The 72,089-nt window shown below is 40.3% G+C and overlaps 2 protein-coding genes across 3 annotated transcripts in view; both read right to left on the bottom strand.

Annotated features, from left to right (window-relative positions):
- csnk2b (casein kinase 2, beta polypeptide) overlaps positions 1–11,416 on the bottom strand; it is a 25,259-nt gene extending 13,843 nt beyond the window's left edge. Inside the window, exons 1-5 of one of the 2 annotated variants that reach the window (XM_061882093.1) lie at positions 11,360–11,416; positions 10,762–10,843; positions 5,929–6,031; positions 3,354–3,469; positions 1,275–1,350 (exon numbers count right to left, since the gene is read on the bottom strand). In XM_061882093.1, the coding sequence (XP_061738077.1) occupies positions 1,275–1,350; positions 3,354–3,469; positions 5,929–6,031; positions 10,762–10,833 (367 nt within the window). In that variant the 5' untranslated portion in view covers positions 10,834–10,843; positions 11,360–11,416. Of the gene's footprint in view, positions 1–1,274; positions 1,351–3,353; positions 3,470–5,928; positions 6,032–10,761; positions 10,844–11,276 lie in introns of both variants that reach the window. The other variant, XM_061882092.1, reaches the window with a different exon arrangement.
- A 15,101-nt stretch (positions 11,417–26,517) lies between these two features.
- Positions 26,518–63,774, bottom strand: prrc2a (proline-rich coiled-coil 2A). Its single transcript, XM_061882091.1, has 16 exons — positions 63,617–63,774; positions 49,369–49,520; positions 43,856–44,033; positions 43,569–43,680; positions 43,398–43,479; positions 43,146–43,289; positions 42,080–42,321; positions 41,830–41,918; positions 38,880–39,031; positions 37,716–37,818; positions 37,508–37,637; positions 34,113–34,662; positions 32,866–33,119; positions 32,268–32,556; positions 31,976–32,198; positions 26,518–31,903 (listed from the first exon to the last, which is right to left on the bottom strand). The coding sequence occupies exons 2-16, from the start codon at positions 49,481–49,483 to the stop codon at positions 28,876–28,878; spliced, it is 5,691 nt and encodes a 1,896-aa protein (XP_061738075.1). The 5' UTR covers positions 49,484–49,520; positions 63,617–63,774; the 3' UTR covers positions 26,518–28,875.
- Between the last annotated feature and the right edge of the window lie 8,315 nt (positions 63,775–72,089).

Here is a 72,089-nt window from a genome sequence, read left to right as displayed (position 1 = left end):
GTAATAGTCAATTGGAGAAAATATTCCCTAGCAGCTGGCCTGGAAAACCCAGCAGTCTGCAGAGCAGTGACTCAACGGTACCATTTTTTGGTACTTTAGTGTGTGCTCAATGTCAATGTCAATTGTTTAATAATAAAATAATTTCAAGATTCAAAAGTGAGCATATAATGATAACTGTTATATCTTCTTTTCTTACACTCTCGAGTCTCACTTGCAACCGTTAATATAGTGGACTTTTTATGCAATTACCATTACAAGACATTAGATGGCAGTAGAGTATATAGGCTACGGGTCACTACACAGAACATTGGGAAAGTGTCAGGATTTGGCTGCCCTGTTAATAAACAAAGCCATCCAACATGAGAATAATTGTCTATTTTTTGAGTGGACATAAGATATCACAGCAATTATGCATTCATTCCAGTTTGTCTTCCGTATGTTGCTTTAGTCAGGAAGTAGCCGTTCCCATTAAGTTGAACTTGACGGTTTTGTCTTTAATTTGTGCAATTTTTTACACCATAATTGTTGTACTTATTACACACCAGCTGTTTGATTGTAACATGCATTTTAGCTGTGGTTTTCATTACCAACTTTGGAGGTGTTAAAATCACTAATGCTAATCGGGAGCATGTACATGGCACATCCAAAATTAGCATTGACAAGCGCATTTTGAAAAAAAGGAGCCTTATCTTGAAGCACTTTCTGTCAGGCATACTTGCTTTATTTGTTGGCAAAGAAAATGTTACCATTATTTAGAGGCAGTCTGGCATATTGAAACAAAGTCTAAAACATGATAGTTTGATTTTACGTGTATAGGTTCCCTGCAGTACTGACAGAATTCAGTCAGTACTCAGTACCTATAAAAGTAAAGAATTCTGTACCCATCCCTAGTTCTAACGATCATTTTTATTATGAAATAGTAGTGATTACCAATAAATGCTACGATTGAAAATGTGTAAATTGAGCGTGTGAGGCATATTTAGGATTTAAACCAGGAGTGTGTATTTAGCTTGTCATCTTTCATAGTGAGTGAACAGACAATTGAAATGATAAAGTTCTGGGGATGAACCTAATCTTTCTTTCAAATGTTGATTCAACATTGGAAAATGTCAAACTCAAGCTCGTAATTGGGGTTGAAAAAAATATGAGCTGATTTTTATAAGTGTCAGTTACTTTTCGGCATTTGCCTTTTGCAGATGGCACCAAAGAAAAATACGTAAACCTTGTAAATGGCTGGAAAGTACTGTAATCATACCAGTTAATCACATACTTACCAATTGGAAGCATTGGCTGATTCTCACAATAGACACGAGGACAGTAGCCAAAGTCTCCCTGCTGATACTTTTCCAACTACAAGAAAGGAACACTTCAATAATGACAAATTTAAAAATATAATATATGAACAACACTTATGGCAGAAAAATGTTGTATGATATCGTGCTATTACAATGCACCTGGAGAGTATTTACAGCGCCTTTAGTTATGTTGGGTTATTTTACAGCCATATTCCAAAATGGAATAAATTCATGTTTGGCCATAATACAAGTATCGTGGCCAAACAACTCAACTTTTGTTTCATCCGACATCACATGAACTAAGATAATACCTTCTGGAGGAAAAGTTCTGTGGTCAAATGAAACAAAAATTGAGCTGTTTGGCCACGATACCCAGCAATATGTTTGGAGGAGAAAAGGTGAGGCCTTTAATCCCAGGAACACCACACCTACCGTCAAGCATGGTGTTGGTATTATTATGCACACCTACCGTCAAGCATGGTGTTGGTAGTATTATGCTCTGGGCATGTCTTGCTGCTAATGGAACTGGCGCTTTACAGAGAGTAAATGGGAAAATGAAAAAGGAGGATTACCTCCAAATTTTTCAAGACAACTTAAAATCATCAGCCCGGACATTGAGTCTTGGGCGCAGTTGGGTGTTCCAACAGGACATGTCAAAAGTGGTAAAGAAATGGCTAAATCAGGCAAGAATCACAGTTTTAGAATTGCCTTCCCAAAGTTCTGACTTAAATGTGTGGACAACGCTGAAGAAACAAGTCAATGTCAGAAAACCAACAAATTTAGCTGAACTGCCCAATTTTGTCAAGAGAAGTGGTAAAAAACTCAACCAGAAGATTGTGGGTGGCTACCAAAAGCGCCTAATTGCTGTGAAACTTGTAACCAAATACTAACATTTCTGTATGTATACTTAGGACCCAGCAGATTTGGTCACATTTTAAGTAGACCCATAATAAATTCATAAAAGAACCAAACTTCATGAATGTTTTTTGTGACCAATAAGTATGTGCTCCAATCACTCGATGTAAACTTTTGATCGCGACCGTGTTTTTATATATATATATATATATATATATATATATATATATATATATATATATACACACACACACACACATTTATACACACACATATAATTATCCATAAATATATAATAATATTTGTATATACATTATATTCATGTATTTATAAAATACAATGACGGCAAACTCCGTCACTTGCTAACTTGTGTGCGCTAGTTTTCTGAGACCATTATTTTGTTAGCGCAGACAGGATGAAGCAGCACTTTTACTGTGAAGACAGGAAGTGTGGGGTCAGTCTTTAGGCTTTTGACAGCATGTACGGTGCGAGAGTCTGTTGAAATAAAAAGCGTTTCTCGCTTTCCTGACGGTCGTTTTTTTCCTTAATACTATGCTCACAGCAGCCAGCGTCATCTCACAAGATCTTCGGGTGCTGTAAATGTCAATCAAGTGACGAAAGTGAAATCGTAGTAAAGATTGATGATCGACAATTTTTAGGTTTTTTTTTTTTTTCGTGCCTGCCTGGCTATCAACTGACACACCCCCCAGGATCAACTGGTAGCTTGCGATCTACGTAATGGGCACCCCTGCTCTAGAACTACAACTGGTTCGGAATTGACATTGTTCTGATTGTAATCATCCATATATGATTAGCAGCAAAGTAGACAGTCGTCAATGTTGTGGCTGACAGTGTGAACACAGGCAAAAACAAGTAAGCGATCAATATTTTTTAGCTAACTTGCGAGCTTTCTTCAGTGATCCTAATGGTCTCTCTATCCTGTAGCTTAGTGCAGTGTTAGGCAAAGGAAACAGCGACTACCTGCCACTGAGGCGAGCGTTCAACAAATTTTGTTTAGGTTGTATTTCTATTGATATTTCATTTAAAAAACACAGAAGTGACATTATAACAGGAAAATTTATGTTTAAAAAGGCGAGTTTTCACAGAAATTTCACATGCCCGAATATTTATTCATCTATTGTGAAGGGATTAGTGGTGAGGGCGTCAGTGGTATCACATTCTGCCGATGTACACAGAACTTACCATCTGGGCGATGCCTCGGTTAGTGAGGATGTAGCGTGCATGGATAAGGCCGTACAGCATCTCGGCCGCTTGCTCAATCAAGTCGCTCTGGTTCGGATTGTCCTCGAGCTCCTCATCTGTAGACAGGATGTTGGTTAGTGAATGTGAATAGGAGGTAGGGGTTGCGCGATACAAACTATATAAATGATATAAATTTGGCCAACGATAGATTTTTAACTACTATTGTTCTACTGGGATAATGCATGTGGATGATAAATTTTACTTGTTTCCCGCAAATTTGCCAGCATCCTCAACACAATGTAGTCATCGCTAGCGCCAATAGTCCATCGACAGTGCAAAACCAATTTGCAGTCAGCAACCCTTGCCTCAATATCAGAAAATTAACTACATTTCTTCAATGTAGCATAAATGGAAAATAGGGAAAAGTGTAGATGTAAAAGGATACGTTTACCTTTAACTCCCAAGCTGAGGTCTTGAATTTTAACACATGTAGATGCATCAATCCAAATATCGACAGCAACAATCAGTATAAGGTCGATACTACAGTGGTAAGATCAATATATTTTATTATCCCAAAAATATATTGTCGTTTTTGAAATTGTTCACAAACTCTGCAAATAGGTCCATGGACACAGTAGAGCTTTAAGGGCAACAACTATCCATCCATCCATTTTCTACCGCTTATTCTCTTTTGGGGTTGCTGGCGCCTATCTCAGCTACAATCGGGCGGAAGGCGGGGTACACCCTGGACAAGTCGCCACCTCATCGCAGGGCCAACACAGATAGACAGACAACATTCACACTCACATTCACACACTAGGGCCGATTTAGTGTTGCCAATCAACGTATCCCCAGGTGCATGTCTTTGGAAGTGGGAGGAAGCCGGAGTACCCGGAGGGAACCCACACATTCACGGGGAGGACATGCAAACTCCACACAGAAAGATCCCGAGCCTGGATTTGAACCCAGGACTGCAGGACCTTCGTATTGTGAGGCAGACGCACTAACCCCTCTTCCAACGTGAAGCCCGGGCAACAACTAATACATTTAAATCAAACTCAAGAGTAAGAAACAATTTAAATATATTATTGATATTGTTGTACCGCTCTCCTGTGTTTTGATTACAATTGTAATCAAAAATTGGATCATTCAATGAACTTGAACGTTTTAACTGTCGGTACACTGCCCCTGTAACTACTTGGTATCCAAATGATAAGTATCAACCAAAACTAATGTAAAGTATCCAAAAAGTATAGACAGAACCATCTTACAACAGAAAGTAACCAGATAACAGTAGATGAAGAGTTTAATAATAGTTCTGAGAAAATACAATTGAAATTATGAAAAATGTTATCACATTTGCCAGCAACCAAACAAGGAGCCTTTGTAACCCGTTTTGAAAGCGCTACATTTACATTTATATGCAAAATATTACATTGCAAAATATCTCGTTATCGCAGGAGGCTGCAATATCTAATGCCATATTGCCCATTCCTAATAGTAGGTGAATCACAATGTAGTATTCATAATAACGATGGGCAACATATCAAAGCTTCTGGCAATAACAATATATATCACACTAGGGCTGGGCGATATTGGCTTTTATCAATATGGCAATATTTTTATGCCATACGATATATATTTGGATATTTTTCCTTAGCCTTGAATGAACACTTGATGCATATAATCACAGCAGTATGATGATTCTATGAGTCTACATTAAAACATTCTTGTTCATACTGAATTAATATATGCTCATTTTAAACTTTCATGCAGAGTGAAGTCACAACTAAGTCAATTGACCAAAACCGGATTTATTAAAAACTCTTCCTTCTCTTGCGGGTGACTTTTTAAATGAAAGAACAAATTAGTAGTGCTGCTACCTTTTGTGGTAACACTTCTGCTGCATACTTTGTATATTGCTGTTGTCTGCTGATTATCTTCCCGCTTGAAGCCAAAGCACTGCCAGATGATGGACCCCCTGCTGTTTTTTTGGGGCATTAATTGTTCTTCCTCCATTTGTGATCAGTTTCGCACCTTCTCTCTCTTGTAATGTTACTCGCAGCGCTCCGGTCTGCTTGCACCACCCGCCTCAGCTAACGTTAGCCATGTTGCTACCTCTCTGCTCGCCGATAGCGTATGACGCTACGCGCGCGACAGTATTTGACGTATGTAAGAAGGCGGGCTTGTTTTACGTCTGTGAGACGGAGAAACGAGAATGAGTGAGAAACGCCTGTAGTGTAATGCCCGCAGCTAAAAGCAACTGCGTGAGAACGTATACGCGAATATTACGATAGTCATTTTTTACATCGCACAGAGACAAACCCTCGATATATCATTTATATTGATTTATCGCCCAGCCCTACATCACAAATTATTTGGTATATAAATATCAACAGAACCATTTCAAAATGGGTTACAAAAATACGTTTGAACAAATTTTGACCTAAAAATGTAATTGCCAATGTTTTACTATGTACAGTGCTAGTCCAAACAAACCTGCCATTTCCAGCATGACAATGTAACCAAATGTTAAAATTGAGGACGCTTGCCTATAAAAATTCAAAGTACAGACCTGGTTCAAGGTCCAGGATCATGTCTAGGGCCTGGCGGTAATGCGGAACTTGTTCATTGAGCCCAGTCAGGTTGAACTTGTCCTGGATATAGTCTTCATCCACCTGTTGATAAGTTAACAAGTCTGATCAGTCAGTAAAAAAAAACAAAAAAACTTTACAGTTTTGATTGTTCATGGCGCTACTTTTTTGGTAGAAGAAACTTTTATCTAAATCAATGTTATAAGCAAATATTAATATACTATATACAGGTATAACAAGTAAGATGCATTAGCTGAGTAATCATTTCAAGGCTGCAACATAACATAACATAACATAACATAACATAACATAGATCATCGTCTATGTCTACAAGAAAGAATGATTGCGCCAATGCTTGCAATGTATTACCTCTCAAAGAATAAAATGCTCAGTTTTGATTGACATATATAAGATATGGATGGGACAATACAATGTTTATTACTGTGGTTAGTTTGCAGTCATGTAGCTCTACTATGCATCATACTGAGATGTTCTAATACTTTGGGTACCCAATGGTTGCAAACTACAACTCGCACATAATTTATAAAAATACACTGTACAGTAATATTCTGCAAAAAAAAAAATCTGCTTGTTTATCATGGAAAAACTGCTAGCGGTAGGCTTTTCATGATAGAAAAATTGACAGGATGACAAACACTTAATCATAAGAAAAGTCAATGAATGAATGCCAAGCTAGTGAATAATAGCCACCCTTTTCGGTTGTCAGCGGGTACAACCAGGGAAACAGAGACAACGTACCCTAACCAACGAGGCAGCGGGGTTTGTACCAGGGTCCTGTATAGAGAGCGTATGGACAACTTAACGAGAGGCACCATGTTTGGTACAAAGGACGCGTTGGATTGAGTTGTTCTGATGTTAAATTTCCGGACAAAATAAACAAAAATAATAAATCTAAATATAGTTCCAAATAGGGCAGGACGGTGAAACAGGGGTTAGTGCAAGTGCCTCACAATACTAAGGTCCTGGGTTCGATCCCCGGGCTCAGTATCTTTGTGGTGGAGTTTGCCTGTTCTCCCCGTGACTGCGTGGGTTCCCTCCGGGTACTCTGGTTTCCTCCCACCGCCAAAGACATAAGTTGATTAGCAACACTAAATTGGCCCTAGTGTGTGAATGTGAGTGGGAATGTTGTCTATCTGTGTTGGCCCTGCGATGAGGTGATGACTTGTCCAGGGTGCACCCCGCCTTCCACCCGATTGCAGCTTAAAAATGGCTCGAGCACCCCTCGCAACCCCAAAAGATAGTTCTACATATACTACATTTCCAAAACTTACAATAAAACACGCTTTTATTTTGTCTAAGCGGATCTTTTTTTTTTTTTCTGTCATGAAAAAGGGACGTTTTTGTCATGATAAATGGAGTTTTTTGTGGTTGATGCACTAATTGTAAGTGTATATTGTGTTTTTTATGTTGATTTAATTAACAAAGAAAAAATAAATAATACTTTTTTTTTTTCCATTTTTTAAATAAAAATTAATAAAAATTCTTCTGCGGCCCGGTACCAATCGGGCCCGGTGGTTGGGGACCACTGCTGTAAAGCTTCTGAGTACACTGAAAAGCACTATACCAAATAAAATGTATTATTATTATTATTATTAAGTATGTGAAGTGTGGTGTCTGCCTCCATTGTGTTGTTTGTAATAACTTGCTACATACCCCTCTGCTTTTACTTTTGCATTGTTGAATATTTTTCATAGGTTTTGCTGTGGCGAGTCATGATTTTATTATCACTATATTAACTTGAATACTGAACTGTTGCTGCTTTTTACTGCAATATTTATTGGGTTAGTTTGGATTATTGGTGACATGCAGAAAAGGTGCAATTTTGAAGCAAAGTTTTATCAGGCAATTTTATCAGGCATTAATTCACTGTTACGGACAGTGCAATATGCCAAGTGTCCCGTGTGTATGTATGCCTGACTACCTCCCACAAGAAAATATTATTTGCTCTTAATTTTTTCCGGCAAACCTTTATTTTCCATATTTTTCTACTTTCTGAGTGTTGGAAACTTATGCAATTTCTTCTTGCATTTGTTGCGATTGGTGCATCCCCGATGCCGCACAAGAGGGCATGTTCACACAGGAAATAGTCTTCAATTAAAAGAAATGTATAATAATGAAGTGCAGAGTTGCTTAGCTGCGACTTCAAATTGGTGCGTAAGATGCCGCCCTGTAGTCACGTGAGTTCGTTTTGACCAATCATTGAGAAGATTGCTTGCAACCGGGTTGTCTATACTCTCTCTATACACGACTCTGGTCAGTACAGTGCAGAAACAGGTCTACTTTTTTAACTAAAATTGGAAAAAAATATTGTTGGCCTCAAATTGGATAACATAATTGCGTGAATCGAGATTTAAACATTTTTCAGCCATAATGTCTGTTCTGGTTTGCACATTGGGATCTACCAATGCAGAAATGTTTTTTTTAAAACATTTATTTGTTTTCGGACACATACAATTAACAGGAGTTGTCAAAATACATACATTTCCCCAGCCAAACTAATGGGAAATGTAGTTAAGCTCTGTAGCGAATATTTGCATGTGTTGTTGTTGTGGGTCGGTGCAGTGGGTGGGAGACTGCAAGTGCGTCTTGGAAGGAGGAAGGAGAGTGGCGTTTTGAGAGGGAGTGGGAAACGGGGGAGAATCAAAGAACACAACAAATAAGCGGTGCTTGGTCATTTTAATTTGAGATAAATCATATCGATATTACGATATTTTCTTAATTCATATCTAGTTTAAAAATATATCAATAAAACTCTATATATCGCCCAGCCCTAATATATACAGATATATGTAATTAATAGTAATATTTCATCTCTATTATCACAATTACTATCATTTCATATGTAACAATCATCAAACAGGTGTCTGCCTTTTATTTATTCATCAGATCCATTCAAAACCGGTCAATTTGGCTAAGACGCAGTCGCGCCTGTGTACAGCATTGTCCCACCCACGACGCCATCAGACTGGTTACGCAAACAGTGCACGAGGAGGCGGCAGAGCTAATCAGAAGTCAAGGTCTTAGGCAGGCTCGCCAAACTAACCGCAGGGAAAGTGTACGGATGTGTCTCACTAAATTGTAATAACTATCCCACACTACATGTCACATGTACTAGTAACATTTCTATGAGCAGAATACGTAAAAACTTAATGAACAAGAGCTCGTAAACCCTTACAACGTGTCTGTGAATCACATGAAACAAAGCTGCTGAAATGTACGCTATGGAAACGGTCTTAGAGTGGAAGCAAATTTGTGTGATTGACAGAGAAATTAAAGAACTTAAATTAAGCTCAGTCTAGATTTATTGCAGGGACACGCAAGGAGGAAAAAGAAAAGCCACATGAGAAGCTGTAGAACAGCAAAACAGTTGTTGCGCAAGATTTGGATTCCTGAAGTATTTTTCTATATGTTGCAGCAGTAATGTGTGTAGGGCGCCTCATAATGCATGATACAAAATGTGGATTGTTACAATCATCCACTGATAAAAATGTTAATAATGTAACCTATAACCTAAACTGGGCCGTGGCTCGATTGGTACCGGGCCGCAGAAGAATTTCTTATTAATTTTAATTTTTTTTTAATAAAAAAAATAAAATAAATTAAATTGTTTTTTCAATTAAAACAATATAAAAAACACAAGATACACTTACAATTAGTGCACCCACCCAAAAAAACAACATTTTTCATGACAAAAACCTCCCTTTTTCATGACAAAGGGAAAGAAAGAAAAAAAAAAAAATTATTATATGTATCAAGTGTTTATTTAAAGGCCTACTGAAACCCACTACTACCTATCTGATAGTTTATACATCAATGATGAAATATTAACATTGCAACACATACCAATACGGCCTTTTTAGTTTACTAAATTGCAATTTTAAATTTCCCGAGAGTTTCTTCTTGAAAACGTCGCGTAATGATGAAGTGTACGCGTGACGTCACGGACTGTTAAGAAATATGAGCGCTGCACATACACACAGCTAAAAGTCGTCTGCTTTAACCGCATAATTACACAGTATTTTGGAGATCTGTGTTGCTGAATATTTTGCAATTTGTTCAATTAATATTGGAGAAGTCAAAGTAGCCTTTAGCCACACAAACACACCGTGATTCATTGTTTAAAATTCCCGAAGGTGAAACTTTACTATGGATTACAGCGATCAAGCGAACATGGATCCCGACCGAAAGTCAACCAGCAGGTTTCGGTGAGAAAATTGTGGTAAAAAGTCGCTTCTGAGCTTGCGCCGTCCATAAAGCTGCCGTCGACTTCCCTGAGACACTGGAGTCAAGACACCCGTGGACACACACCTCCGACTATCAGGTACTGTTAAACTGACTAAAACACTAGCAATACAATAGAAAGATAAGGGATTTCCAAATCCTCGCTCAAATTAATGGGGAAATTGTCATTTTCTCGGTCCGAATAGCTTTTTCTTGGAGGCTCCCATTAAAAACAATGTGAAGATGTGAGGAGCCATCAACGGGTGACGTCATCGTCTGCGACTTCCGGTGAAGGCAGGGCTTTTCTGTTAGCGACCAAAAGTTGCGAACTTTATCGTGGATGTGCTCTACTAAATCCTTTCAGCAAAAATATGGCAATATCGCGAAATGATCAAGTATGACACATAGAATGGACCTGCTATCCCCGTTTAAATAAGAAAATCTACTTTAAGTAGGCCTTTAAGGCTAAGGCAAAATACCGATATATATATCGTATATCGCGATATGGCCTAAAAATATTTAAAAAGGGCCATATCGCCCAGCCCTAAGGTAAATAGATAAAAGTACTGTACCTCGCAGAAAAACTCATTCCCCCTTAATCCACAGAACCAGGAGATCCATGACACTTCCTCTGAACTGCTCATCTCTGAAGACCTAGAAATGTGAGCAATATAAACTTATTTATATTATCTCACCAAAGCACATCAAAAAAACACTTGAGTGGCATAATTACGTAATGCACAACATTATTACAATCACAAAGGCTGACTGACCCAGGCTTGTGGCTAAGCTAACTACTGTTACACATCACAGCAGTCACCTGAATAAACATTTTTCTATTGAAGCACCACGATACGATTTCAAATGAAGTGATAATTGAGTTTTAAGCCAAACTTTAATCATTTATATCGTAGTTATACACCACGGCTTCGTTTTACTGGACCCAATGTTAACTTGCTATGCTAAAAAGCCGCTAGCTTTTAAAAGCCAAACCAATAACGTTCAAACACAAGCCGAAGAAGAGCACTCTGTTGTTTGACAGCCAGCTTCGTCACCCTAGCCACGTAACAATATAACATCGTCTTACCCAGTGTTGTACTTTTATGTGGCTAAAAATATACAACAGCACATAAAATGTAGCAAGCTTTCGAGTGTAAATAAAATGGTCACCACCAGCTCCCAGTTTAGGATGTTCTTCCTCGACATCCGGCACAGAAGAGCGCACTGCTGCTCCACGACGGTGAGTTGGAGTACTGCACCTTGTTGTCAGCAGGTCTCTGGGGGGGTGATGTCATGTGTGTTGATGTCTGTCTGATGTCGTAAACATGATGTCAAATATTATGACGACATACCTGAGCTTTATTTACGGAAATTGTGTGAGCCTATGGCTTTACATTTTGTTACACACACACACACACACACACACACACATATATATATATATATATATGTAGGTGTGTGAAAAAATCACAAGACTACTTCATCTCTACAGATCTGTTTCATGAGGGGTTCCCTCAATCATCAGGAGATTTTAATGGAAGCATTCACATACAATGGTTTATATAGAGCACAGAGTGGGTGGGTAAAAGCAGGCGTAGGGTGTGGTGATTGGCTCATGTGTTACCTAGGAGGTGTTTCCGCCTGTGGCGGCATGTTGAAATGATTTCACTGCGCTTGTTGAGGGATGATAGCTCTGGATGATATATAATAAACAGTTTCTCTTTTAAGCACAAGTTGCATCTTTTATTACCACTGTTGTAAGGTGTGCTGGATGCAAGAATTTGCCATGTTATTGAATATTCAACATTATTGTCTTTGAGGTTCCAAATGTGTTTGCTGAGTTCGGTAGAATTCTGCAAAGTCTGGTTTCTAAAGGAGGCGTTGTGATTATTCCATCTTGTTTTGAACGCTCCTTCGGTTAATCCTACGTACGTGTCGGATGTGTTAATGTCCTTGCGTATTACCTTTGCTTGGTAAACGACTGATGTCTGTAAGCACCTTCCGTTGAGAGGGCAATCAGGTTTCTTGCGACAGTTACATTCATTATTGGTTTCAGAGTCGTTTAGTCTGGGGGTAGGCAGTCCTTTTGCAATTGCTTTGTTGTGGTTTGAAATGATTTGTTGCATGTTATTCATACAGGTGTAGCTCAATTTAATGTTGTTCTTGTTGAATATTTTTCTTAGGGTGTTGCCTTTGGGGAAGTGTTTGTCGATCAGAGTGAGGAACTTGCGGCCGATGTTGGTTGAGACGTCTTTGCTGAATGGCGGATTGTACCAGATGATGTTGTTTCGTTTTCTGCTCTTTTTTGGTTGGTTTCCTGGGGTGGGTTCATAGGTGAGGGTGAAGTTGTATCCGCTTTCATCAAGTGCTTTCTGGTACGGGGGGGTTGCTTGGTCGGATTCAGCTTTGCTGGATGACAGCATCGATAGCCTTTTATTAATTCCGGTAGGTATTCTTTTCGTGGTGGTGGGTGGGTGGTTGCTGTCGTGGTGCACGTATTGGAGTGTTGTGTTGGGTTTCGTAAATGGTTGGTAGCTGTTATTTCTCAGGTTGAAAGTGACGTCGAGGAAGTTGACGGTTTGCTTGTTGGCTTCAATCGTGATCCGTAGGCCGTTTTCTTTGAAGATTTGGCATATGCGCTTCTTGGTGTTCTCGCTGCTCCTTGGCGAGGCGCGGCACACTGCCAGTCCATCATCACGGTAAATACCAAGGTTCAGGTTGAGGCTAGCAAGCTGGGAGAGGAGGAAACTCCCAACAAGTTCGCACGTTTCTGCTCCGTCAAAACTCCCCATAGTAACGTCAAATGTTGAATTGTTCTTTTTTTGCCATGGTGTACTGTTGTGGATGAGTATGGAGTTCTTTGCGTGGATGATGATGTTTCTTTCGTTGCCTGTGATTGAGTCGTAGTCCGAGGCGAAGTTTAGTGCTTGGGTCAGTAGGTCTTGCGTGATGGAAGGGTAAAATTCTTCGATGTCGAAGGAGATAAAGTTGTGTTGTTGTTTGTCTTGGATGTTGTTGAACCATTTGATTACTGCTGCTGTATTTCTCCATTGGTTGAGTGGTGTTTTGTCCTTGATTTTTGCGTTGATTCTGTCCAGGATTATTTTGCTGATTTTTCCTATTTCGGATTTAGTTGGGTTTATTAGTTGGCATGTTGGGTTATTTGCGAAGTTGGGTTTGTGGTCCTTCAGTGTGATGAAGGCTTCTTTGTTGGCTGTGGCGTCCCCCCTGTCCTCAATGTCCAGTTCGGTTGCGATCCGCTTGTTTTCCAGGTGGATGTTCTGTAAAGTGTTGGGTTGCGCTTTTTTGTATGATTTGGTGATGCTTTTGTCCAGTAAAGAGTTATGTTCTGGTATGTCCATTCTGTAGAAGTTTCTGGTTTTATCGGCGGCTATGATGAGGTTGCTTACTTTCTTGATGCGCTCCGTGTCATTTTTCAGCTTGGTGAGGAATGGGTTGCGGGCTGGCTTAAATTTGACTGATTGTATCATTTTGAGCATGTCGTTCTCAAAGTCCTTTAATTCCTTAATGCCTCAATCACAGGCAACGAAAGAAACATCATCATCCACGCAAAGAACTCCATACTCATCCACAACAGTACACCATGGCAAAAAAAGAACAATTCAACATTTGACGTTACTATGGGGAGTTTTGACGGAGCAGAAACGTGCGAACTTGTTGGGAGTTTCCTCCTCTCCCAGCTTGCTAGCCTCAACCTGAACCTTGGTATTTACCGTGATGATGGACTGGCAGTGTGCCGCGCCTCGCCAAGGAGCAGCGAGAACACCAAGAAGCGCATATGCCAAATCTTCAAAGAAAACGGCCTACGGATCACGATTGAAGCCAACAAGCAAACCGTCAACTTCCTCGACGTCACTTTCAACCTGAGAAATAACAGCTACCAACCATTTACGAAACCCAACACAACACTCCAATACGTGCACCACGACAGCAACCACCCACCCACCACCACGAAAAGAATACCTACCGGAATTAATAAAAGGCTATCGATGCTGTCATCCAGCAAAGCTGAATTCGACCAAGCAACCCCCCCGTACCAGAAAGCACTTGATGAAAGCGGATACAACTTCACCCTCACCTATGAACCCACCCCAGGAAACCAACCAAAAAAGAGCAGAAAACGAAACAACATCATCTGGTACAATCCGCCATTCAGCAAAGACGTCTCAACCAACATCGGCCGCAAGTTCCTCACTCTGATCGACAAACACTTCCCCAAAGGCAACACCCTAAGAAAAATATTCAACAAGAACAACATTAAATTGAGCTACAGCTGTATGAATAACATGCAACAAATCATTTCAAACCACAACAAAGCAATTGCAAAAGGACTGCCTACCCCCAGACTAAACGACTCTGAAACCAATAATGAATGTAACTGTCGCAAGAAACCTGATTGCCCTCTCAACGGAAGGTGCTTACAGACATCAGTCGTTTACCAAGCAAAGGTAATACGCAAGGACATTAACACATCCGACACGTACGTAGGATTAACCGAAGGAGCGTTCAAAACAAGATGGAATAATCACAACGCCTCCTTTAGAAACCAGACTTTGCAGAATTCTACCGAACTCAGCAAACACATTTGGAACCTCAAAGACAATAATGTTGAATATTCAATAACATGGCAAATTCTTGCATCCAGCACACCTTACAACAGTGGTAATAAAAGATGCAACTTGTGCTTAAAAGAGAAACTGTTTATTATATATCATCCAGAGCTATCATCCCTCAACAAGCGCAGTGAAATCATTTCAACATGCCGCCACAGGCGGAAACACCTCCTAGGTAACACATGAGCCAATCACCACACCCTACGCCTGCTTTTACCCACCCACTCTGTGCTCTATATAAACCATTGTATGTGAATGCTTCCATTAAAATCTCCTGATGATTGAGGGAACCCCTCATGAAACAGATCTGTAGAGATGAAGTAGTCTTGTGATTTTTTCCCACACCTACATATTGCGCTCTACCACGGTATCGAGCACTATTCTCCGGATAATCCAATCAAGACATATATATATATATATATATATATATATATATATATACATATATATATATATATGTATATATGTATATATATATATATATATATATATGTATATATATATATATATATATATATGTATATATATATATATATATATATATATATATATATATATATATATATATATATATATATATATATATATATATATATATATATATATATATATATATATATATATATGTCCTCCACAAGAGAGAGTGGGACATAGAAGAAAAAGAAAAGAAACGGCAGATCAACTCGTCTAAAAAGGGAGTCTATTTAAAGGCTAGAGTATACAAATGAGTTTTAAGGTGAGACTTAAATGCTTCTACTGAGGTGGCATCTCGAACTGTTACCGGGAGGGCACAATACAATCGGCAAGATAGGATGGAGCTAGACCGTGTAGTATTTTATACGTAAGTAGTAAAACCTTAAAGTCACATCTTAAGTGCACAGGAAGCCAGTGCAGGTGAGCCAGTACAGGCGTAATGTGATCAAACTTTCTTGTTCTTGTCAAAAGTCTAGCAGCCGCATTTTGTACCAACTGTAATCTTTTAATGCTAGACATGGGGAGACCCGAAAATAATACGTTACAGTAGTCGAGGCGAGACGTAACAAACGCATGGATAATGATCTCAGCGTCTTTAGTGGACAAAATGGAGCGAATTTTAGCGATATTACGGAGATGAAAGAAGGCCGTTTTAGTAACGCTTTTAATGTGTGCCTCAAAGGAGAGAGTTGGGTCAAAGATAATACCCAGATTCTTTACCGTGTCGCCTTGTTTAATTGTTTGGTTGTCAAATGTTAGAGTTGTATTATTAAATAGAGTTCGGTGTCTAGCAGGACCGATAATCAGCATTTCCGTTTTTTTGGCGTTGAGTTGCAAAAAGTTAGCGGACATCCATTGTTTAATTTCATTAAGACACGCCTCCAGCTGACTACAATCCGGCGTGTTGGTCAGCTTTAGGGGCATGTAGAGTTGGGTGTCATCAGCATAGCAGTGAAAGCTAACACCGTATTTGCGTATGATGTCACCTAGCGGCGGCATGTATATATATATGTATATATATATATATATATATATATATATATATATATATATATATATATATATATATATATATATATGCGTGGGTTCCCTCTGGGTACTCCGGCTTCCTCCCACTTCCAAAGACATGCACCTGGGGATAGGTTGATTGGCAACACTAAATCGGCCCTAGTGTGTGAATGTGAGTGTGAATGTTGTCTGTCTATCTGTGTTGGCCCTGCGATGAGGTGGCGACTTGTCCAGGGTGTACCCCGCCTTCCGCCCGATTGTAGCTGAGATAGGCGCCAGCGCCCCCCGCAACCCCGAACGGGAATAAGCGGCAGAAAATGGATGGATGGATGGATATACATATACATATACATATACATATACATATACATGTTTATATGTATATATACAGTGGGGCAAAAAAGTATTTAGTCAGCCACCGATTGTGCAAGTTCTCCCACTTAAAATGATGACAGAGGTCTGTAATTTTCATCATGTGAGAGACAGAATGTGAAAAAAAAATCCAGGAATTCACATTGTAGGAATTTTAAAGAGTTTATTTCTAAATTATGGTGGAAAATAAGTATTTGGTCAACCATTCGAAGCTCTCACTGATGGAAGGAGGTTTTGGCTCAAAATCTCACGATACATGGCCCCATTCATTCTTTCCTTAACACGGATCAATCGTCCTGTCCCCTTAGCAGAAAAACAGCCCCAAAGCATGATGTTTCCACCCCCATGCTTCACAATAGGTGTGGTGTTCTTGGGATGCAACTCAGTATTCTTTTTCTTCCAAACACGACGAGTTGAGTTTATACCAAAAAGTTCTAAAATGGATACATGGATGATTATAGCAGAGGATTGGGAGAATGTCATGTGGTCAGATGAAACCAAAATAGAAATTTTTGGTATAAACTCAACTTGTCGTTGATTATATGTAAGTGTTGCATAGTATAAATAAAGGTTTATAAAGTAAAAAAAAAAAAAAACAAACAAAAAAAAACTTGCCTGAGCTTTTTCAATCACACCTAGGAAAAAAATTGTTTGGTACTTTGATCAAATTTTGGGAGGTTTTGGAAGAATTTTGTTTTGGAAATAATGCATTGTGTCACGCTTGTGTTTTTTGGATTAAGTTAGGGCTGGGCAATATATATATATATATATATATATATATATATATATATATATATATATATATATATATATATAAAATGACTATATCGTGATATTTGAGTATACGTTCTCACACAGTTGCCTTTAGCTGCGGGCATTACACTGCATGCGTTTCCACCTCTTTCTTGTCTCTCTTTCTCACAGAGACTTAAAAGAAGCGCACCTTCTTACATATGTCACGTGTGCAAAGTCACACGCTCCCGCGCAGCAGAGAGGTAGCGACATGGTAACGTTAGCTGTGATGCTAACGGTGCGTTGCGAGTGGTAATACGAGAAAGGGAAGGTGCGAATCTGGTAACAAATGAAGGAAGAATTAATTCCCAAGAAAAACAGAAAGGGGTCCATCGTCTCGCGGTGGTTTGGTTTCAAGTGGGAATGTTTTGAACAATTATGCGGCAAAAACGTTGCTACAAAAAGTAGCACCAGTGCTAATGTAGCATCCTTTGAAAAGTCACTCGCTAGAGAATAAGGCGTGCTTGAAACTCCGCATGTCAACATCTCCGTTCGGTGCCACACCAACAAAATGCAGAAGTAACTATTTCCAGATCAACACCGTATGAAAAAAATTGTCAACAGGAGATAACGTCCGCAGGAACCTACCACATAGCGAAAGACATACACTTTTTGATTTCCCATAATGCAGCTAATTTTTATTTGACATTTATGGAAATATGTTGTGTGACATCATACACAAAAGTGCACTTTATTCGTTTAAACTATTGTAGTGGCGTTATGTTTAAAAGTGCATTTTAATTTAGTCTCCTCTCTGAGCTGCTACCTTACCGTGGTAGAGGAGTTTGCGTGTCCCCATGATCCTAGGAGCTATGTTGTCTGGGGGGCTTTCATGCCCCCTGGTAGGGTCTCCCAAGACAAACAGGTCCTAGGTGAGTGATCAGACAAAGAGCAGCTCAAAGACTTCTATGGAATTACAACAAAATGAACTCAGACTTCCCTCGCCCGGACGCGGGTCACCGGGGCCCCGCTCTGGAGCCAGGCCCGGAGTTGGGGCACGATGGCGAGCGCCTGGTGGCCGGGCCTGTCCCCATGGGGCCCGGCCTGGCACAGCCCGAAGAGGCAACGTGGGTCATCCCTCCAATGGGCTCACCACTCATAGGAGGGGCCATAGAGATGCATTGTGAGCTGGGCGGAAGCCGAAGGCAGGACACTTGGCGGTCCGATCCTCGGCTACAGAAGCTAGCTCTTGGGACGTGGAACGTCACCTCACTGGGGGGGAAGGAGCCTGAGCTAGTCCGCGAGGTAGAGAAGTTCCGGCTGGATATAGTCGGACTCACCTCGACGCATAGCAAGGGCTCTGGAACCAGTTCTCTCGAGAGGGATTGGACCCTCTTCCACTCTGGCGTTGCCGGCAGTGAGAGGCGACGGGCTGGTGTGGCAATTCTCGTTTCCCCCCGGCTCAAAGCCTGCACGTTTGAGTTCAACCCAGTGGACGAGAGGGTAGCTTCCCTTCGCCTTCGGGTGGGGGGACGGGTCCTGACTGTTGTTTGTGCTTACACACCAAACAGCAGTTCAGAATACCCACCCTTTTTGGGAACGCTCGAGGGAGTACTGGAAAGCGCTCCCCCGGGTGATTCCCTTGTCCTACTGGGAGACTTCAACGCTCATGTTGGCAACGACAGTGAAACCTGGAGAGGCGTGATTGGGAAGAATGGTCGCCCGGATCTAAACCCGAGTGGTGTTTTGTTATTGGACTTTTGTGCTCGTCACGGATTGTCCATAACGAACACCATGTTCAAACATAAGGGTGTCCATATGTGCACTTGGCACCAGGACACCCTAGGCCGCAGTTCCATGATCGACTTTGTAGTTGTGTCATCGGATTTGGGGCCTTATGTTTTGGACACTCGGGTGAAGAGCTTTCTACCGATCACCACCTGGTGGTGAGTTGACAGACCTGGCAGGCCCAAACGCATTGTGAGGGTCTGCTGGGAACGTCTGGCAGAGTCTCCTGTCAGAGAGAGTTTCAATTCACACCTCCGGGAGAACTTTGAACATGTCACGAGGGAGGTGCGGGATATTGAGTCCGAGTGGACCATGTTCCGAACCTCTATTGTCGAGGCGGCTGATTGGAGCTGTGGCCACAAGGTTGTTGGTGCCTGTCGTGGCGGTAATCCCAGAACCCGTTGGTGGACACCAGCAGTGAGGGATGCCGTCAAGCTGAAGAAGGAGTCCTATCGGGTTCTTTTGGCTCATAGGACTCCGGAGGCAGTGGACGGGTACCGACGGGCCAAGCGGTGTGCAGCTTTAGCGGTCGCGGAGGCAAAAACTCGGACATGGGAAGAGTTCGGGGAAGCCATGGAAAACGACTTATATACGGATTCGAAGCGATTCTGGACCACCATACGCCGCCTCAGGAAGGGGAAGCAGTGCGCTATCAACACCGTGTATGGTGCGGATGGTGTTCTGCTGACTTCGACTGCGGATGTTGTGGATCGGTGGAGGGAATACTTCGAAGACCTCCTCAATCCCACAAACACGTCTTCCTTTGAGGAAGCGGTGCCTGGGGAATCTGTAGTGGACTCTCCTATTTCTCAGGCTGAGGTCGCTGAGGTAGTTAAAAAGCTCCTCGGCGGCAAGGCCCCGGGGGTGGACGAGATCCGCCCGGAGTTCCTTAAGGCTCTGGATGCTGTGGGGCTGTCTTGTTTGACAAGACTCTGCAGCATCGCGTGGACATCGGGGGCGGTACCTCTGGATTGGCAGACCGGGGTGGTGGTCCCTCTCTTTAAGAAGGGGGACCGGAGGGTGTGTTCCAACTATCGTGGGATCACACTCCTCAGCCTTCCCGGTAAGGTTTATTCAGGTGTACTGGAGAGGAGGCTTCGCCGGATAGTTGAACCTCGGATTCAGGAGGAACAGTGTGGTTTTCGTCCTGGTCGTGGAACTGTGGACCAGCTCTGTACTCTCGGCAGGGTTTTTGAGGGTGCATGGGAGTTTGCCCAACCAGTCTACATGTGCTTTGTGGACTTGGAGAAGGCATTCGACCGTGTCCCTCGGGAAGTCCTGTGGGGAGTGCTCAGAGAGTATGGGGTACCGGACTGTCTTATTGTGGCAGTCCGCTCCCTGTATGATCAGTGTCAGAGCTTGGTCCGCATTGCCGGCAGTAAGTCGGACACATTTCCAGTGAGGATTGGACTCCGCCAAGGCTGTCCTTTGTCACCGATTCTGTTCATAACTTTTATGGACAGAATTTCTCGGCGCAGCCAAGGCGTTGAGGGGTTCCGGTTTGGTGGCCACGGGATTAGGTCTCTGCTTTTTGCAGATGATGTGGTCCTGATGGCTTCATCTGACCGGGATCTTCAGCTCTCACTGGATCGGTTTGCAGCTGAGTGTGAAGCGACCGGAATGAGAATCAGCACCTCCAAGTCCGAGTCCATGGTTCTCGCCCGTAAAAGGGTGGAGTGCCATCTCCGGGTTGGGGAGGAGACCCTGCCCCAAGTGGAGGAGTTCAAGTACCTAGGAGTCTTGTTCACGAGTGGGGGAAGAGTGGATCGTGAGATCGACAGGCGGATCGGTGCGGCGTCTTCAGTAATGCGGACATTGTATCGATCCGTTGTGGTGAAGAAGGAGCTGAGCCGGAAGGCAAAGCTCTCAATTTACCGGTCGATCTACGTTCCCATCCTCACCAATGGTCATGAGCTTTGGGTCATGACTGAAAGGATAAGATCACGGGTACAAGCGGCCAAAAGGAGTTTCCTCCGCCGTGTGGCGGGGCTCTCCCTTAGAGATAGGGTGAGAAGCTCTGCCATCCGGGAGGAACTCAAAGTAAAGCCGCTGCTCCTCCACATCGAGAGGAGCCAGATGAGGTGGTTCGGGCATCTGGTCAGGATGCCACCCGAACGCCTCCCTAGGGAGGTGTTTAGGGCACGTCCAGCTGGTAGGAGGCCACGGGGAAGACCCAGGACACGTTGGGAAGACTATGTCTCCCGGCTGGCCTGGGAACGCCTCGGGATCCCCCGGGAAGAGCTAGACGAAGTGGCTGGAGATAGGCTGCTTAGGCTGCTGCCCCCGCGACCCGACCTCGGATAAGTGGAAGATGATGGATGGATGGATGGATTTTAATTTAGTGCTGTTTTGATAGTCATCTTAGTGACATCATTCACAAAAGTGCACTCATAGCTTGTTTTAAAATGTCTCTGACAAACTTGCACTTTCTGTTTTGGAAATGACAAGAATGTTTGTGCCACTGCTTAATAACTATTTAGTAAATATAGTTTTGGTAAATTGACTTAGTTGTGATTTCTATCTCTGCATGAAAGTTTAAAATAATTATATTAATGAAGTATAAACAAGAAAGTTTTAATGTTGACACATAGAATCATGATACTGGTGTGATTATATGCATCAAGTGTTCATTCAAGGCTAAGGCCAAATATGGAGGTATAAATCGTGTATCGTGACATGGCCTAAAAATATCGAGATATTAATACAAGGTAATATCACTCAGCCATAGATTAAGTGTAATCTGGATCTAAAATGTAAAAAAATAATTCTTGATGTGCACTTTGGTACGGTTCACCTCGCGTAATGAGTGGGTCGATCCAAACATTGACAATGTCTGTATCTATTAGACTACCATGAACCATTACATATGCAAGTATGCAGTATGTTACAGTATATTGTACCGCGTCACAAATGAAAAACAATGATTACACTGCAGTGAACCAAATTTATACAAGGGTAGAATTTATTTCAAATATTTTTCAGTACAAACTGCAACTTTCAACAATTTAAATATATTCATTTCAATATGAAAATATTTTGTTTAATTACAGAAAAATCCTTTATACATTTTTTAGAGCAAAACATTCAATGAACAATTCCAAAAAATATCTGCTCCAAGCATTGTATACATTGACCTAATATTTATATTGAATTTAATTATTCTGTAGCCTTTACAGGAAGTACAAAACAGACGTGCCCGATATTACATGTCGCTATGGCGTATTTTTTGTTACGTACATCTCTGTACAGTAATCTCTGTTACTCTACACATATGCACACAATTATGTGCAGATACATTATGTTGAAGTTTAGGGGGTCAAATTACAGATCAGCGTTTCTGGATGTTGTTGATAAATGGCTTTTGCTTTGCATAGTAGAGCTTTAACTTGCACTTTGAAGCATTTTAAAGGGGTCAAATTACAACTCAAAGAGGCAAAAATGGCATTTTTTAGGTAACTTTGCACAGGGGTTCTTTGTAGGCGCGTAAAATCCAAACCGGAGCAGTAATCAAAACTCCTGTGCGAGTACCTCCAATAGACACTAAATGGAAGCAAACACCCATTAATCAAGGGGTGTCAAACTCGTTTTCATTGAGGGCCACATCACAGTTATGGTTGCCCTCAGAGGACAATGAGTAATATATGAATACATGTATATATTTGTAAAATACATTCACAATACATATGCTGCAAAAAATATCTAAATTTTACTTTAAAAACTGGCAGCTCTGCCACCAGAATTTTACAGTAAAAGAAATGTATTAAATGGAAGAATCAATCAATCAATGTTTATTTATATAGCCCTAAATCACAAGTGTCTCAAAGGGCTGCACAAGCCACAACGACATCCGCGGTACAGAGCCCACATAAGGCCCACATAATGGAATGGAAAAACAATACCACCGTTTTTAGCAGTAAAATTCAAGCAACATAGCTGCCCTTTTTTTGAACCGTAAAATCTTGTTTTAATGTTTTTTTTTCTTTGTTTTTTATGTTTTAATGTTTTAAGTTTATTTTATGGTAAAAAAAAACCTCAGTCGGCAGAATTTAACCATAAAATAAAATCTAATGTCAATTTTACAGTGTACAATTTGATTGACAATTTGTATTGAAGATAGATAGATAGATAGATAGATAGATAGATAGATAGATAGATGGATAGATGGATAGATACTTCAGGAAAATTAAAATTCCAGCAGCAGTGTACGGAGCTGAGATCAATTTAAAAAGTAAATAATGGGGGTACAAATGGAAAAAAAATAGAAAAATATTACATAAAGAATAAAAATAAAAAGTAACAATGGGAATAAAAATATAACAGTAAAATAAAAATATAACAAGAGAAACTAGGCAGTAGTGACCATGTTATGAAAAATGAAAGCTTATGAAACTTATGAAATCATAAGTCAAGCAGATATTTAAGTACAGTATTTATTTTTAGAATAGAATAGAATAGAATAGAAAGTACTTTACTGATCCCTGGGGGAAATTCAGCACCACATTTTATTTTAAGAAAAATATTTTTGGAATACATGGTACTCTGGCTTCCTCCCACCTCTAAAAACATGCACCCGGGGTTGATTGGCAACACTAAATGGTCCCTAGTGTGTGAATGTGAGTGTGAACGTTGTCTGTCTATCGGTGTTGGCCCTGCGATGAGGTGGCGACTTGTCCAGGGTGTACGCCGCCTTCCGCCCGAATGCAGCTGAGATAGGCTCCAGCGTCCCCAAAAGGGACACGCGGTAGAAAGTGGATGGATGGATGGATAATATTATATTTTGATTGTGACAATATTGACTTTAAAAATATATGCAATTGCATGCAGTACATGATTTTTCATGTCAAAAGGGTAAGAACAAATATATTTAGTAAGAAAAGATTAAGCATTTTATTAACGCATATTATTTCCAGGCTCTCGTGGGCCACGTGAAATATACTGGTGGGCCAGATTTTTAATTGTGTTAGTTTTTTGTTGTTGAATTGAGCAATGTACAAGTTTAAAATAATGTCAAAATAATTGGCTAATAAAAAAATCTATTATTAAATGCTGAAAAAGTATACTCTATGTATTTTTGGTCTAAAGGAAGCATTTACAAGCCTAGAAATGGCTGAATGAACTAAAAATATTGATACTAGAATAGTATTGGCCATTAGATGAAACTAAACTAACCAGAGAATGCTATTCAGGTCAGGTTGGTAGAGTGGCCGTGGCAGCAACTTGAGGGTTCCAGGTTCGATCTCGATCCCTGCCTCCGCCATTCTAGTCACTGCTGTGGTGTCCTTGGGCAAGGCACTTCACCCACCTGCCACCCACACTGCTTTAAATGTACCTGAGATATTGGGTTTCACTATGTAAAAATGCTTTGAGTCACTAGAAAAAAGCGCTATATAAATATAATTCCCCTCAAAAATTCACAACTATATGGGTGCTTTTTAAATAAACATTTGTTTCAGTAAATACCGCTATATATATTTTTTTTGTCATTTAATCCACACGTAAGTGCTTTTGATTTCCCAACAAAGAAACAACTAAATAAATCACACGTTTATATTAAAATAAAAAAATATGTTTGGTGTAATAATTGTACTCACGTGGATGATCCTGCCGTGCGACTTTTACATTTTCGCATTCCTTGGATTCATACACATGCGCAGATGCAGGGTCGACATGAACTCGAATGGGGGAATACCGCTGTTCTGAAAATGTGCACACGTTACGTAAAATTGTGTGTTATTACTATTCATATATAGACAGTAGTTAGGCATCTGTGCATAATGTAAGGACGAGATTGGGTCGCTTTCGTGCCTTTTTTTTCCTGAAATACTACAAGTCAAAGTCAAGTGTCGTGCAGTAGTAAAATGCCACCTGCTGTGTTGAAAAGATGGGTGGGTTTTAGATTCTGATCTATTCCTAACTTAAGTTTTCACAGAAATATTCTAAATTACTTTGAAAAACCCGTGAACCCAACAACACTAGTTCATTTAGCCCAGTGGTGTCAAACTTACGGCCTGCAAACAGGTTTTAGCCGGCCCTTGTGATGTGTTCGCAGAGTATTAAAATGAGCTGTTTTTTTTTAACGAAAGAAACTGCTGTTCTAAATGTGCCCACTGGATGTCAGAATAGCAATTCTGTTTGGCAAGCAAACGGTACACAGTAATGTTAGACCCACTGGGTTTTGAGTTTTTCCTTGCCCTTATATGAGTTCTGAACCGAGGATGTCGTTGTGGCTTGTGCAGCACTTTGAGACACTTGTGATTTAGGGCTATAGAAATAAACATTGATTGATTGACTGTGGCTCCTCCTCCTCGACCCACATGAAACTTAAAACCTGCCGTTTTGTCTTCTTCTTCGAAATCCTCGTTATTTGGCACCATAGTTGCCCCAAAATGTCTCTGTCAAACACGAGAAAAGCAAATTTATCCCTTTTGAATAGTTTTTTTCACCTCCGTTTGTTGAGTTAGCACTGGATTGATACGTGGACATGACAAACGTTTTTATTATACTGTATTTGATACCAGCCCTGCGATGAGATGGCGACTTGTCCAGTGTACGCCGCCTTCAGCCTGATTGTAGCTGAGATAGGCTCCAGTGCCCCCCGCGACCCCGAAGGGAATAAGCGAGAGACATTGGATGGATGTATTTGATACCTAGGAGAGTTTAGATGTTTTTTTTTGTTCAATCCCAGAAAGCCTGTGATTTAAGAGTTTAATCCTGGCTTTGTAGATACACTGAGACCAAGTTGTGTTTTTGAAACTGCACCAATTTCCTCAGAATTTTCATCAAACTTGAAGGACTATTTTTGATTTGTATGTTTTCATAATGTGCTTGTTCTATTTTTGGCCCAAGTAAAACAAAGTAATCAACCTGGAGTTGTCCTTATTTTTAAGTTATCATGTCATAATTTTACCATTCCGGCCCACTTGGGAATACATTTTCCTCCATCTGGCCTCTGGGCTAAAATGAGTTTGAAACCCCTGATTTAGTCCCTGGTTAAATCAGGGCCCCTGAGCAGAATTATAATTTCCGCACCCTATTACAATTTTGTTACTGATTTTGTGCAAAATAAATTTGATAAAACATACAATTGCTTATTTTCCTGACACATGAACGGCTGGAATACGATCTCAGTTTACAAATAAACAGCCCAAACCTAACGTGGCGCATCACTGGGTACAGTATGAATATATGGAGAAATTGGCCATGATATTCTAATCAATAACAGAGCTGGAAGGGGCTAAGAATAAGTTTGCAGTAAAATGTTATATAACAACGCAAACCGGGGCTCTGTAGTAGTATTAGAGAGTAAGACACCACTCAATGTTCCATTCAATCAAAAGTAGTTTATTTAATTTTGCCTTTTTCTGTATAACTTTATTATAATAAGACACTTCTCTGCGCGTACATTGCTCCCTTGAACTAAAAATGGCAACATTTATTTGTGGGAATGTAAGTTGGGGGATAGACAAAACTTAAGATACATACCAATATACATACATGTGCGTATATTACGGTTCTATTAATAAAACCATAAATGCTAAAATACAGAATGGACCACTCCAGGTACCTCAGTAATGCTGGAAACAGTACAATCTCCCGAGTAACTTTTTTAATATACTACTTTTTTTCTTTTAGCATGGGTACATAAATAATGCACACATCAATATCAGGAGTTAAGGAGGGATGGAGGACTCTTTGAGCCAGTGTTAATAATACAGCTACCAATGCAGAAACCAGTGACAGGCAAGGCAAGCTGCACACATGGCTGTGTATTCATGCTTGAAGAAAGTTCTAGTGAAAATATAAAGCATCACCTGCTTGTTAATTGTACGTTAACCATACTAACAGTGAGTCTCTCCACTGCTTATGTAATTTTTAAAATAACAAAACAGTATAATTGATAACATTGCCTCAATCAAGTGCTTGCCATTCTTGTCACCCACTAGTCCTTCCGAGGTTTACAACAGATAGCAGAGAAAAACACACATACCCAACACATCACAGTCGCACGCACACACACGAACACACATCACTAAATGCCCTACTCGCAACATCCCAGAAAGTCGTCTTCCAACCGTTACTGTCAGTAAACAAACAAAACCCCAACTTACAGCAGTGGATTGATGCAGAGGAGTATTTAGTTCGCTTTGTGGTCTCAGGGTTCAAGCTCTTCAAGTTTGTCTTATAGTGTGAGACTACTTTACAAGCCTTTTTCCTGATTGGTGAATTCTTGTTGATGTGATATTTTGTCAACTTGTCAGCGTAATCCTGAATTCAAAAGCTTCTTGGCTGCCATCCTGAGAGAACGCGCATTTTTGAAAAATCCTTCCTCAGATAAAGGAGCTCCTGGTAGTCTCTCTTGGTGCGAGAAGTCCAATAATAGCACAGGGGTGCAGCGTACGCATGCACAACAGCAGAGGAGTTGGAATACTCGGCCTATCTTTGTACTCTGGGCCCAGACAGAGTACCTGCCCTCGTTGCGTGACATGTAACTTGCTCAACTAAATGAAAAAACAAACAAACAAGAAAACTAAACCCCAAAACATAAATACAGCAACCAAGTTTGTTGTTCTACTACGAGGAGTGCTTATAACAACATAATTACCCATAAAACAACTGACAAATCTTTTTTTCCATTTTCCCTCAGACAGAACGAAATGGGTGTTTTTTTTCCATTAGTTTTTAAAAAAATGACATTTTTGATGAAAGAACTGTTATTAATGAAGTTGGGTAAAGGAAAGAGTTTTTTTTTTTTTTTGCAGAGTGCAGAACCTCGACAGGTAACGGACGCTACGGCGTGACTGAAAAAGCCTTTATTTTATAAAAATGACTCCAAATTAAATGTCAAAGCAGGCTGAAAGTGTGTGTGTGTGGTAGGGGGAACCAGCATATACACAAGCAGCAGAACATTTATATATATATATGTATACATAATATATAAAAGACAAACTAGTGATGAGGTGACATGGAACATTGTACATGGGTCACATGACATTTATCACAAACTTGCTTGCACGGAACCAAAACAATAAATGTAACTGAGGGCTGTTTTATCATCTGTTACAACATACTCACTCGCACGCACACACACACACACGCCGACACACTGAAACTCCCATAAAAAGCAAAATGAGTGCTATGGTATATTGGTACTGTTTTTGTTAAGAAGGAGCTGCACCTTTCCTCTGTGACAGAAGTAGCGCCGAACTACCAAGACTACTAGTCACCACCTAAAGGCCAAAATGTGGTAGAAATATACACACGTACATGAATATAAAAGTTTGCCCAATTTCTAAGTTCTGCCAATTACTTTCGACAATCATTTCACATCCATGTTTGAAGACGCAAACTTTTGTGCTTGTATTTGAACTCTTTTTAAAACTGGCTTGTTATGTGTCAACTGGCTTCGGTGAGATTTTGGGAGGCGAGGAGGGCACAACTCAGGGCAAAGCAGGTCAAAAGGGAGAAATGAACACAAAAAAGACGAGTGGATAACTGATTGATGGGTGGGCGGGGTCTGCTAACGTGAACGTGGAATACCGTTACTGTACAATGCACTAATATGTTTAGGGATGCGAACATGAATTAATAAATCAATGAAAAAAATCAAAACAGGTTTAAAAATGGAAGAGTTGGGTTTAAAGTGAGTGCAGTTTATCTGAAATGTTTTGAAATATTCTATCACTTTCTATTCTTCGGGGAGGGCCAGTTGCCCCGCTTTTCTCCACGATTTCCACCTCCGTTTCCAGTCCCACTAGAGCCGCCGCCGCCAGATGGCCCTCGGGGGCCTCTTCCTCCCCCTCCAGCTCCTCCGACATTAACCCTCCGGTTTTGCCTCTCCATGCCAGGTCGCTGGCTTGAAAAGCTTCTTTTGTTAGCTTGGGGCTCCTTTCCTCCCATCTCTCGCTCGACCACACCTCCTCCTCCTCCACCTAGTCCCTTCCCCATGGGGTGGTGATGGTGAGAGGAATAAGACTTCCCTCCACCCTCCTTGTCTCGAAACTCAGTGAAGTCGCTGCTCTCGGACGCAGTCTCCCACTCCTCGTTCGCCTGGTCTGAGTTCTGATTAGTAAAGTCCGGGGACTTTGCTCCGTGGCTGTGGTGGTGCAGTGGGTGTGTCGGTCCGGTGCTTCCCTGGCTGAAGTGGTGATGGTGGTGGTTGTTTGCATTGCTGAGGTGGCCACCAGCATTATTATTGTTGGTGCTTGGAAGCGAAGTGTTGTGGTTGGCATTCTGGGTATTACTAATAAGCGTAGGAGTGACAGTGGTTCCGTTACTGTCCTGAACTGAGTTTAAGGAAGGAGAGGCAGGCCGTCCACCCCCGATTACCCCCACTCCACCATTTATTCGTGCAGCATTTTCTCGCTCCTTCAGTCTCCGAAAGCGAGGTGGCTTGTCCTGCTGATGTTGGGAACGCGCGTGGCGGCGGCGTTTGGGTCGCTCAAACCCACTTTGCGGGAACCCACGGTTAGGAGGAGGATGCACTGAATTTGGCACCCCCGGGATAGAAGCAGACTTGGCTGAAGCTTGCTGGGTCAAAACAGCACCATTGTCGGTGGACTTTTGAGTGGTAGGAGTTATATTTGTGGACAAAGATGGTGGCGGAGGATTTGATACATGACTTTGAGTTTGATTACCATCCGCATTCTTATCTTTCTTCACCAAACTAAGCCCCCCCCTGCCCAAGTCCTTGTGCCCCAAGGTTTGTGTCAGGGCTTGCTGCCTCCGTGCTGAGTTTGGCTGCCTTGAGGAGCCAACATGAGAGGCTGACCCTGGTGCAATCCTATGTCCTCCAGGTGTTCCACCAACATTGCCACTATTCCTGTAGATATTTCCTCCGCCGCTACTACCTCCTCTTCCCCTCCTTGATGGCACACCCCTCGGGGTGAAAACCCGAGCATGTGAACCTCTTGGCGCAGATGAAATATTGCCACTGCTAGTGTTGGTGTTACCTAAGCCATTCTTTGTATTGGCTTTCTGGTTTTTGTCCTTTTCCAAATGACCATGATCACTTGTCCCACTATCGCTGCCCGTCTCAGAGCCTCTCTCCCTTCTCCTCTTAGGGATTTCTTCATACTCTGAGCCTTCACTGCGTGTTTCACTTCGATTCCTGGCTCTGGCTGGGTTGTGCTGGGACCTATCTTGACCATGTCTACCACCAGGGCCCTCGCCCTTTGAATCGTGATGGTGGCTTCCAGCGCCTGGTGTGCGATAGTCTCTGCCACTCCTGCCACCCATCCTTCCACGGTTGCTGCCAGTAGGTGCCGCACTGGCTGTGTAGGTACCCCGAAAACCACGACCGCGGCCGTAAAACTCTCCACCTCGCCCCCGACTACCTCTGGTGGCTTTGTTGGAGAGGCCATGATTGTGGGAATTGGTAGCTCTTCTCTCAAAAGAACGGTCTCTGTCCCTTCTGGACGAGGACCCTGAAAATCCTGAAGAAGTGGTATCTGCCTCTTTGGGCCCTCTACCTGACCCACCTCCTCCTCCAGCAGGGGGCCTTTCTTTTCCTCCATTTCTTGGTTTTATTGTGATAGCAAGCTCTTCTTTACCTGATTGAGCTGATGTGCTACGGGCGGTGGAGGCATCTTGCTTTATTGACGTGGATTGGCCACCATCCTTCTCTTTAGCTTTACCAAATCCTTGGCTTACCTTTTCTCCTCCATCACCTTCTCCCCCCTCTTTTTTTGTCTCTTTCATCACTGGCTTCTTGATTGGACCAGCCCGTTTGTTGGGATTGCTGCCTCCTGTCTGACTGTTGGCCTTGTGCTCCACTGGAGCATTAGAGGAGTCATCGCCACCCCGAGAATTGTTCCCACCTCCTGCATTGCTGCCCCCCCTCCTGCCGTGAGAGGACGGCCCTCCTGTATTGGTGCTGCCAGGGCGAGGACCCCAATGTGTCTCCGTTTTGTGGTCCCGCATTCCCCTGTGGTTTGACCTCGGATGGGAATGATGTTGCGGCTGAGAAAGACTGCCGTGTTGAGCGGGAGGTGGGCTCGCGGTCATGGCACCATGTGGAGCATATGAAGAGCCAGTTTTTTCATGTTTTGCATGGCTGCCATTGCCAGTACTACCACTAAGGTTTTGCCCAACACCAGCTTCGCCTTCTCTGTGAGAATGATGATGATGATGCAAAGTGGCCTTTGCCCCACCATCTTCTCTTGTAGAAGCAGAAGAGGAAGAGGAGGAGCATGAAGAGGAAAGGGAAGATTGTTGGAGTGGGGGAGAAGTGTTGGTCTTCTTTGGAAGGCTCTCATTTATCCTGTCATGGCTGTTCTCAGCTTTATGGTGTTGGACATTGTAGTGAGGCTGCTGAGGGTGGTGATTGTGATGGTGGTGTTGATGAGAGTTACCATCTACAGCCGAGTGGTCTGCACGACCATTACGGTCATAATGAGAGTGTGGGGTCCCCCATAACTGGCCTGACTGAGATCCACGCCCTGGGACTTCATCCTGATGGGTAAAGCCATGGGAGTGGGCTCCCCTTTCACCAGCTCTCTGCTGCGGTTGCTGATGTGATGGCATCCTTGAACCTTGGTCAGAAAAGTTGTTATAGTTGCCCTGACCACTCATGTAATGATGAGGGTGGTGGCTGCTTCCCGCTGCACTAACAGGAGGTGGTGTCTGGTTTGATGGCCCAGAACTTGTGTTAGGTTGCTTGATGGGTCCCAATCCACCCTCTCGAATGCGATGTGGAGGAGTGTCACCCCTAAATCAATGAAAAATAAACATTACATCACTGTCAATTGCGACATGAACTACTTAGTACAAGTTTTCATACCTAGCCCCTTTGGTCACATCCTCTTCCTCTGATGTCTGCCTCTGCCTCAGAGGAGAATTTAACCCACAAGCTTCCCCTCCACCAGGGAATACCTCGGTGCCCCAGGACAACTTGGGATCAATTGGGGGAGTACCACGGTGAGGGTGCCCTGGGTGCTGCTGTTGCCGGTCAAAGGGGTCTGAACCAGATCCACCTGAGTCAGACCGCTCACGCCCAATAAGCCCTTGGAGAGAGGATTCTTTAAAACAACGTATCTGGATAATGCGTTTTAAAACTACGGACATTCTCTTACCTGATGGATGCATGCCAGCCGAATAGAAGTCCATAGGCGGTGGACGACCCTGTATCATGCGTGGGTCCATATAGGGCATTATCATCCAGCGTGGGTCAAAATTCATCGGCATTGGCCGAACTAAACTGCTGGGTTGATAAAGTGGTCCAGCCTGCTTAGGTCCAGGCCCTGGCTGGGGAGTTGAAACTGGAGAAGGACCCTGCGATGCTTGGGGTTGGGGGGAGATCTGGCTTTGGGATGTCTGACTGTGCTGCTGTTGCCACTGTTGCTGCTGCTTCAGTAGCTGCTCCTAATCAGCATAGAGAAAAAATATGTTACAAACATGGATGTGTCATTACAGAAGGCTACTTGTAAATCAAGCAATACTGTCTAGGCTGTGCATGAGGATCATCTTAACATATTTTAAGCATCAAAAAATACTATACCGTGGAACTTTGATTATTCATTGTACAATATTTCGATGTACAAACCACAGACTGAATAAAAATATGCTTTGATCGTATCAAACCAATTGAAGAGCTTATTGAATCAATAACACCCAATTGAGTCACCCATCATTTAATGTGCATATTACAAAATTAAAAAAAAACATGCAAACCTGCTGCTGCCTCTGAAAACGAGGTGGCAGGGACTTCTGGTACTTGGAGTAACCTGGGCCCGTAGGGCCAATTACTTGACGGCCTGACCCGCCACCGATATTATCAATCTTCACTGGTTCAGCCCCTCTTTCACCTCCACTTCCAGATCGATTGTGAGGAGTGCAGACTGTCTCTTCTTTGTCTACTGGCGAAGGTATATCCAACGTGGGCGGCTGTGGCTGTGACACAGCTGGCTGAGGACAATGTTGCGCATCTGAACCAAAAATAAGATGAACATTAAAAAGCATAATACAACCAAAGAAGCCAAAATACAAAATATTCACAGAAAGAATAGGAAATTTAAATTTAGTCTACAATAAAAATCATATTTATATTGCTCTATCGTGAATCGATAATGCGTATTGATGACCCAATCTAGCTGCGTCATGCAAAATTGAAAGCAACAGGCTGCATTAAAGGCACATGGTCATTCACAAAGACTGGAATGTTATACATTAACATTAAAACACAAGCAAGTCTTTACAGTAGTAATTCTGTTATTAGAGCTGCAGCGATCAAATAGTTTAGTAAACCAGTATTCAACTGAAAATTCCTTTGATTAATCAAGTCATCGGCTAAAACATTACTTGGTTAAAGAAGAATCATAAATACCCAAGAGAAAAAAGACATTTGACCATATGGTCTTATTTTGAAATTACTAAGACTGAATGACATTACAGTATGTTCATGGCTGTACATTTATAGACCCTAAATTTAAGACCAGCTGACTGGAAATAAGACAGTTTTTCATTTTAATATTTAATTTTTGCAGTGTTTGAATTAAAATTAAGACTACTTGAGTGAAGCACATTACACACCATTTTTGCTTGATATCTTATCCATAAATCCAAAGTCAAACATACATCCTTGTTTTATCAATTGTCTGCTAGAAATATTTAGATTTTCATCTCTTTAACCCACAGCACTGTTGTGACGTTTATAATGAAATAATAAAAAGGGTGAATATTAAGATACTTTATCAAGAAGGTAACATGCTGTTAAATGATGAAATAGTGTTTCCGAGCTTATTGGTAACATAGGGCCTATGTAACCTGTTGAATTGGCTGTAGTATACTTTATATGCTAAAGAACACATGATATAAATGGTTCATCGCAAGAAGCAATGTGTATCGCAGCATGGATTTTTATGCCGTATTGCCCATTCCTAATTGACAATCACAGTCATTACTGTGGTATGGTTACCTACCAGAGTTGGAATCGTAGCTACTGTTGCTGTTCGCTCGCTGTCTGTCACTAACTCCAAGACCTGTTCCCGGCTGCACAGCTAGTGCAGGAGGCTCTTCAGGGTCAACACATGGCGATGGGGGCTGGCTGATGTTTGGGGAAGATGCAGAAGCTGACAAGGATGGACTAATGCTGCCAGTTGTGGCAGTCGTAGAATTTCCATCAAGGCTGGGTGTTTTATTGTTCCCACTTCCTCCTGCGTTGCTGCTTTGTTGCTGCTGCTGCTTCTCATCCAGCTTTTTCAACTTTTCCGCACACGCAGCACGCCTCTCCTCCTCCATTCGCCGTTCTTCTTCCTCACGACGTCGACGGGCTCGCTCTACTGCAGCAGAGATCTCGGTGGAAGATTGTTTCCTGCGCTGACGCCATGTCTCATCCTCATCATCTGCCGGCACCCCATGGACCAGAAGTCCAGGCTGCGGAGGAGGGGTCGGGCCACCTGCTGCAGGGTGATGCTGTGTGTGGCCGGGATGTCCGGAGCCTGATGAGGCATTCTGGTTAAGGGAACGGTCCTGAAAAAAGTGTGTTAGAATAATTACTTCTATTAAGATTTTATCTTTAAACATCTTTGCAGTTATGCCAAGAATACGTTTTTTACCCCAAAAAATAGATAAACTACTAATTAGAAAAAGTAACTAAGTACTTGTTTCCCTACATATGATTTAAATTAACCTTCTTACAAACAATCTATAATGTTGATAGTAGGTTTATTTAACCAGAGAGGCAAATCAAATATATCCAGAAAACAAAAGTTTACACATTATTTTTGTATTTGAATAAGTAAAATAAGTATGGTATGTAATTTTCAAGCAAAACATCACTTAGTATTTTATGGCAAAACTTGGTTGCTCGGTACAGAGGTCAGATGTTTCTTTTTGTCTGTCAACAGGGATTCACTCATTCTGGCAGGAGGTACTCCCTTGCGTACTTACAATTACTTGTCAAATCCTAAAGGTTTTGAGGATTTCCCTTGAAACCTCAAAGTTCACTCCATATATTTTAATGGGATTAACGCCTGATGAACGGTTAATCCAATTCATGATCTCAATGTGCTTCTTCTGGTCATTGCTATGCTAGATGTACGATTCACATTCCACCTTCAGGGTTCTACAAACCTAAATGTTCAACCTCCATGTTTGACAGTAGAGATGGTGTTCTAGGGTCACACAGCATTTAGTCTGCCCTCCAAAAACAGCAAGTTAGCGCCAACAGGCTTAATTATGGCCTCATCTGACCACAGGAGTATATAGTAGAGGTGGGACTTTTTGGGCACCTTGCAAATCAATTTAATTCCAATCCTTTGGGTAACAACTCAATTCAGAACCTATTTTCGACTCAACGCGATTCTAGTAATATATTATAATAAAAAATTGAAAAAGGATAGATGGAAGTTACAGGTTACAAAAGCTCTTGGCTGCTGACGTGCGATTTATATATCAACAAATAGTTTGTTTTAATCCAATATTGATTTATATATATAGTTTGATTTATGTTGAACACCCCATATTGACCGAAAAAAACTAATACAATTTTTTGGGGCAAATTTATTAAAAATAAAAAACATGTACATAAGTATTTAGACCCTTTGCTCAATACGTTGTTGATGCACCTTTGGCAGCAATTACAGCCTCAAGTATTTTTGAATACGATGCCACAAGCTTGGCTCACCTATCTTTGGACAGGTTTACCCATTCCTCTTTTTCGTAACACCTCTCAAGCACCATCAGATTGAATGGGAAGCATTTAGTTTCATCCAGGATGTGTCTGTACATTTCTGCATTTATCTTTCCCTCTATCCTGACGAGTTTCCCAGTTCCTGCCGCTGAAAACTATCCCCACAGCATGATGCTGCCATCACTGTCCTTCACTGCAGGGATGGTATTGGCCTGGCGATGAGCGGTGCCTGGCATTCACGCAAAAGAGTTCAATTTTGGTCTCCTCAGACCAGAGAAATGTGTTTCCCATGGTCTGAAAGTCTTTCAGTTGCATTTTGGCAAACTCTTTACCAAGAAATGGCTTCCGTCTGGCCATTCAATCATACAGGCTTTATTGGTGGTTTACTGCAAAGATGGTTGTCCTTCCACAGAGGAATGTTCTAGGTCTGACAAAGTGGCCATCGGGTTGTTGGTCACCTCCCTGACTAGACTAAGATGAATGCAGCAATGTACAGAGACAGCCTGGATAAAAACCAACACTTCCCATCCAACCTGATGGAGCTTGAGAGGTGCTGCAAAAAAAAATGGGAAAAACTGGCCAAAGATAGTATTGTTAAGCGTGTGGCATCGTTTTCAAAAAGACTTGAGGCAGTCATTGATGCCAAAGGTGCATCAACAACGTATTGAGCGTTTTGTGTTTGAGTGTTACAGTTGGCCTTATGATGGCATTTTGTTTGTGTAAGCACGTTTATGTTGTTTTGAGTGTTAATAAAACAATTGTGACATTTAAAACATTTCATATTGCCAAATGTTTTTTCTGTTTTACTAATTGTTTCCATTTAGTAGCACTAGTGTTACTAGTGAAGAAGCTAATTATACAGCCCTGTATATACATATAAAATCAATTCTCTAGCATTATTTATCGATTTAGAATTGGTATATTTAGAATCTGAATAAAAAAAAAATCTATTTTTTGGAGCACTCATAGTATCTACTATCTACCCATTCATATCTATTCCTGACAGTGTTGTCGCACTGTGTGGAAATTTATATTTATTACTGAACCTTTGTCCATCGAGTCAGAATGGTTGATGGTTGCTTGAGGATCTAATACTTATTTACTCAATCAAATAAATAAATTATAGACTTTATTTAATTTGGCGGGGATTTTTGGGGTAATATTGTCTCTCTGTCGAAAGAATGTTTTTGGAAAAGGGCTAAGAATCAAATAATTATTTCCCTGATTGTATAATGTATAGCCCACCCACGGGTGGGAAAGCCTAGAAAGTATGTTGAAGAGGCCTAGTCAGTATGACTACCTATCGGTAAAAAGAGTGAGGCCCCTGTCCAAAGAGTGGCCCAGGTGGAGGTGCGGGGGGTACTGTTACCATTGACCACCAAGTCCATGCCTGCGCTACTGTATACAGGCAGGCATAGTCAGCCATACTAAATCACAATGATATACTAAACTTACAAACACAGACATACACCAATCTATCCATGAGTCTACTGTGGTATATCGGGCCTCTTCATCAACTCTGTTAGGCCTTACCAAACCTCAATATTACAGTAATACAAATAATTACAACTAAAACTTAAGAGTTGTAAATAAAAATGGTTTAAACATTTTAATTACTTGCCACTTAGAACTGCTCAAAGACTCAAAGACAGGTGGTAAATTTTCTGCTCGTTATCAAACTACCTGGTAGTTGGAGGAAGTCTGGGGGTCACCGTCAGTGTTTGATGGAGGCGTGTGACGGTTATCTCCACTGCTGTCTGAGGCACGAGAGCATGAGATTGCAGAGGGAGCCTCCTGGGGCTTTTGCTGCTCACTAAGGCATCAACAAATATAAAATGCAGTTGATAAACATGAAACATCAACATTTGGAGTCGGTTGGCTACAAACTGACTTTGAGTCATTCTTGCTCTCTGTTGTGTCGTCTTCACCCTCATCATCGCCTTCATCATCACTAAACTTCAACTTTGCGGAGTAGTCGATCTCCTCATGTGCTCCTGTTAAACCCAAAAATAGGCGTAGGGTCATGCATACATTTCATGAGCCAACCAAATGTCAAGTCAAAGTAGGGCTGAACAATATATCATGATTACAATGTGAAATGACATGTTTTCAAAAAACAGACAAATTACTTAAATACCCAGCGCAAAACCACATATTTGTTTTATTGTTTTTGTGAAATGCAGAGGTTAATCAGATTTTATATATTTTAAATAGGGCTGTTAAAATTAACGTGTCAATGAGGAATAATCCATCATCAATAATACTTTGATAAAAATGTTTTCCGTAATTACCACTCTACAGCGCAAAATGTCTCAAAATCCCTAAAACGTGTCAAGCAACGCAATTCAGCTAGTTTGTCTAAGTATACACTAATTAATGTATGTAATGTATACAGTATTCATAGGGGTGCACCGAAATGAAAATTCTTGGTAAAACAGAAAATGAGGAAACCACAAGGCCGAAAATCTAAATAATTATGCCAAATACTATTGCATTTATGGCTATGACTGTATAGTACCCTCACTAAACTCAAAGTATTGCCATTACACAATATGTATCCATCAAAGACTACCTTTATCATGCAGGCCAAAGTTGCCCAAATTGGATTTTTTCGAAAACCTGATTTTGTTTCAGCAGACTTATTACACTGCAAGTAAAATGTGATTTTTATCAGTCTCCAGTATAAATTCGTAAAGGTCCCAATGTGGCCCCAATGAACTCCAATTATAGCGTTTACTGCCAAATGAACATTTGTAGTTTGTGTGTACAATCAACAAACTCTTGTTGCTGTTTATACCTCACCCAAAACATTTGTGTGGCAATAAACATAATTGGAGTGCTATACTGTACCTTTGAACACATTTATCAATATTTTTTTGAAAATTCAGCACCCATTCCTAGTTTTGAGGGGAGAGCTTTTTTGTTTGGACTTCTGTTTATTTGAGCTAATACATCTTAAATACAATACTTTTAGTTATATTCAAATATTCCATATAATATAATTAACAATACAATATTCTGTTAGTGGTATAATATTTAATGAGTGCGGTCTGACCTGCCCAGCCCTCATCTCCATCGTGATCCAGTTCATCGAGCTCCTTTAGGTCATCCTGCTTGAGGATGGAGGGTCGTTTGACCACCTCTCCACCTGTGTCTCGTGGACGAATCTGGGACCTGCTGTCAGGACCACCCTGCGACCGAGAGAACCTGAGAGAGAAAGACAGTACCACACTTACATTATCTTCATCACAAATACATTACTTATATATTATATGCACTTTTCAATAACCTTTATACGGTAAATTATGAAATAAAGATAATTATATGCACTTTTCAATAACTTTTATACAGTAAATTATGAAATAAAGATACACACACAATGTCTAAGAAAAATGGCGCCGTGTTTTGAGATAGCTCTATTATTATTTAAATACCAAAGAATACATTGTGATATACAGTATATCGCAATGTGGATTAAGGCCATAACGATAATAATAATAATAATATTAATGTATTAGATTTGTAAAGCAATTTTTCTAGTGATTCACGCAAGTTACACGGAGAACAAGGGATAGTTACCAAATTCGGAACTTTTATAGACACCAACTGAATTCTGTTGGTAGTGCTGTGTATCAATTCACGTAAAATCAAACGCTGCCATATTTTCATACTTTTGTTGCACGTGACGTCACGTCCAGCTGCAGACTCTCCTCACATCCAGTTGGAGACTAAACACCAGTTCAAGGAAATAATCCCTCCAGCAGCACTCAAAGGACGTAATGTTGCAATTTTCAACAACAAAAAAGCAAGTGTGCTTTTTAGAAAACACTCATACTTAAAATAAGGCTCCAGTCGTCCAAAATGCGCTAACTTGATGTTAATTTCTATGGCATTGGATTTGCCAGAGACAGGCTACTATTAGCATTAGCAATTTTACATGGCGATTTCAACAACCCCGAGTTTGGTAATGAAACAACAACTAATATCAATGTTACAGATGGTGTGTAATAACCACAATACTTACAGTATTAACACTTTGTACATAACACACTAACCTTTATGGAAAAAGCTACTTCTTAGTTAAAACAACATACCATAGATAGCTCACAGCCGTGTATAGAAAGAGTATGGCGAACTAGGTTTCTAAATTGGACGCAAAAACTACACCCTGTTGTCAAGGGTTTTTGACTAATCATTTTGGAGATCCTCTGCCTCTGGCCATACTCTTTATGATTGGTCAATAGACCCACACGGGACTACAGAGTGCCATATTTGCTTCCAACTATGAAACCAAGTTGGCAGTACTCTATATATACACGGCTCAGATATCCTGAGACTGCAATCTAATGTCTTGGAAGTGCAACTGAATTGCAAATGAGATTATATTATATATATTATATGTACTATGAAAACAAATACGGATAGCACAGTTATGAAATCATAATTGGCTTGTTTTTTAATCTTATTTACAAAAAATAAATGTTATTATCAAATATAAAAAAATGTTATCAACCAATTAACATTTATTACTGACACAAAAGTACAGAAATTATTGAGTAACTGGTATCATTTGTCAAATACCGAGAATTAGCACTGTATCGGTTCAAATCTGAACAGTACCCATCTCTATAGGGAACCCATTATTAATTCACACTATGGAGGTGGTAAGCCTACATTTATTTATTTACACCAGTGATTAAGATGGCGGAAACTGCATTGGTATCAGGATATAGAGTTTAAAAATGTTATTCCGTTGTAGGATATTATTTTCTTTCAGGTTGAAATGTATGTAACCTATTAGTTAATAATAAATGAATCAATTTTTCCCATGGCAACTGTTGCTGCTTGTATTCTGTTTGACTAGTATCACTTGATCATAGTGCTGGGCGAACCGGGCGATATGGCAAAAAATAATTGGATTTATTTTTGTGTATCAGCCAATCTCGCTTAATATCACAATTTTTAATATTATTTTAAGCTGCTAGTTTTAATGCATCTGTAATAAAGACTAAATATACTAGAGATTAGTACACAACTGTAGTAACATATTGAGTAAATGAAGCAAATAAAAATAAAATGAACATGGAAAAATATTTAAGTTTTACTCAATAGTAGAACAAAGGCAGAAACATATCAAATAACACAATTACCTTTTTCTTTACAGTCCTGATTATTTGGCAGTGATGCAAGACCCAAAATAAAAGTTCCTCAATGATGATTAAAATATTTTTAAAAATGTAAACAATACAATTTTCAAATGATGATGCTATATAAATAACATCATTGCTGACTGCCAATGTGCATCATCTTTAATAACTGTACAGATAAGCTAGTTTGAAGGTGAAATAGTTGGACTGGTAGTAGCGGTTCAACTGCTAAAATGCTACGTGCTGGAAGTATGGCGAGTTGTGCAGATTCCGCTTTTAAACGACTTAACACACTTGTTGTTTGGTCGCTTGTGTTGTACCTCGTACACATGACTTTGGCGATCCAAACAACCGCCACACAACTGAAGTTGAGTTATTTTTTTCCCCTCAATAGCTTTACCTTCAGAAGATAACTCAAAGACTGGTTGACATTTATTTGTCCTCAGCTTTGCGTTTTTTGGCTCCAAGTTCAATCACTCTATTATTTACTTTTGTGGAAAGATTACGACCGGAAATTGATTGGAAAAGGTCGACTCTAAATTAGCTGTTATCGTAGACATTTCCACAATGTTTGATCTAGTCAATATATCTACAGCGTACCATAGTGATCGACTTGAAATTATTCATGACAATTGATCAAGATCATATATTCACACAGCCCTACTTGATCATGCATTTCTAACATTCCACAATAGAAAAAGTTCACAAAAGTATAGTTTGTATTGTTCAAGCTGATATCGCATCAGATCAATATTGGTATCAGCCAATCTTCAGGGCTGCAATATCTATATCATATCAGAAATTCAAAATGTTGTTTTGGGACACCCCTAACAATTACACTTGAAAATGTATGTGTACCTTGGAACTTGTCCTTCTCCGGGAGGCGGGAACCTGTAGGGGCCTTGAGGACCATAATTTGCCGGGAAAGGTAAATAAGGTGGATACATCTAGAAAAAAATAAAAAATAAACAATCAAGCTCAGACACATCTACAGTATATATCCAAACTGTACCCTGAAATTACCAAAAGAATTAAGACATTTATAACTGCAGAACAGAAATCGAAATATTTGTTAGAAAAATAACATGGACGGTAAAAGGAAACCTACAAATGGTGGCAGGATTCCTCGGAATTGGGAGAATCCAGGCCCAACAGCAGGCTGAGGCAAGGTCAGGGCGGGGCTGCCTGCGGGAGGGTTCCTAGGTGGCACTTGGGACTGCAAGTTTTGAGGTGGGACCCCGGCTGCCCCATCCATCACTAGAGCCCCACCATTGCCACCCTCTGCCGCCCCCTCCCCAGAGAGGGTGGGTGCCAGGCCTCGGCCCCCACCGTCCCGCCAACTTGTAACGTCTGCAGACAGAACAGAATTTTCATGGTGACACAACACACTAGAGTTGCGGAATACAATCATAAAGCTTTAGCAGAGCAACTACTTTGTCAATACAAACATTATTTTGATCAACTTGAACATTTGTGCAACTATTTTTTTTTATTCAGCTGAAAACAACCTACAGTTTGTAATGAACCAAAATGGTTCTAGACTTGTGCAATAACTGCGGTAAAAATACAGACAGTTAGAATTACAGTTTAAAATTTAAATGATCAAAACAACATAATTGATAGCCACACTTCAATAAAAGCATGGCTGGACTGGCACTAGCTTAAATGCTAACATAAATACAAGCGACTTTAACGTATTTCCCCAATTAGAAACGACATTCCCCAATCCAAACTTATATTAACACATTACTGTCTGAGCAACTAGGATAATCAATAGAGCACATGAACCTACAAGATGTGTTCTTTTTGAACAAAGTGAACGATATATACTCAAAGGAGTATGACACAGAGTTTATAGAGTGTTTAAGTACTGCTGAACAGAGAAGGACACACCGCCAGAACACTCTTACCAGTGAAGCATTAAAAGCACAAAAATCACAAAACATACAAAATAGTAGGTTTTCTAACTTTGGGTCTATTTATTTGAGGTTTTTTTTTTTAAGTCTTAAGGTTTCAGTGTGTGTATAAGTACTTTTTGTGCACATTTAACAATACCGTGATAATGATAATCGTGATCATTTTGTCTCACAGAAACCGGGATGTGAGATTTTCATGTCATTATATCCCTAGCCACTGGTTTGATATTAATGAGATTTTAAACAATCATCACTCACTCTGGGGGCGGAGGTTTGGTCCGGGCCCATACCACTGATCTGCAGTGCCCTGTTCTTTGCCAGCTTTGTCCTGGTCGCCAGCCGCCTGCAGGGTGGGAAATTCCTCGCGAGAGAATGGCGACGGTAGGTTTGATGCCTTTCCACCTGTAAAATGAAATGCACAAGGGGTTGTGATTTTGAAGACAGTGACAATCGTGAAATAAAGACCGTATACTCAAAAATGCTACTGGGTTACAAAGATGGAAAACCCACCATCCCCTTGTACTCCAAGTGTAACACTGGCCTGTGCCCAGGACCTTGCCCCTACGGCCTGGGTAGAAACTGCGGCGGTAGCCTGAGTAGGTTGCGCACACAAAAGATACAGGTCAACTGCTTCCCAGATCAACAGTCAGGAAGAGTTATAAGTTCTTGAATTTATCTTACTGTGACTGTTGGCACCTCTGAAGCTGGTGGGGTTTTCGGGCGGGTGGGTGCAGGCGTCTGTGAAGCCACAGGCTGCTGCGGTTCCTGCTGCGGTGCTGACAACGCATCGGTACTGGGGGGAAAATGAGAAGAAGAATGAAAACAAAAACTAGAAGGACAGATATTACAAAAGGACACAAATAGTAACTGCAATAAACTTGAATCTTAAAGGTTTGGTGTTACTCAAAATTAAGCTTAATCAGTGCAAGCACTACATTGAAATAAGTATATATTACAAAGCAGTGTACCTCTTTGGGTCTGCTTGTTCCTGTTTGCTTGCCCATCCTGTGCCGTCTTTGGGAACGAGCGAGACGTTGGGATCGTTGCCTTTATTCTCTGCCTTCAGACTTGGCAAATTGGCAGGGGGTGGCATACGCCGGGCAGAAGCAACTTTACCGAGAGACTGCAAGCCATGGCGGGGGGGAACTGATAAAACAACAGCAATCATTTATTAGGAGGTAGTATGGGAAACATTGGACCTTAGTAATCATGTCATACAAATGTACAGGTTGTACAAAGTTGTGTAAATGGATATGATGTTCTGTGAAACTCTATAAAAGATAAAGAAAGGCCTTTTGAATCAGAATTTTTTTTTGTGCTGAATATCTGACACTTTTGCTTCCAGAGGGTAGAACAATGCAGCTGCACAAAGCTGCACTTAAGTGTTAAGTGTTAGAGGGTAAATTTCAGAAGTATGGGACAGCTGCTTGGAACAAATGGCCAGGCTCTAAATAATCTCCGGACTAGGGACCAAGCACAGGTCACCAACTTTATAAAAGCAAAGCTCTGGGTCAGCTAATAACGTATAAAATTTGTGGAAAATGTTGGTCAATGTAACAAACAACTTGAACTTGTGCAGACAATTATCGGGCCAACATTAGGAATTATGACGTCACACACAAATCTGATAACGCACATTTACAAACAAAAACGCTTCAGTGAGGCAAAATTACCCTATATTCATTGTAATGAGATTGGTAAAAGACTTATTAGGGGTTCTGATCAGATATGAATATTGGTCTGTTATCAACCAAAAAACATGTATCGGATCATATTGGCATGCATCAAAAATTTTAAATATTAGATTTCGCAGTTCACTACAGGCTCCGCTCGAGCTTTTACATCCAGCAGCGAGCGGATCTAGCATGCAGAGCCTACGTCATAACTGTAGATAAGTACAAACAGCAAGTAATAGGAGCGATGTCGGCCGAGTGACTTTCGTAAAGTCTAAAAACGGCGTAACAGCTGAGTGCAAAACAATTTGGGAAGGTCTTCATATGATTTAATCCCTCCTACATTTAAAACACTTCTTTGTGGTCTACATTACTCATGTATTGGTCAAAAAGTTGCACAGCTTATGTTTTACAGACCATCTTCAAGCCTCTTTCTGATGTTTCTTTAGGATGCAGTTTTGTGGGCAGTCTTATTTACGTTACTCGTACACATCGACTGCATCTTCTCCCCGCCAGCCATGTTGTAGTTTACAGCGCTTCCACATGGAGTCTATTGACTAGATATAAGTTTACAAAAATATAAGCTACTTTCTATAAGAAATGGTAGCGGCAGAGGACGCATGTGCATGTATGAGCTAGTCTGCCCCACAACAAGATAGAAAAAAAGAAATAGCTTAATGACTACGTTGGACTACAACGGCGGACTCGCACAAAGCTCTTCGGGAAAAATGTCACTAACAGGTAAAATTGGCCAAATGGGACGTTTGGAAGATGTATGAAAGACAGCCGGATTGGTTTATAAAAATCGCCTTGCCTCCATGGTTTGATGTACATGTTTTGGGACTAATGCAGTTCCCAAATGTACAAACCCCGTTTCCATATGAGTTGTGAAATTGTGTTATATGTAAATATAAACCGAATAGAATGATTTGCAAATCCTTTTCAACCCATATTCAATTGAATGCACTACAAAGACAAGATATTTGATGTACAAACTCATAAACTTTATTTTTTTTGTGCAAATGTTAATGAACTTAGAATTTCATGGCTGCAACACGTGCCAAAGTAATTGGGAAAGGGCATGTTCACCACTGTGTTACGTCACCTTTTCTTTTAACAACACTCAAACGTTTGGGAACTGAGGAAACTAATCGTTGAAGCTTTGTAAGTGGAATTCTTTCCCATTCTTGTTTTATGTAGAGCTTCAGTTGTTCAACAGGCCGGGTTCTCCGCTGTCGTATTTCATGCTTCATAATGCGCCACACATTTTCGATGGGAGACAGGTCTGGACTGCAGGCGGGCTAGGAAAGTACCCGCGCTCTACTTTTATGAAGCCACGCTGTTGTAACATGTGCTGAATGTGGCATGGCATTGTCTTGCTGAAATAAGCAGGGGCGTCCATGGAAAAGACGGCACTTGGATGGCAGCATATGTTGTTCCAAAACCTGTATGTACCTTTCAGCATTAATTGTTCCTTCACAGATGTGTAAGTTACCCATGCCTTGGGCACTAATGCTCCCCCATACCATCACAGATGCTGGCTTTTGAACTTTGCGTTGATAGTCTGGATGGTTCGCTTCCCCTTTGGTCCGAATGACACGATGTCAAAATATTTCCAAAAACAATTTGAAATGTGGACTCGTCAGACCACAGAACACTTTTCCACTTTGAATCAGTCCATCTTAGATAATCTCGGATGTTGTTGATAAATGGCTTTCGCTTTGCATAGTAGAGCTTTAACTTGCACTTACAGATGTAGCGACGGACTGTATTTAGTGACAGTGGTCTTCTGAAATGTCCCTGAGCCCATGTGGTGATATCCTTTAGAGATTGATATCGGTTTTTGATACAGTGCCGTCTGAGGGATGGAAGGTCACGGTAATTCAATGTTGGTTTCCGGCCATGCCGCTTACGTGGAGTTATTTCTCCAGATTCTCTGAACCTTTTGATGATATTATGGACTGTAGATGTTGAAATCCCTAAATTTCTTGCAATTGCACTTTGACAAACGTTGTTCTTAAACTGTTTGACTATTTGCTCACGCAGTTGTGGACAAAGGGGTGTACCTCGCACCATCCTTTCTTGTGAACGACTGAGCATTTTTCGGGAAGCTGTTTTTATACCCAATCATGGCACCCACCTGTTCCCAATTAGCCTGCACACCTGTGGGATGTTCCAAATAAGTGTTTGGTGAGCATTCCTCAACTTTATCAGTATTTATTGCCACCTTTCCCAACTTCTTTGTCACGTGTTGCTGGCATCAAATTCTAAAGTAATGATTTGCAAAAAAAAAAAAAAATGTTTATCAGTTTGAACATAAATATGTTGTCTTTGTAGCATATTCAACTGAATATGGGTTAAAAATGATTCGCGAACCATTGTATTCCGTTTATATTTACATCAAACCCAATTTCTCAACTCATATGGAAACGGAGTTTGTACAAAAACAGATACCAAATTCAAGTGCAGAACTCGTCTTCCTGAAACGGACAAAAAGGTGAGGCATTCGGCGTGGTAGCAGAGATCTAGTCGCACAGAAGAGCAATGCTGTTCTGCTGCGGACCGCATCGGTGGTGCGCAGAGGTAATTTCTAGACGTCCGCTGGCCACCTTGCCTACTACCCTTAATCCCTTGTGGTGCTGTGCACCTGTTTGTAAGTAATTAAAGTATGTATGAATTGTGCTGATAGATATCAGTATATGCTAATATTTAAGGCTGCTATATCAGTATCGAAAGTTGCATTGAGACACCCCTAGTTTTTAGTTTTCTTACTAAAGCAAAACACTACCATACACTGTCACCAACTTTTGTGGTCAAATCGTTTTTCGCCAACAAAAATGTTGCTATCTTTATTGTGAATTAGTTCATATTGAATTGTGAGCCTTACAGTGGGGCAAAAAAGTATTTAGTCAGCAATAGACTGCAAGTTCTCCCACTTAAAATGATGACAGAGGTCTGTAATTTTCATCATAGGTACACGTCAACTGTGAGAGACAGAATGTGAAAAAAAAATCCAGGAATTCACATTGTAGGAATTTTAAAGAATTAATTTGTAAATTATGGTGGAAAATAAGTATTTGGTCAATAACAATTGACTCAATTTTGTAATATAACCTTTGTTGGCAATAACAGAGGTCAAACGATTACTATAGGTCTTTACCAGGTTTGCACACACAGTAGCTGGTATTTTGGCCTATTCTTCTATGCAGATCTTATCGAGAGCAGTGATGTTTTGGGGCTGTCGCCGAGCAACACAGACTTTCAACTCCCTCCACAGATTTTCTATGGAGTTGAGGTCTGGAGACTGGGTAGGCGGTGTGTTTGGGATCATTGTCATGCTGGAAGACCCAGCCACGTTTCATCTTCAAAGCTCTCACTGATGGAGGGAAGTTTTGGCTCAAAATATCAGGATACATGGCCCCATTCATTCTTTCCTTAACACGGATCAGTCGTCCTATCCCCTTACCTGAAAAACAGCCCCAAAGCATGGTGTTTCCACCCTCATGCTTCACAGTAGGTGTGGTGTTCTTGGGATGCAACTCAGTATTCTTCTTCCTCCAAACACGACGAGTTGAGTTTATACCAAAAAGTTCTATTTTGGTTTCATCTGACCACATGACATGCACTGGCTTAAGCAGGGGGACACGTCTGGCACTGCAGGATTTGATTCCCTGTCGGCGTAGTGTGTTACTCATGGTAACCTTTGTTACTTTGGTCCCAACTCTCTGCAGGTCATTCACCAGGTCCCCCAGTGTGGTTCTGGGATTTTTGCTCACCGTTCTCATGATCATTTTGACCCCATGGGATGAGATCTTGCGTGGAACCTCAGATCGAGGGAGATTATCAGCGGTCTTGTATGTCTTCCATTTTCTGATAATTGCTCCCACAGTTGATTTTTTCACACCAAGTTGCTTGCTTATTGTGGATTCACTCTTCCCAGTCTGGTGCAGGTCTACAATTCTTTACCTGTTGTCCTTCGACAGCTCTTTGGTCTTGGCCATAGTGGAGTTTGGAGTCTGACTGTTTGAGGCTGTGGACAGGTGTCTTTTATACAGAAAACGAGTTCAAACAGGTTCCATTAAAACAGGTAACGAGTGGAGGACAGAAGAGCTTCTTAAAAAAGAAGTTACAGGTCGGTGAGAGCCAGAGATCTTCTTTGTTTGAAGTGACCAAATACTTATTTTCCACCATAATTTACAAATAAGTTCTTTAAAATTCCTACGATGTGAAGTCCTGGATTTTTTTTTTCAAATTCTGTCTCTCAAAGTTGAGGTGTACCTATGATGAAAATTACAGACCTCTGTCACAATTTTAAGTGGAAGAACTTGCACAATCAGTGGATGACTAAATACTTTTTGCCCCACTGTATATGTCTAATTGTACCATATGTTTTGTTACACACCTAAGGGTTAAAGTAAGAGAATCAGGAGCTTACTTTATCCTACATGCATGCTGTTAGCCTGCAGTAAATTTCCCCTAAGCTCACAGGGTGTCCCAATCATGTAGAACCTTTATACTGTTTCGAAGAAGAGCTTGTGTGTGCTATTTACACTAAATGTTCTGCAAACATTCCGCGGAGAAAAATTATTGAGCTTCAACACAAACCTGAAATGCCAGCATCGCTACGACTATGTTTTGGAAGCCTAAAAAGACAACTGCTGCTAAGAAAGTCTCAGGGCTTGTTGTGTTCGCCAGTGTTGAACAGTGTAAAACGTTTACCAAAGTGATAATACCCTGAAAATGAGACTTTATTGCTGGTTGTACGTATTTTTACACTTCAGATACTGGTTTCTTGTCAGAATACTCACCAACAGGCTTTTGTGCTTCAAGGCTCTTTCCTTTGTATGTATCAAACAGGTTGAGAGACGCATACTTGGTTTTGCCTTCCTTCCCCTTTGCAGTTTGCCCAGAGCGCTCTGACATTGCGCTGTCCGCTCATCGAGTATGGTGAACTCTGAGACTGCGGGAGGTAAAGAGATTGCAGTATGTTACCCACTTGAAAAAAAATGTGAGACGTACCAGTGATAAAGATGTCATATATGACTCAAATATCCATGCACTGCTTATGTTGTATGAAAAATACATGTCTACAATGACAGCAAAGATTTAGCGAAAATGCATAAATACTAGGCTAAAATTCATACAAACATTTGACTGATAACTTGTTTCAAAAAGAACATTGAAAACTAGTAATGTGTTTTGTCAAACCATAGATTTTGTTGTTCTTTGAACCTGTTCATTGCAATAATGACAATAAAACTCTATTCTATTCTATTCTAGATTTTAGTGTGCACATTTCTACTGGGATGGTTTTTATTAAATCATTTTCAGTTGTGTAACAATCGAAGAATTTTAGTCCCATTATTGACCCCTCGGGTACATGGCAAAGTGTTAAATGATTTTTCATGAATTTTGGAAAATTGTGAAATAATTGGTTTGTCTCCTGTCTCGTAAATCAGTACTACTCTGGCTATTTTTTTCTGTTTCTTTTGGAATGTACGTTTGAAATGATGATATAAGTTAGTGGTTGTGAAATATCAGTAATTTTTTTTTATTGTCCCACAATATTCAGTAAAAATCACTTGATATTTTCATGTTTGCATTCATTCATATTTTTATTTTTTTATTTTTTGGTCACACCAGTAAGGAATATCAAGGATTTCTATTTCAGAGTAGGTATTGAATTGTTCAACTTTGTTGATGTTGTCTTTTTTTGTTTTGTTTTACATTGTCATATAAACTATTGAGGACAATCTGCTTTTTAGAAACATTTCTGGTCATTCAGAATGCCCAATGTTGCTGTAATAGAGTTTTTTTGTTCTTGTCTAAAAATGTAATAAAAAAAGAGCACTTGGCATGGCAAAGTGGCTTGTTATTCTGCTTGGTCTTGTAATTTTAGAATTTTGACTTATGCTATAAATTGTGCAAATTGCATTTTCCCGTCAGGTTACAAAATACCAATAGTGAACTCTCCGAATATGAATTTGACCTTCAGTCTTATTTGAGTTCTGTATATACCCAACTCACAACACAATTTTTGCTGCTTCTTTTTTTTATATAACATATCTCAATCGTTAAACATTCTAAGTAAGATATTATCAATTTAAATGTCATGTTTTATTCCCACTGTTGACCTAAAAGGTTTATCATTTGATGCAAAGTATTGCAGCATTAAATTGTTTAACTTTATCCTAATTAATTTAATATCACTACATAGGTTGTCAGGTGTGAGAGGATCAATTTCAAAGCACACGATGTACAACGCAACACTTCACAATGTATTGCTGTAATGAAAAAGGGGGAAAGGAGAAACAGTTGCTATGACAACACTTTACAAATGTTTTTTTCCTCTGTATCTTGCCCTGATACATGGTTGACACCATAGCAACTGAGGGGCCTTTAACTCATTGTACTGCACATCAGCCCGAGTGTGAATTACTGTTAATTACAAATGATATATAAATGACAATAGAACCATTTTAGCATAGATTACAGGTTGCTCCTCGTTGCCTGCTGACATATGATGGTACAATATTTAGCGTTTTTGTACAATAATATCACTCTCAGCGGGATAAATAAGTCAGACCGGATGTTGCGCACAGCCCCTGGTATTTTGAATATGCCACCATGGAGGCAGGGATTGGTAATGTAAAAGCAGCTCCACACAGTGGATGGACAGACCTTTGCCGTACTTGCTAACTCGAGATGCTACACTGCATTGACAACTTGCTGGTTGCAGTTTGTTACAGCTTGACACTCTCAATTTTGCAAGACGTGGTTATAACTTGTCATCAGCATGCATAATCACGATAAGATGATACAGTTTAAATATACATTGTTTTTTTTTTGTTTCCATCGTACATTTATAAACTGTTTAGATCGCGCAACCCCACTGAGAAGTGTCGGAAAGCAAGATGTAACAACTACTAGACAACTCGATTATCATGTTAAAAAAAGATTAAAAGAATTGGTACCGTTGAGTACTGGTATCGATTTTGAGGTGTTTTGAGTTGACTCGATCAGTTCAAATGTGAAAGGCGAAATAACATATGCATTATTGTTTTATTTAGCCAAAGATATGTGTCCTACAAATACTGTGAGCAGTAGGGCTGTTTAAAATAATCGATTTGATCAATTATGGATTGATATCTTTTCATTTTAGCTATATCTTTTCACAGGGCATGAAATCAAATATTCCCCACTTTCACCATGGTCTTGTGCATGGATGGACTTACTGACATTGTATATCACCGGATTCCCAGCGCACTATGAAGATACATACAGCACTTTTTGGCAAAGACTTACGAGAAAGATTCATTCACTGTGCAGCTGTGCTACAAAACTATGTTAAGATCATGCAACGTAAACATCTGACTGAAACGGTTACTGATTGTACAGTATTTGTAACGGAGAGTCTTGTACAATCACAGCTAAAGAAAGGACGGCAGGTACTTTTGTTTAAATATTCATCTCCCAGATGAAGCAGTGTCATGTGCGCCCCAGACTTCCCGGCCTTAACCAATATTGCTGGACTAAAAAAAATAAGATTCCCAGAAAGATAACTTACATCAGTGGTTCTAAACTTTTTTCATCAAGTCCCACTTCAGAAAACACTTAGCTCTCTAAGTACCACCATAACGACAAACATTTCAATACAGTAGTGTAGTAGGCGGAAGTATTCATTAAAACAAGGCAGAAGTTTTATTTAACAAGTATATTTAATATTTTTAGCCACTGTAACGCAACACACAGTTTTAACAGTAACACAGTGTGCGAATATTTAGGTAATATTAGGCAAACGAATAGATGCAGCCCGTACCACAGTTTGAGAATTACTGCTTTAAATATTTTCAATTTTTTTGCATTTGAAGAAACCCACCTTGTGCTATTTGCAGTAATTAACTGTTGCAATACAATTACACTTTTAGTCGCAAAGTTTTATATGATGAAGAAGTACAAAATGTATGTACAAAAAAAACAAAGTACATTTATATTTTGGAACAGATCTGAGACATGTTTGGATCGAATGGTGACTAATCAATTTAGAGGCTAATGAACTTAAATCAAAACTCAGCAATGGCATATTAATGATTTGTTTTGTGTTTCAAGTTAAATTTCAAAATTAAAGCTTAATTCATATATGTTTAAAATAGAGAGACATGTTTCACATAACTTAAGGAATAATCGAATATGAATATGTATTTTTTAATAACTGTGATATATTCATATTATAATCCTGAAATATGAAGTCTATGAGTATTGAAATGTTTTTGTGCTAGCTAAAACGAACGGTCTATCTGAGACCAGTGTTATGAAAGTCCACGAAAATTGTGTACATTTTATGTTCGGATAGTATCATTCTTATGCACAATTGTTCGATCCAAATGGCGTTTAATTTTGTTATAATCATTTGCAATACAGCGACCGCCTCTGTTAGCTACCTCTTTGTTTATAATGTACAGTGAAGAAAACAAGTATTTCAACACTCTGCTATTTTGCAAGTTCTCCCACTTAGAAATCATGGAGGGGTCTGAAATTTTCACGGTAGGTGCATGTCCACTAAATGAGACGTAACCTAAAAAGAAAAATCTAGAAATCACAATCTATGATTTTTTAACAATTTATTTGTGTGATACAGCTAAAAAATAAGTATTTAAACACCAACATTAATATTTGGTAGAGTAGCCTTTGTTTGCAATCACAGAGGTCAAACGTTTCATGTAGTTCTTCATCAAGTTTGCACAGACTGCAGGAGGGATTTTGGCCCACTCCTCCACACAGATCTTCTCTAGATCAGTCAGGTTTCTGGGCTGTCACTGAGTAACACAGACTTTCAGCTCCATCCAAAGATTTTCCAATTGGATTTAGGTCTGGAGACTGGCTAGGCCACTCCAGACCCTTGATATGATTCTTACGAAGCCACTTCTTGGTTTTCTTGACTGTGTGCTTTGGGTCATTGTCATGTTGGAAGATCCAGCCACGACTCATCTTCAATGATCTGACTGAGGGAAGGAGGTTTTTGGCCAAAATCTCACAATACATGGCTGCAGTCATCCTCTCCTTAATACAGTAGTCGTCCTGTCCCATGAGCAGAAAAACACCCACAAAGCATGATGCTACCACCCCCACGCTTCACAGTAGGGATGGTGTTCTTAGGATGGTACGCATCATTCTTATTCCTCTAAACACGCAAAGTGGAATTATGACCAAAAAAGTCAATTTTGGTCTTATCTGTCCACAAAACTTTCTCCCGAAACTCCTCTGGATCATCCAAATGGTCATTGGCAAACTTAACACAGGCCTTAACATGTGCTGGTTTAAGCTGGGGAACCTTTCGTGCCATGCATGATTTCAAACCATGACGTCTTAGTGTATTACCAAGAGTGACCATGGAAACAGTGGTCCCAGCTCTTTTCAGGTCATTGACCAAGTCCTGCCGTGTAGTCCTGGGCTGATTCATCACTTTTCGTAGCATCATTAAGACCCCACGGTGTGATATCTTGCATGGGGCTCCATTCCGATTGAGATTGAACGTCATGTTTAGCTTCTTCCATTTTCTAATGATTGCTCAAACATTGACCCTTTTTTCACCAACTTGCTTGGAAATTTCTCCATAGCCCTTTCCATCCTTCTGGAGTTGTACAACTTTGTCTCTGGTGTCTTTGGACAGCTCTTTGCTCTTAGTCATGCTGAATGTTTGGGTCTTACTGATTGTATGGGGTGGACAGGTGTCTTAATGCAGCTAACGACCCCACACAGGTGCATCTGATTCAGGATAATAAAGTGGAGTGGTGGAGGACTTTTAAAGGTCGATTAACAGGTCTTTAAGGGTCAGAATTGTAGCTGATAGACAGGTGTTCAAATACTTATTTTCAGCTGTAACACACAAATAAATTGTTAAAAAAAATCATTGATCGTGATTTCTGGATTTTTCTTTTTAGATTATCTCTCATACACTGGAAATGCACCAACCGTGAAAATTTCAGATCCCTCCATGATTTCTAAGTGGCAGAACTTGCAAAATAGCAGGGTGTTCAAATACTTATTTTCTTGACTGTATATTTTCTGCTGGATCTACTCTCTATTCTATGTTGCCCTTATTTTTTGCTGCAGCTGTTACATATACTGTAATATTGAACATGATAATTGGGATTTGTTATATATTGTATATAATATATAAAAAGATAATATATCATATATATATATATATATTAGGGCTGGGCAACGATTAAAATTTTAATCAAAGTTCATCGTACAATTTGTCCGATTAATCGCGATTAACTGCATTGTATACGCAAAGCCCAATAATGAATTCAAAAGTAGTGTGTAGTGCACCTTTATTGGAATATTCTCCGACATGAACAAAAGCGTCAAAACATTTGTTGTGCAAACACAATTTAAATCAGTCCTTGTTAAACAGTAGCAGTTAAATAGCAAATGTTATGGAAATCAACTCAAAAAATGGAAATACAAACATTTAAGATTATTGCCACTGCCAGGGTATTTAAGTTATCCTGTTTGTTATGGAAAATAAATATAATCTACATACAAATCTCTGAGCCACAATCATAACATCTGAACAGGCAATTTCTGAGGTAACAGCAGAATTTTTTTTTTATCAGGGATCTTATGTTTAAAAAAACCTATATTATAGGTAGTGGGCTGTTTTAGGGAATTTTTGATCAAATTATCCGTAGTAGCAATATTAATAATGTTGTGTTTATTCTGCGTAGTGCACTTAGAATAATTATGACCATATCTAGGAATTGATATGATGGGAATTTTCCGATTGTTTGCTTGGTGCTTTGATAAACTGAACGCATCATATACATGGTACAATATTGTGATGTTATGAGCCAGGGGGAAAAAGAACTACCCTACCCAGCATGCAACAGGAGTGACGAGCATGCGCGGTAGCCCGGTATAGGTTTTGTCGCCATGACGGCATCTTGTATGTTGTGATATGCACGCTCTGAAAGTAAACGTTAAGAACTCAGCCATCACTCCTCGTCTGCATTATTGATAAATAGACAGACAACACATATACTCCGCTGCTTCACAGGCCGCTGGATGTAGCCGGCAAAGTATTCCCATGCTAACAAGCAGGTCTAGCAAGCACGCGTCATTCAGTCCAACACGGCCCGATCTATCCACATTCAGAATTGTCTGGAGGTCGTAAGTGATCCCGGAGTGACCACGCTGTAAGCCAGCCATGAAATTTGCAGAATTGTCCGGTATTTTTGCCAAATGTTCCATCTTTACCATCTTTACCTCGAAGCCGAAGCTTATCCGGGCGACGCCATCTTGTTAAGAAAAGGCGTTAACAAAATAAAAGCAGGTAAATAACATACGCAAATGTGCGATAAAATAATTGTCGGCGTTAATAAGATTGATGAGTTAACTCGTAATTAAATGTTCCATCTTTACCATCCTTACCTCGAAGCCGAAGCTTATCCGGGCGACGCCATCTTGTTAAGAAAAGGCGTTAACAAAATAAAAGCAGGTAAATAACATACGCAAATGTGCGATAAAATAATTGTCGGCGTTAATAAGATTGATGAGTTAACTCGTAATTAACGCATTAATTTGCCCACCCCTAATATATATTTTTACACACATGTATACATATATAAAATATGTAAATATTACACGTTATATTTTATATTGCTACAATGATACATTTTTTGTCTAATTTATACCTGCATTATCCTTTCCATCCTTTTAGCTAAGCTACTGTGTGGAAACATTTCCCTTGTAGATCAATAAAGTTTATCGAAGTCTAAGTTTTTAAACCATTCAGCTTGTATTCAAAACGGTATGCCTATTCTGTAAGTATACTCTTGCCGCTAATTAACTAAATGAAATAAATTAATCAAGTTGTAATTTTTTTCATTAAATTATTTTCTTTGCTGAACTAATACATTTGCTTTTTATTTAATCAATTTATGACAAATGAGGGAACTTGTTCATTTTCCAAAATATTGGTCACTCTTTTCCCTACTGCCTTCAAGGACAGCTCAAGACAGAAAAACCACAGATTCTTAGCCTTGAAAAATGTGTAGCTCCAAAAATATTTCACCTATCAAAAAGTTCCAGTACCATTGTAAGGTTTATTTCCAAGGTCTTTAAAAATGGTATCAATTGCTTTGAGATGTTTTGTATTTGAAATGTTATGTCACAAACCAAATTAAATCAACTCTTGAATTGTTATTCTCATTAGACTAGGGTTGTACGGTATACCGCAATACTAGTATAGTACCACGATACTAATGAATCATTTCCGGTAATACACCGCCTCTAAAAAGTACCGGTCCCCCCTCTCTTTTTTTAAAACAGACATGACGGCACGTCGTCACGTTGTGACATTGCTGGTTTTAGGAGCAAAGAAACATGTTTGGAAGCGCACAAGCATGGAGTACTTACAAGTAGACAATGTGTGTAGACAGAAAAGCGAGAATGGACGCAAACTAACGATAAAGGTGAAGATATAACACTAAAACGCCAACAGGCAGAGGTGCTTTAAGACATGGCTAACTAGCCAGGCGCTAGCATCCAGCCGCAGTCGGCAGTGTTTTAGCTACTTCTAAATCACTAATCCTTGCCTCCATGGCCACAAAGTAAGTTTATTACAAGTATCATCCCTGCAGGACGAGGAATAGCTAAACATGCTTCACTACACACCGTAGGAGGATACAATAGCTTACCGGCATCCCAATGTAAACAAACACCATGGGTGGATCTACACCTGACATCCGCTGTATTGATATGAAGTACAGGAGCGTATCTTATCGCTATTACTATGATTACATCAATATTTCTTTATCATCATAAAATCTTTTTTCCTTTAAAAAAAAAAAAATCCTATTACGTTTATAAACTCAGGAAATACGTCCCTGGACACATGAGGACTTTGAATAGGACCATTGTATGATCCTGTAACTACTTGGTATCGGACTGATACCTAAATTTGTGGTATCCTTCAAAACGAATGTAAAGCATCCAAGCAAGAGAAGAATACGGTAAGTGATTATTACATTTTAACACAAGTGAAGATAGAATATGTTACATGTAGATTAATAATCATTTTTCACAGTTGCCCCTTATAATTTTGACAAAATAATACAATAACAAATGACAAAATATGTTACTGCATACATCAGCAGCTAAATGAGGAGCCTTTGTTTGTTTACTAACTACTGAAAGAAAAGTTGTCTCGTATGTTCACTATTTTATTTGAGGAAAAAATTGCAATAAGAAACATGTTTATTAACGTACCGTAAAATTTGTTGTAAAATAAAGCCAATAATGACATTTTTCGTATATGGATCCCTAGTGTGTGAATGTGAGTGTGAAGGTTGTCTGTCTATCTGTGTTGGCCCTGTGATGAAGTGGGGACTTGTCCAGGGTGTACCCCGCCTTTTGCCCGATTGTAGCTGAGATAAACGCCAGCGCCCCCCGCGACCCCAAAAGGGAATATGCGATAGGAAATGGATGGATGGATGGATTCAATTCTAGACTCTGCCAGCTCATTCCAGTGACCACTACCTTTCATAGCCATAACAATAGAAGTAAACCTTTAAGATTTAGTATGGCCTGTAGAGAGAGGCTCAATAACCTGAAATAAGATTGATAGCTCTATAAAACAATCAAATTCTCTAAACATTTTAAAAAAGCGTTTTAAGCTAAATGTATTGCGACATTATGCTTAGTACTTTTAACACACCCTTTATGGTTGAGGAATTCACACTAGTCTCATAATTTTGGTCTTCACCTCTGTATGTATGATGAGATTATCACAGATCTTCAAGATGGAACTTTTAATCAAATTTGAAGAATAGGATATTGAAACTGATTTGGTGGATTTAAAGTAAGGCTGGGCGATTAATCGATATACTCTATATATTGCGGGTTTGTCTCTGTGCAATATAGAAAATGACTATAGTGATATTCGAGTATACATTCTCACGTAGTTGCCTTTAGCTGCGGGCATTACACTGCATGCGTTTCCCACTCTTTGTTGTCTCTCATTCTCATAGAGACTTAAAATTAGTGCACCTGCTTACATACGTCACACACTCCCGTGGAGCAGACAGGTAGCGACATGGTTAGTTGTGATGCTAACGGTGTGGTGGGAGTGGTAAAACAAGAGAGAAAAGGTGCGAATCTTGTAACAAATAGAGGAAGAATTAATTACCAAGAAAAACAGCAGGTGAACCATCGTCTGGCGGTGGTTTGGCTTCAAACAGGAATATGTTGAACATGTATGCGGCAAAAGCGCTACTACAAAAAGTAACAGCACTTCTAATGTAGTATCATTTGAAAAGTACCCCGCTAGAGAATGAAGAGTGCTTGAAACTCCGCATTTCAACATCTCCGTTTGGTGCCACACCAACAAAATGCCGAAGCAACAGTTTCCAGATCAACACCGTATGAAAAAAAAAATCAACAGAAGGAGATAACGTCCGCAGGAACCTACCACATAGCGAAGGACATACACTGTTTGATATGCAGCTCATTTTTATGTGACATTTATTGAAATATCTTGTGTGACAGCATGCACAAAAGTGCACTTTATTTGTTTTTAACTATTGTTGTGGCATTCTGTACAAAAAGTACACTTTAATTTAGTGTTGTTTTGATGTCATCTTGGTGACATCATGCACAAAAGTGCACTAATAGCTTGTTTTAAAACGTCTCTGTCAATGCACTAATAGCTTGTTTTAAAATGTCTCTAACAATCTTGCACGTTCTGTTTTGGAAATGACATGAATGTTTGTTCCACTGTTTAATAACTGTTTAATAAATACAGTTTTGCAAAATTGACTTGTGATTTCCATCTCTGCATGAAAGTTTAAAATGAGCATATATTAATGCAGTATGAACAAGAATGTTTTAATGCAGGCACATAGAATCATCATACTGCTGTGATTATATGCATCAACTGTTAGTTCAAGGCTAAGGCAATATATCGAGATATATATTGTATATAGTGACATGGCCTAAAAATATTGAGATATTAATAAAAGGCGATATCGCCCAGCCCTAATTTAAAAACTCCTTTTTTATTTATAAATGAAATTATGAATGGGTATTTGGTGGGTAAATTTTGAAATGTATTGTATTGTATAATATCAGTGGTTCTCAAACTTTTTTCAGTGATGTACCCCGAGTGAACATATTTTTTAATTCAAGTATCCCCTAATCAGAGCAAAGCATTTTTGGTTGAAAAAAAAGGATAAAGAAGTAAAATACAGCACTATGTCATCAGTTTCTGATTCATTAAATTGCATAACAGAGCAAAATATTGCTCATTTGTAGTGGTCTTTCTTGAACTATTTGGAAAAAAGGATAAAAATAACTAAAAACTTGTTGAAAAATAAACAAGTGATTCAATTATAAATAAAGATTTCTACACATAGAAGTAATCATCAACTTAAAGTGCCCTCTTTGGGGATTGTAATAGAGATCCATCTGGATTCATGAACTTAATTCTAAACATTTCTTTACAAAAAAAGAAATCTTTAACATCAATATTTATGGAGCATGTCCACAAAAAAATCTAGCTGTCAACACTGAATATTGCATTGTTGTATTTTTTTCCCCACAGTTTATGAACTTACATTCATATTTTGTTGAAGTATTATTCAATAAATATATTTATAAAGGATTTTTAAATTGTTGCTATTTTTAGAATATTTGAAAAAAAAATCTCACGTACCCATTGGCGTACTTTCAAGTACCCAACACGGGTACGTGTACCCCCATTTGAGAACCACTGTGTTATATAATGATGTATATTTTAACTGTGGGTCTCTGTCCATAAACTGTGTGCTTCTAGGGATGACCTTTTTGCAGAACGGACTCTGATATTAACAAAAGAAACAATAATGAAATACAAAACTAAGTTTGTCTGTAAATAAATAAATAAATATTTCAGTCAAAAATAAATATTTCTGTTGTGGTTTCCTTTATTTAGAAAATTGCCGAAATACATTTTGGTTTTGGTACAGGGGCAACCTTACATGAAACTAATGGTTCTTAACCTGCGTTCGATCTAACCCTAGGGGTTCGGCGGAGCCTCTGCTCCGGAGGTCAAGACACACCCGACTCATCATGCAAATAAAAACTTCTCCCTATCGGCGTACTATGGATACGCAAACAGCAGAAGTCACACTGATTTGCAGGTGTGTCATTTGGTGGGAGTTCACGCACTGTGTTCATGCACAGTTAATTTTGTGCACCAGTAAAAAAAACACAACTTTGTCTTGAATTAAAAAAAATAAAAAAAAACATTTTATTTTTCACTAAAAAAGGGTTTGAATGCGCATAGGAAACCGGTGGGGTTTGGTACCTCCAACAAGGTTAAGAACCACTGCATTAGACCAAATGCATGTACAGGACTGTCTCAGAAAATTAGAATATTGTGATAAAGTCCTTTATTTTCTGTAATGCAACTAAAGACATGAAAATGTCATACATTCTGGATTCATTACACATCAACTGAAATATTGCAAGCCTTTTATTATTTTAATATTGCTGATTATGGCATACAGCTTTTTTACTTGATCTGAGGAAATATTCAAATTTTTTGAGATAGGATTTTTGAGTTTTCCTAAGCTGTATGCCATAATCAGCAATATTAAACTAACAAAAGGCTTGCAATATTTCATTTCATGTATAATGAATCCAGAGTGTATGACATTTTCATGTTTAGAAAATAAAGGACTTTATCACAATAGTCTAATTTTCTGAGACAGTCCTGTATATCGAAATTGAAACTAACCATGGCCTTCGCACTACCGTCAACAGTCCCTTGCCAGTTTACAATAACAGTGTACTTGCATTACATGCGGTAGGCCAGGGGTCACCAACCTTTTTGAAACCAAGAGCTACTTCTTGGTTATTGATTAATGCGAAGGGCTACTAGTTTGATACACACTTAAATAAATTGCCAGAAATAGCCAATTTGCTTAATTTACCTTTAATAAATAAATCTATATATATTTAAAAAAGGGTATTTCTCTCTGTCATTCCGTCGTACATTTTTTTTCCTTTTACGGAACGTTTTTTGTAGAAAATAAATGTTGAAAAAAAACACTTAATTGAAAGGTTAAAAAGAGGAGAAAACACGAAAAAAAATGAAAATTAAATTTTGAAACATAGTTTATCTTCAATTTCGACTTTTTAAAATTCAAAATTCAACCCAAAAAAATGAAGGGAAAAACTAGCTAATTGGAAACTTTTTGAAAAAATTAAAAAAAGAATTTACGAAACATCATTAGTAATTTTTCCTGATTAAGATTAATTCTATAAATTTGATGACATTTTTTAAATAGGTTAAAATCCACTTTGAAATAAGATTTAAATTTGATTCTACAGATTTTCTAGATTTGGCAGAATAAATGTTTTGAATTTTAATAATACGTTTTGAAGAAATATTTCCCAAATATTCTTCGTCGAAAAAACAGAAGCTAAAATGAAGAATTAAATTAAAATGTATTTATTATTCTTTACAATAAAAAAAAAATATGTGAACATTGATTTAAATTGTCAGGAAAGAAGAGGAAGGAATTTAAAAGGTAAAAAGGTATATGTGTTAAAAATCCTATAATATTTTTTAAGGTTGTATTTTTTCTCTAAAATTGTCTTTCTGAAAGTTATAAGAAGCAAAGTAAAAAAAAATAAATGCATTTATTTAAACCAGTGAGGACCAAGTCTTTAAAATATTTTCTTGGATTTTGAAATTCTATTTGAGTTTTGTCTCTCTTAGAATTAAAAATGTCTAGACCAGCTTGCTAGTAAATAAATAACATTTGAAAAATAGAGGCAGCTCACTGGTAAGTGCTACTATTTGAGCTATTTTTGGAACAGGCCAGCGGGCTACTCATCTGGTCCTTACGGGCTACCTGGTGCCCGCGGGCACCACGTTGGTGACCCCTGCGGTAGGCTAACTGGACGTATGCCTTACATCACTGTTAAATAAAGCAATTTTAAGATTGACAGTCAACATTCGTGCACGTATGCAGTATTGCCAAAAAATACCATGGGGACGTTCGCTTCTGGCCACAACACAAAACGGTGACAAAACCACCCATTTTACAGTACATGCATAATGTTTAAACGGACAGAAGAGATTAGAAAATTAGGCCGTGGGTTGCTGGCCAACTGTAAGGGATTAGAAGGGGTGCCAGCAGCTCCGCTACAAAGCCATCGCGGCCTTACCTAACAATAAAGTTCTCACCTGCCATTGCCACGCCAACACAGTTGCATAAACGCAAGGATTTGTACAAACACAATCGTTTAACCAACAACGATATTTATATTGCGTGTAGCATCGATGCTAACAGAAGCTAGTTGGCAGGCCCCTGTTTGTTCGCGTTGGGAGGGGGACTGCGTTGGTGTTTCATAATACACAACAACTTGCGGGTAACCACTTGCAAATTCACAATCAATCCCCTGGCTTTGCGCGACATCACACGTTGAAAGCAGCCAGCGGGAAACGCTCCTTGTCAACATGTTTGGCCACACATAATCGCTTGTAAATACGACAGGACTCGTAGAGAAGGGAACAAAATGGCGCTGGTGAAAAGGCCGGGTATTTTTTTTTTTTGGGGTTACCGTTAACATTCAGCTATGCCGGTTTGGACAAATATAAGCACAAACCAACAATAACATGACTTTAAAGCATTATTTATGTTGGTTTATCGGAATTTATACACGGAATTGGCGAACACTGGTGGGACACCAAGCGAGCTGCTGTAATGTTCAGCAACATCATGTTTATTAATACACCAACACTGACAAATAACGCCATTATCGCTATAATTGTTGATAATTGTGTTGAATTAATTCACAATATTGTTTGGGGATTTCCACGACGCTTGACGAGAATCAGCATGCTAAGCTAAAGCGGTGGGCTAGAAACAACAACTGTGTAGAATCCAAATACAGGCTCCTATTCAACACCATCTTTGTGTATACTTTCAACGCAACGCGACGAATACGTGCCGAATTTTTTGTTGTTGTAAAATCCCGACTACTTTCCCGGCCACTGACCTGGTCTTATCCCGACTTGTCTCGACGTTGAATCGCAGAATGAGGGTTACGGTTAGCTTCGCTAGCACGTAGCTGCCTAGCAAGTGACCTAGCTGGCGGAGCAACGTTGTCCCCCCCTGCTCACTACAGGCACACACATAGCAGCAGCAGCGTCGTCATAGATGTGAGCGGAGGAACACAAAGACAGTTATGTTGCTTATTTGCACTCCCCTTCTTTTAGTCCCCCACTAAACAAATGTAAAGAGGCAGAAATAAACGGTAAAAAAAAAATAAAAAATAAAGTGTACTCGAACTGTCACCTTAAAAAAAAAAAAAGCCTTCCAGGGCTACTGGGTAAGTTTCAGAGATGGGAGCCGTTAGGACCCGAAGAGTAAAACAAATAAAAATATTATGACTCTGACCTATATTGTCAAAATGGAAAAACTATTTTAACAATGGGATTTTCTAATTGGCATACATATGAATGTGTTTGTCTCAATACTAAATAATATTATGGCGTGCACAATGAGGGTGTTCAAGTCCATCCATCCATCCATTTCCTACCGCTTGTCCCTTTTGGGGTCGCGGGGGGTGCTGGTGCCTATCGCAGCTACAATCGGGCGGAAGGCGGCGTACACCCTGGACAAGTCGCCACCTCATCACAGGGCCAACACACTGCAAAAAGTCAGTGTTCAAAAACCTCCATTCATCCATTTTCTACCGCTTGTCCCTTTTTGGGGTTTGCGGAGGGTGCTGGGGTCTATGTCAGCTGCATTCGGGCGGAAGGCGGCGTACACTCTGGACAAGTCGCCTTCTCATCACGGGGCCAACACACTGTAAAAAGTCGTGTTAAAAAAAATCCATCCATTTTCTACTGCTTGTCCCTTTTTGGGGTAGCGGGGGGTGCTGGGGATATCTCAGCTGCATTTGGGCGGAAGGTGGGGTACACCCTGGACAAGTCGCCACCTCCTCACAGGGTTAACACACTGCAAAAAGTCAGTGTTCAAAAACATCCATCCGTCCATCCATTCATTTTCTCCCGCTTGTCCCTTTTTGGGGTCGCGGGGGACACTGGGGCCTATCCCAGCTGCATTCAGGCGGAAGGCAGAGTACACCCTCGACAAGTCGCCACCTCCTCACAGGGCCAACACACTGCAAAAAGTCAGTGTTCAAAAACATCCATCCATTTTCTACTGCTTGTCCCTTTTGGGGGTCGCGGGGGGTGCTGGGGCCTATCGCAGCTACAATCGGGCGGAAGGCGGAGTACACCTTTGACAAGTTGCCACCTCCTCACAGGGCCAACACACTGCAAAAAGTCAGTGCTCAAAAACAAGAAAAACAATTTACAAAAATTAGCGGTATTTATTTGAACTAAGCAAAATTATCTGCCAATAGAACAAGAATATTCGGCTTGTCAAGAAAATTCGGCTTGTCAAGACTTTCCAAAACGAGTAAAATGAGTTAACCTCAATGAACCCAAAATTTTTTTAAATAAGAATATTATCACAAAAATATTCTAGGTCTGTTTTTTGTTCTTGGTCGAACAAAAAAGTGACCTTTTTGCTCGATATGTTGAAAAATATTCCTAAATTAAGTAAATGCTAGTGCCATTAACTTGACAAAATGATATGCACTCGATATTACATTTTTTGAAACCAGCAAACTTATACTAAAAACTAACTTATTGTTCTTAATGGAAAGGCAACTACTTGTTACTCTCGGGGTCTACCAGCCGCTCAGGCAAATCATATCCATCGACAACATGACATCAACGCGCCAAGTGTGTGCTCTTTCAGTCAATTAGTGTGCAGCTTGGCCACAGGCCAAATTTTTTTTCCTTGTAATTTTGAGGAATTTATCTGAATGTGCATGAACTATTTCTGTTCAAAATGGTTTGAAATGTCGGATGTTAAATGTTTGAATATTAACTGTTAATTTAATGTACTGTGCTAACTGTATTTCTATATGAGTACCTATGTTCTATTGTTTAATTGAAAATAAAACAGCAAAGTCCATTTGGCTGTCACCTGTTTTAATTATGAGACACAATTGTGTTAAAATCATGATCTTTTTTTCATGCTTGAAATAAGAAATTATTTCTTTTAAAAAGCAATTTTATACTTGTGTTGATGACACAGCTTTGCAACAGTTGATATTCTAGTTTCAAGCATTTTTTTACTCAATATAGGTCATCATACCTCAGCAACAAGCTGTAATATCTTACTGAGATCATTTAGGACCAACACCCTTAAAACAAGTAAAACACTCTAACATAATATATGCTTAATGAGAAGAATTATCTTATTAGACAGAAAATAAGCAAATATCACCCTTATTTGAGATATTTAATCTTAGTTAGATTTCAGTTTTTGCAGTGCACAGATAGATAACATTCACACTCACATTCACACACTAGGGCCAATTTAGTGTTGCCAATCAACCTATCCCCAGGTGCATGTCTTTGGAGGTGAGAGGAAGCCGAAGTACCCGGAGGGAACCCACGCAGTCACAGGGAGAACATGCAAACTCCACACAGAAAGATCCCGAGCCCGGGATTGAACTCAGGACCTTCGTATTGTGAGGCACTAGCCCCTGTTCCACCGTGCCGCCCTTTGTTTTGGACGTATATGGTTTAAATATATTCAAATACATTTCAATATACTTTCAGTTCAGTTTCAGTTCATTTCAAACATGCGTACGATACAATGTAATGCATCACATTTTTCCAGTTGTTTCATTACAGCATGTCCGAAAAGGAGTAGGAAGAAGCTGACCCTTTTTTAAATTTTTTTTATTAAATCAACATGGGGATAGATTAATTGATTGAGAAGTGTATTGACATCTTAAAGAATTGAATCCATGTAATGCTTTAAAAAGGCAAATGGATAGCACAAAAAGCCAAAAGGCTTGTTTCCATTGTGGTCCATTAAATATTCATCACATTTGATACATTCAATATCCATCCATATTCCTCTGCTTATCCGAGGTCGGGTTGCGGGGGCAGCAGCCTAAGCAGGGAAGCCCAGACTTTCCTCTCCCCAGCCACTTCGTCCAGCTCCTCCCGGGGGATCCCGAGGCGTTCCCAGGCCAGCGGGGAGACATAGTCTTCCGAACGTGTCCTGGGTCTTCCGAGACGTGCCCAAAACACCTCCTTATGGAGGCGTTCGGGTGGTATCCTGATCAGATGCCTGAACCACTTCATCTGGCTCCTCTCGATGTGGAGGAGCAGCGTCTTTACTTTGAGTCCCTCCCGGATGGCAGAGCTTCTCACCCTATCTCTAAGGGAAAGCCCCACCACCCGGCAGAGGAAACTCCTTTCGGACGCTTGTACCCTTTCAGTCATGACCCAAAGCTCATGACCACAGGTGAGGATGGGAACGTAGATCGACCGGTAAATTGAGAGCTTTGTCTTTCGGCTCAGCTCCTTCTTCACCACAACGGATCGATACAGCGTCCACAATCTTTAAGACGCAGCACCGATCCGCCTGTCGATCTTACGATCCACTCTTCCCTCACTCGTGAACTAGACTCCGAGGTACTTGAACTCCTCCACTTGGGGCAGGGTCTCCTCCACAACCCAGAGATGGCACTCCACCCTTTTCCGGGCATTCAATAATAAAATATATATAACCTGTAACATGTATATAAAAATCATGTATGTACATATACACAGTATACATATCAGGTGATTTGAAAAACAATACATACAAAAAATGGGGGTGGGGGGGATTACACTATGTACAGTGGGGCAAAAAAGTATTTAGTCAGCCACTGATTGTGCAAGTTCTCCCACTTAAAATGATGACAGAGGTCTGTAATTTTCATCATAGGTACACTTCAACTGTGAGAGACAGAATGTGGGAAAAAAAATCCAGGAATTCATATTGTAGGAATTTTAAAGAATTTATTCGTAATTTATGGTGGAAAATAAGTATTTGGTCAACCATTGAAAGCTCTCACTGATGGAAGGAGGTTTTGGCTCAAAATCTCACAATACATGGCCCCATTCATTCTTTCCTTAACACGGATCAATCGTCCTGTCCCCTTAGCAGAAAAACAGCCCCAAAGCATGATGTTTCCACCCCCATGCTTCACAGTAGGTATATGGTGTTCTTGGGATGCAACTCAGTATTCTTCTTCCTCCAAACACGACAAGTTGAGTTTATACCAAAAAGTTCTATTTTGGTTTCATGACATTCTCCCAATCCTCTGCTGTATCATCCATGTATCCAGTTTGGTATAAACTCAACTCGCCGTGTTTGGAGGAAGAAGAATACTGAGTTGCATCCCAAGAACACCATAACTACTGTGAAGCATGGGGGTGGAAACTTAATGCTTTAGGACTGTTTTTCTGCTAAGGGGACAGGACGATTGATCCGTGTTAAGGAAAGAGTGAATGGGGCCATATAGCGTGAGATTTTGAGCCCAAACATCCTTCCATCAGTGAGAGCTTTGAATGGTTGACCAAATACTTATTTTCCACCATAATTTACAAATACATTCTTTAAAATTCCTACAATGTGAATTCCTTGATTTTCTTTCACATTCTGTCTCTCACAGTTGAAGTGTACCTATGATGAAAATTACACACCTCTGTCATCATTTTAAGTGGGAGAACTTGCACAATCGGTGGCTGACTAAATACTTTTTAGCCCCACTGAACATGACTATGCAAATGTTGACTCCAAGAATGTGTGAGAAAATATATATACACTATAACCACATATAAACCTGTTTGATGCTTCGAAGAGTTGCTTGGGATCAGTTTTGGTTCAGATCAGGTGGGGGTCGAGCTGAGCCATGATTTAATGGCAGTTTTAAAATTTAGCAGGGACGTTCGAATTTTAAGGTCTGTTGGTAGCGCATTCCACTGTGTGGTGGAAAAATAGTAGAATGCATTTTTTCCCATGAGAGTCTTGAATTTGGGGTGGACGAGGTCTGAGGAACTCCCTCTCTCGTGTAGTACCTGTGATCATCACTTACTCTGGTGAAATAGTTGGACAGATAGTTGGGGACAGTTTTGTTTGAGTATTTTGAATACCAGGCACATTGCGATTTGGTGTACTCTTTCCTCAACTCTAAGCCATCGCAATTTGGTAAAGCGGGCTTGAGTTAGGTGAGTCCTGTATGGGAGGTCGAGCAGGAGTCTCACCAGCTTGTTTTGGGGGAAGTTTGCACTTTCGTTTTCAGTGGCTTGGGGATACTGGTGAACCATGACGTGCAGGCGTAGTCAAAATGACACTGTATGAGGGCACTGGCAAGGGTCTGAAGTGTATCCCTGTTGACAAATGCATAAATCCTGCACAAAAAAACTATTTTAAATTTTTGATCTTGGTGATTGCTTTTAATGCCATTTTTTATAACCCCTGAGAGTATTGTCCAATATACAACCTACGTAAATTACCTTCGCTTTGCTGGTGATTATGGTATCACCTGCTTTATTCGTAAAGCCCGGGGATTTACCAAGGTTGTGTTTGGACCCAAGTAGGACGGACTCTGTTTTACCATGAATAGATTAACGTGGACACCGACTTAAGTTGAAAAACTTATTCGGGTGTTACCATTTAGTGGTCAATTTTACGGAATATGTACTGTACTGTGCAATCTACTGACAAAAGTTTCAATCAATCAATCAATCAAAACCCAGGTGTAGTGACAGTTTGGGATAGGTTGATTGGCAACACTAAATTGGCCCTAGTGTGTGAATGTGAGTGTGAATGTTGTCTGTCTATCTGTTTTGGCCCTGTGATGAGGTGGCGACTTGTCCAGGGTGTACACCGCCTTCTGCCCGAATGCAGCTGAGATAGGCTCCAGCACCCCCCGCAACCCCGAAAGGGACAAGCGGTAGAAAATGGATGGATGGATAAGCGACACAAGATACACTTACAATTAGTGCACCAACCCCAAAACCCTCCCTCCTCCCTCACCCATTTACACTACTTCTCACTCACTTACACACTAAATTGACAAAAGAGGGTTATTTCCTTCTGTTATTAATATTATTGTTCCAACAATATATATCAATGCAGTCTGCAAGGGATACTGTCCGTGAAGCACACAGGATTGTGTGTGCTGCTGGTCCAACAATAGTACTAACCTTTAACAGTTAATTTTACTCATTTTCATTAATTACAAGTTTCTCTGTAACGGTTTTTATTTGATTTTAGTTTATATTTTGTTCATGAAAATGTATTTTTTATTTTTTATTTTAAGACAGTTCAGTTCAGTTCAGTTTAATGCATACAATACGATGGATGGATGGATATTTTTCCAGTTTCATTACAATATGTCGGAAAAGGAGTAGGAAGAAGCTGAGTTTATTTAATCATACCCCTTATCATACCATTACAATTTTACCTAAATTTCCTTGTTCTCTGCAACAGAACAGTGAATTAAAAAAAAATACATAAATAATATACCATAGTAAGTAACCAAATATTAAATACCGTATTTTTCGGACTATAAGTCGCAGTTTTTTTCATAGTTTGGTGCGACTTATACTCAGGAGCGACTTATGTGTGAAATTATTAACACATTACCGTAAAATATCAAATAATATTATTCAGCTAATTTACGTAAGAGACTAGACGTATAAGATTTCATCGATTTTAGCGATTAGGAGTGACAGATTGTTTGGTAGACTTATAGCATTTTTTATATGTTATAGTTATTTGAATGACTCTTACCATAATATGTTACGTTATCATACCAGGCACCTTCTCAGTTGGTTATTTATGCGTCATATAACGTACACTTATTCAGCCTGTTGTTCACTATTCTTTATTTATTTTAAATTGCCTTTCAAATGTCTATTCTCTCCTCTCTGAGCTGCAACCTTATCGTGGTAGAGGAGTTTGCGTGTCCCAATGATCCTAGGAGCTATGTTGTCCGGGGGCATAAAGCCCCCTGGTAGGGTCTCCTAAGGCAAACAGGTTCTAGGTGAGGGATCAGACAAAGAGCAGCTCGAAGACCTTTATGAAGATGAAAAACCATGGACCCAGATTTCCCTCGCCCGGACGCGGGTCACCGGGGCCCCCCTCTGGAGCCAGGCCCGGAGGTGGGGCACGATGGCGAGCGCCTGGTGGCCGGGCCTGTTCCCATGGGGCCCGGCCGGGCACAGCCCGAAGAGGCAACGTGGGTCACCCCTCCAATGGGCTCACCACCCATAGCAGGGGCCATAGAGGTCGGGTGCATTGTGAGCTGGGCGACAGCCGAAGGCAGGGCACTTGGCGGTCCGATCCTCGGCTACAGAAGCTAGCTCTTGGGACGTGGAACGTCACATCACTGGGGGGGAAAGAGCCTGAGCTAGTGCGCGAAGTCGAGAAATTCCGGCTGGATATAGTCGGACTCACTTCGACGCACAGCAAGGGCTCTGGAACCACTTCTCTCCAGAGGGATTGGACCCTCTTCCACTCTGGCGTTGCCGGCAGTGAGAGGCGACGGGCTGGGGTGGCAATTCTTGTTTCCCCCCGGCTCAAAGCCTGTACGTTGGAGTTCAACCCGGTGGACGAAAGGGTAGCCTCCCTCCGCCTTCGGGTGGGGGGACGGGTCCTGACTGTTGTTTGTGCTTATGCACCAAACAGCAGTTCAGAGTACCCACCCTTTTTGGGAACACTCGAGGGAGTACTGGAAAGTGCTCCCCCGGGTGATTCCCTTGTCCTATTGGGAGACTTCAACGCTCACGTTGGCAACGACAGTGAAACCTGGAGAGGCGTGATTGGGAAGAATGGCCGCCCGGATCTGAACCCGAGTGGTGTTTTGTTATTGGACTTTTGTGCTCGTCACAGTTTGTCCATAACAAACACCATGTTCAAACATAAGGGTGTCCATATGTGCACTTGGCACCAGGACACCCTAGGCCGCAGTTCCATGATCGACTTTGTAGTTGTGTCATCGGATTTGCGGCCTCATGTTTTGGACACTCGGGTGAAGAGAGGGGCGGAGCTTTCTACCTATCACCACCTGGTGGTGAGTTGGCTGCGATGGTGGGGGAGGATGCCGGACAGACCTGGGAGACCCAAACGCATTGTGAGGGTCTGCTGGGAACGTCTGGCAGAGTCTCCTGTCAGACAAAGTTTCAATTCCCACCTCCGGAAGAACTTTGAACATGTCACGAGGGAGGTGCTGGACATTGAGTCCGAGTGGACCATGTTCCGCACCTCTATTGTCGAGGCGGCAGATCGGAGCTGTGGCCGCAAGGTAGTTGGTGCCTGTCGGGGCGGAAATCCTAAAACCCCTTGGTGTATACCAGCGGTGAGGGATGCCGTCAAGCTGAAGAAGGAGTCCTATTGGGTCCTTTTGGCTCATAGGACTCCGGAGGCAGTGGACAGGTACCGACAGGCCAAGCGGTGTGCAGCTTCAGCGGTCGCAGAGGCAAAAACTCGGACATGGGAAGAGTTCGGGGAAGCCATGGAAAATGACTTTCGGACGGCTTCGAAGCAATTCTGGACCACTGTCCGCCGCCTCAGGAAGGGGAAGCAGTGCACTATCAACA

Source organism: Nerophis ophidion, linkage group LG21, assembly GCF_033978795.1.
Source record: "Nerophis ophidion isolate RoL-2023_Sa linkage group LG21, RoL_Noph_v1.0, whole genome shotgun sequence".
Taxonomy (NCBI): Eukaryota; Metazoa; Chordata; class Actinopteri; order Syngnathiformes; family Syngnathidae; genus Nerophis; species Nerophis ophidion.
This window is presented reverse-complemented; position numbering and strand designations above follow the sequence as displayed.

Excerpts from the sequence above, each read along its gene's own strand:
- prrc2a (XM_061882091.1), bottom strand. The coding sequence starts at position 49,483 with ATGTCAGAGCGCTCTGGGCAAACTGCAAAGGGGAAGGAAGGCAAAACC. Across the intron at positions 33,120-34,112 it reads TAGCTACGATTCCAACTCTG|ATGCGCAACATTGTCCTCAG; the intron begins GTAGGTAACCAT and ends TTTTTGGTTCAG. Across the intron at positions 32,557-32,865 it reads GTTTTCAGAGGCAGCAGCAG|GAGCAGCTACTGAAGCAGCA; the intron begins GTTTGCATGTTT and ends TATGCTGATTAG.